Below are 72,089 nucleotides of genomic sequence, written 5' to 3' on the forward strand. Positions count from 1 at the left end.
TTCAGCTTTGTTAGATGCTGGACAGCTCCGAAATGCTGAGCAGCACTAGTTCTGGCTGTATTAAACTGAAATTAGATTATCTGCTTATGTTCCAAATGATCAGCAAGCCAGAAGCCAAAAACGCTTTATCTCAGCTAAAGAAGTCTAAAATGGACTATCTGTGAATTTGCAGCTTTACATTCAATTGTCAGCTTTGTTATTTGCTGGATAGTTCCGAAATGCTGAGCAGCACTAGTTCTGGCTATATTAAACTGAAATTAGTTTATCTGCTTATGTTCCAAATGATCAGCAAGCCAGAAGCCAAAAACGCTTTATCTCAGCGAAAGAAGTCAAAAATGGACTATCTGTGAATTTGCAGCTTTACATTCAATTTTCAGCTTTGTTAGTTGCTGGAGAGCTCCGAAATGCTGAGCAGCACTAGTTCTGGCTGTATTAATCTAAAATTAGTTGATCTGCTTATGTTCCAAATGATCAGCAAACCAGAAGCTAATAACGCTTTATCTCAGCGAAAGAAGACAAAAATGGACTATGTTGAATTTGCAGCTTTACATTCAACTTTCAGCTTTGTTATTTGCTGGATAGTTCCGAAATGCTGAGCAGCACTAGTTCTGGCTGTATTAAACTGAAATTAGTTGATCTGCTTATGTTCCAAATGATCAGCAAGCCAAAAACGCTTTATCTCAGCGAAAGAAGTCAAAAATGAACTATCTGTGAATTTGCAGCTTTACATTCAATTGTCAGCTTTGTTAGTTGCTGGACAGCTCCGAAATGCTGAGCAGCACTAGTTTTGGCTGTATTAAACTGAAATTACTTGATCTGCTTATGTTCCAAATGATCAGCAAGCCAAAAACGCTTTATCTCAGCTAAAGAAGTCAAAAATGAACTATCTGTGAATTTGCAGCTTTACATTCAATTGTCAGCTTTGTTAGTTGCTGGACAGCTCCGAAATGCTGAGCAGCACTAGTTTTGGCTGTATTAAACTGAAATTACTTGATCTGCTTATGTTCCAAATGATCAGCAAGCCAAAAACGCTTTATCTCAGCTAAAGAAGTCAAAAATGAACTATCTGTGAATTTGCAGCTTTACATTCAATTGTCAGCTTTGTTAGTTGCTGGACAGCTCCGAAATGCTGAGCAGCACTAGTTTTGGCTGTATTAAACTGAAATTACTTGATCTGCTTATGTTCCAAATGATCAGCAAGCCAGAAGCCAAAAAAGCTTTATCTCAGCGAAAGAAGTCAAAAATGGACTATCTGTGAATTTGCAGCTTTACATTCAATGTTCAGCTTTGTTAGTTGCTGGATAGTTCCGAAATGCTGAGCAGCACTAGTTCTGGCTGTATTAAACTGAAATTAGTTCATCTGCTTATGTTCCAAATGATCAGCAAGCCAGAAGCCAAAAACGCTTTATCTCAGCTAAAGAAGTCAAAAATGAACTATCTGTGAATTTGCAGCTTTACATTCATTTGTCAGCTTTGTTAGTTGCTGGACAGGTCCGCAATGCTGAGCAGCACTAGTTCTGGCTGTATTAAACTGAAATTAGTTGATCTGCTTATGTTCCAAATGATCAGAAAGCCAGAAGCCAAAAACGCTTTATCTCAGCTAAAGAAGTAAAAAATGGACTATGTGAATTTGCAGCTTTACATTCAATTTTCAGCTTTGTTAGTTGCTGGACAGCTCCGAAATGCTGAGCAGCACTAGATCTGGCTGTATTAAACTGAAATTAGTTGATCTGCTTATGTTCCAAATGATCAGCAAGCCAAAAACGCTTTATCTCAGCGAAAGTAGTCAAAAATGGAATATCTGTGAATTTGCAGCTTTACATTCAATTTTCTGCTTTGTTAGTTGCTGGACAGCTCCGAAATGCTGAGCAGCACTAGTTCTGGCTGTATTAAACTGAAATTAGTTGATCTGCTTATGTTCCAAATGATCAGCAAGCCAGAAGCCAAAAACGCTTTATCTCAGCGAAAGAAGTCAAAAATGGACTATCTGTGAATTTGCAGCTTTACATTCAATTTTCAGCTTTGTTAGTTGCTGGACAGCTCCGAAATGCTGAGCAGCACTAGTTTTGGCTGTATTAAACTGAAATTACTTGATCTGCTTATGTTCCAAATGATCAGCAAGCCAAAAACGCTTTATCTCAGCTAAAGAAGTCAAAAATGAACTATCTGTGAATTTGCAGCTTTACATTCAATTGTCAGCTTTGTTAGTTGCTGGACAGCTCCGAAATGCTGAGCAGCACTAGTTTTGGCTGTATTAAACTGAAATTACTTGATCTGCTTATGTTCCAAATGATCAGCAAGCCAAAAACGCTTTATCTCAGCGAAAGAAGTCAAAAATGAACTATCTGTGAATTTGCAGCTTTACATTCAATTGTCAGCTTTGTTAGTTGCTGGACAGCTCCGAAATGCTGAGCAGCACTAGTTTTGGCTGTATTAAACTGAAATTACTTGATCTGCTTATGTTCCAAATGATCAGCAAGCCAGAAGCCAAAAAAGCTTTATCTCAGCGAAAGAAGTCAAAAATGGACTATCTGTGAATTTGCAGCTTTACATTCAATGTTCAGCTTTGTTAGTTGCTGGATAGTTCCGAAATGCTGAGCAGCACTAGTTCTGGCTGTATTAAACTGAAATTAGTTCATCTGCTTATGTTCCAAATGATCAGCAAGCCAGAAGCCAAAAACGCTTTATCTCAGCTAAAGAAGTCAAAAATGAACTATCTGTGAATTTGCAGCTTTACATTCATTTGTCAGCTTTGTTAGTTGCTGGACAGGTCCGCAATGCTGAGCAGCACTAGTTCTGGCTGTATTAAACTGAAATTAGTTGATCTGCTTATGTTCCAAATGATCAGAAAGCCAGAAGCCAAAAACGCTTTATCTCAGCTAAAGAAGTAAAAAATGGACTATGTGAATTTGCAGCTTTACATTCAATTTTCAGCTTTGTTAGTTGCTGGACAGCTCCGAAATGCTGAGCAGCACTAGATCTGGCTGTATTAAACTGAAATTAGTTGATCTGCTTATGTTCCAAATGATCAGCAAGCCAAAAACGCTTTATCTCAGCGAAAGAAGTCAAAAATGGAATATCTGTGAATTTGCAGCTTTACATTCAATTTTCTGCTTTGTTAGTTGCTGGACAGCTCCGAAATGCTGAGCAGCACTAGTTCTGGCTGTATTAAACTGAAATTAGTTGATCTGCTTATGTTCCAAATGATCAGCAAGCCAGAAGCCAAAAACGCTTTATCTCAGCGAAAGAAGTCAAAAATGGACTATCTGTGAATTTGCAGCTTTACATTCAATTTTCAGCTTTGTTAGTTGCTGGACAGCTCCGAAATGCTGAGCAGCACTAGATCTGGCTGTATTAAACTGAAATTAGTTGATCTGCTTATGTTCCAAATGATCAGCAAGCCAAAAACGCTTTATCTCAGCGAAAGAAGTCAAAAATGGAATATCTGTGAATTTGCAGCTTTACATTCAATTTTCTGCTTTGTTAGTTGCTGGACAGCTCCGAAATGCTGAGCAGCACTAGTTCTGGCTGTATTAAACTGAAATTAGTTGATCTGCTTATGTTCCAAATGATCAGCAAGCCAGAAGCCAAAAACGCTTTATCTCAGCGAAAGAAGTCAAAAATGGACTATCTGTGAATTTGCAGCTTTACATTCAATTTTCAGCTTTGTTAGTTGCTGGACAGCTCCGAAATGCTGAGCAGCACTATTTCTGGCTGTATTAAACTGAAAGTAGTTGATCTGCTTATGTTCCAAATGATCAGCAAGCCAGAAGCCAAAAACGCTTTATCTCAGCGATAGAAGTCAAAAATGGAATATATGTGAATTTGCAGCTTTACATTCAATATTTCAGCTTTGTTAGTTGCTGGACAGCTCCGAAATGCTGAGCAGCACTAGTTCTGGCTGTATTAAACTGAAATTAGTTCATCTGCTTATGTTCCAAATGATCAGCAAGCCAGAAGCCAAAAACGCTTTATCTCAGCTAAAGAAGTCAAAAATGAACTATCTGTGAATTTGCAGCTTTACATTCATTTGTCAGCTTTGTTAGTTGCTGGACAGGTCCGCAATGCTGAGCAGCACTAGTTCTGGCTGTATTAAACTGAAATTAGTTGATCTGCTTATGTTCCAAATGATCAGAAAGCCAGAAGCCAAAAACGCTTTATCTCAGCTAAAGAAGTCAAAAATGAACTATCTGTGAATTTGCAGCTTTACATTCATTTGTCAGCTTTGTTAGTTGCTGGACAGGTCCGCAATGCTGAGCAGCACTAGTTCTGGCTGTATTAAACTGAAATTAGTTGATCTGCTTATGTTCCAAATGATCAGAAAGCCAGAAGCCAAAAACGCTTTATCTCAGCGAAAGTAGTCAAAAATGGAATATCTGTGAATTTGCAGCTTTACATTCAATTTTCTGCTTTGTTAGTTGCTGGACAGCTCCGAAATGCTGAGCAGCACTAGTTCTGGCTGTATTAAACTGAAATTAGTTGATCTGCTTATGTTCCAAATGATCAGCAAGCCAGAAGCCAAAAACGCTTTATCTCAGCGAAAGAAGTCAAAAATGGACTATCTGTGAATTTGCAGCTTTACATTCAATTTTCAGCTTTGTTAGTTGCTGGACAGCTCCGAAATGCTGAGCAGCACTAGTTTTGGCTGTATTAAACTGAAATTACTTGATCTGCTTATGTTCCAAATGATCAGCAAGCCAAAAACGCTTTATCTCAGCTAAAGAAGTCAAAAATGAACTATCTGTGAATTTGCAGCTTTACATTCAATTGTCAGCTTTGTTAGTTGCTGGACAGCTCCGAAATGCTGAGCAGCACTAGTTTTGGCTGTATTAAACTGAAATTACTTGATCTGCTTATGTTCCAAATGATCAGCAAGCCAAAAACGCTTTATCTCAGCTAAAGAAGTCAAAAATGAACTATCTGTGAATTTGCAGCTTTACATTCAATTGTCAGCTTTGTTAGTTGCTGGACAGCTCCGAAATGCTGAGCAGCACTAGTTTTGGCTGTATTAAACTGAAATTACTTGATCTGCTTATGTTCCAAATGATCAGCAAGCCAGAAGCCAAAAAAGCTTTATCTCAGCGAAAGAAGTCAAAAATGGACTATCTGTGAATTTGCAGCTTTACATTCAATGTTCAGCTTTGTTAGTTGCTGGATAGTTCCGAAATGCTGAGCAGCACTAGTTCTGGCTGTATTAAACTGAAATTAGTTCATCTGCTTATGTTCCAAATGATCAGCAAGCCAGAAGCCAAAAACGCTTTATCTCAGCTAAAGAAGTCAAAAATGAACTATCTGTGAATTTGCAGCTTTACATTCATTTGTCAGCTTTGTTAGTTGCTGGACAGGTCCGCAATGCTGAGCAGCACTAGTTCTGGCTGTATTAAACTGAAATTAGTTGATCTGCTTATGTTCCAAATGATCAGAAAGCCAGAAGCCAAAAACGCTTTATCTCAGCTAAAGAAGTAAAAAATGGACTATGTGAATTTGCAGCTTTACATTCAATTTTCAGCTTTGTTAGTTGCTGGACAGCTCCGAAATGCTGAGCAGCACTAGATCTGGCTGTATTAAACTGAAATTAGTTGATCTGCTTATGTTCCAAATGATCAGCAAGCCAGAAGCCAAAAACGCTTTATCTCAGCGAAAGAAGTCAAAAATGGAATATCTGTGAATTTGCAGCTTTACATTCAATTTTCTGCTTTGTTAGTTGCTGGACAGCTCCGAAATGCTGAGCAGCACTAGTTCTGGCTGTATTAAACTGAAATTAGTTGATCTGCTTATGTTCCAAATGATCAGCAAGCCAGAAGCCAAAAACGCTTTATCTCAGCGAAAGAAGTCAAAAATGGACTATCTGTGAATTTGCAGCTTTACATTCAATTTTCAGCTTTGTTAGTTGCTGGACAGCTCCGAAATGCTGAGCAGCACTAGATCTGGCTGTATTAAACTGAAATTAGTTGATCTGCTTATGTTCCAAATGATCAGCAAGCCAAAAACGCTTTATCTCAGCGAAAGAAGTCAAAAATGGAATATCTGTGAATTTGCAGCTTTACATTCAATTTTCTGCTTTGTTAGTTGCTGGACAGCTCCGAAATGCTGAGCAGCACTAGTTCTGGCTGTATTAAACTGAAATTAGTTGATCTGCTTATGTTCCAAATGATCAGCAAGCCAGAAGCCAAAAACGCTTTATCTCAGCGAAAGAAGTCAAAAATGGACTATCTGTGAATTTGCAGCTTTACATTCAATTTTCAGCTTTGTTAGTTGCTGGACAGCTCCGAAATGCTGAGCAGCACTATTTCTGGCTGTATTAAACTGAAAGTAGTTGATCTGCTTATGTTCCAAATGATCAGCAAGCCAGAAGCCAAAAACGCTTTATCTCAGCGATAGAAGTCAAAAATGGAATATATGTGAATTTGCAGCTTTACATTCAATATTTCAGCTTTGTTAGTTGCTGGACAGCTCCGAAATGCTGAGCAGCACTAGTTCTGGCTGTATTAAACTGACATTAGTTGATCTGCTTATGTTCCAAATGATCAGCAAGCCAGAAGCCAAAAACGCTTTATCTCAGCGAAAGAAGTCAAAAATGGACTATCTGTGAATTTGCAGCTTTACATTCAATTTTCAGCTTTGTTAGTTGCTGGACAGCTCCGAAATGCTGAGCAGCACTAGTTCTGGCTGTATTAAACTGAAATTAGTTGATCTGCTTATGTTCCAAATGATCAGCAAGCCAGAAGCCAAAAACGCTTTATCTCAGCGAAAGAAGTCAAAAATTGACTTTCTGTGAATTTGCAGATTTACATTCAACTTTCAGCTTTGTTAGTTGCTGGACAGCTCCGAAATGCTGAGCAGCACTAGTTCTGGCTGTATTAAACTGAAATTAGTTGATCTGCTTATGTTCCAAATGATCAGCAAACCAGAAGCTAAAAACGCTTTATCTCAGCGAAAGAAGTCAAAAATGGAATATATGTGAATTTGCAGCTTTACATTCAATATTTCAGCTTTGTTAATTGCTGGACAGCTCCGAAATGCTGAGCAGCACTAGTTCTGGCTGTATTAAACTGAAAGTAGTTGATCTGCTTATGTTCCAAATGATCAGCATGCCAGAAGCCAAAAACGCTTTATCCCAGCGAAAGAAGTCAAAAATGGACTATCTGTGAATTTGCAGCTTTACATTCAATTTTCTGCTTTGTTAGTTGCTGGACAGCTCCGAAATGCTGAGCAGCACTAGTTCTGGCTGTATTAAACTGAAATTAGTTTATCTGCTTATGTTCCAAATGATCAGCAAGCCAGAAGCCAAAAACGCTTTATCTCAGCGAAAGAAGTCAAAAATGGACTATATGTGAATTTGCAGGTTTTACATTCAATTTTCAGCTTTGTTAGTTGCTGGATCGTTCCGAAATGCTGAGCAGCACTATTTCTGGCTGTATTAAACTGAAAGTAGTTGATCTGCTTATGTTCCAAATGATCAGCAAGCCAGAAGCCAAAAACGCTTTATCTCAGCGAATGAAGACCAAAATGGACCATCTGTGAATTTGCAGCTTTACATTCAATTTTCAGCTTTGTTAGTTGCTGGAGAGCTCCGAAATGCTGAGCAGCACTAGTTCTTGCTGTATTAATCTAAAATTACTTGATCTGCTTATGTTCCAAATGATCAGCAAGCCAGAAGCCAAAAACGCTTTATCTCAGCGAAAGAAGTCAAAAATGGACTATCTGTGAATTTGCAGCTTTACATTCAATTTTCAGCTTTGTTAGTTGCTGGACAGCTCCGAAATGCTGAGCAGCACTAGTTCTGGCTGTATTAAACTGAAATTAGTTGATCTGCTTATGTTCCAAATGATCAGCAAGCCAGAAGCCAAAAACGCTTTATCTCAGCGAAAGAAGTCAAAAATGGAATATATTTGAATTTGCAGCTTTACAGTCAATATTTCAGCTTTGTTAGTTGCTGGACAGCTCCGAAATGCTGAGCAGCACTAGTTCTGGCTGTATTAAACTGAAATTAGTTGATCTGCTTATGTTCCAAATGATCAGCAAGCCAGAAGCCAAAAACGCTTTAACTCAGCGAAAGAAGTCAAAAATGGACTATCTGTGAATTTGCAGCTTTACATTCAATTTTCAGCTTTGTTAGTTGCTGGACAGCTCCGAAATGCTGAGCGGCACTAGTTCTGGCTGTATTAAACTGAAATTAGTTGATCTGCTTATGTTCCAAATGATCAGCAAGCCAGAAGCCAAAAACGCTTTATCTCAGCGAAAGAAGTCAAAAATGGACTATCTGTGAATTTGCAGCTTTACATTCAATTTTCAGCTTTGTTAGTTGCTGGACAGCTCCGAAATGCTGAGCAGCACTATATCTGGCTGCTCGTCCAGATCTAGCTGGCTGAGGTAGATCTGGCTGATCTAGCTCAGCCAGATCTAACTCGGTCTCGACTTCTCTCGGTCTTGGTCTTGACTTGGTCTCGGACCCTAAAAGTCTTGGTCTTTTCTCGGTCTCGATACATTCTGGTCTTGGTCTTCTCTCGGTCTCGGGTTAGGTGGTCTTGAACACAACACTGCTACTCTTATATTATGTCTATGAGTAAGCCCCCCAGGAATAAGGTCAGTAGCGTGCCTCTGGCTGTAAGTGATCCGGTATGAAATGCAGTTTTGAATTTCAATCATCAGAATACCAGGATTTTTTCCGTTGTTTTAAAAAGTTTACGTCAGTCTGCTTTTTTTTCCCCATCCATACGCTTCACCGCAGCAGGTGAAAAAAAAAACAAAAAAAAAAACGATGCGCACGTTGTGGAAAACTCTGAAACATTAGAAGCGGAACATAGAATGGAGTAACAAACTAGATGTGAATCAGAATCAGAGAATCCGACGATGATCAGTGAAAAATCAATATGAGTGTCAAATCAGGTGAAACACATGATGATTAGGCGGCCCACCAGGTGAATGGGATGATGAAGATTACTGGTCGTGAGCATCAATACAAACTATAAAGTAAAACAAAACTAGCAACAGAAAAGAAACTAAAGAGGACATAGCAATATACCAAGAAAGGATACTAATCAAAGAAAACTAAATGGAAATGAATGAAAAACAGAACGCAAGAATAAAGTAAAAAACTAAACTAAATACAGAGGAATAAACTGGTATGGCAAGACTATTCGAACAATAATTAATAAAGGGGACTGTATGGCAAGAACAAACAGACACTTTTTTCAGATAAAAGGTAAGATGATATTGTTGATATTGATATTGTTGAAGTGCCATGGGTTTGTTGAGATCACATCTATTACTAAAAAGAAATATATTTCACAGACGATAACAGTAAGGAACTTATCACTTATTTATGTTTTTAATTAGATTTGATATAATTATTTATTCAATATTATTTTTTATGTCTGTGCTAATGTCATGAAGCTGATTACTCCATGACAGTTTCAATTTGACTCATTAGTACTTGATTAAAAAACAGCTTTATTCTTTGTAATTTCTGTCCAGTTAAACTATTAATCTATAAATCAATAGACAGGTCTATATAAAATATAATCCATGTTTCTGTCTCATATTTGTGTGACATTAAAAGGACCTGGAACTTTTGTTTTTCCAATGAAAGCACTAGTTTGCATGGTAAATGGCATGTGGGTGAAATTTTATGAACAATACTTTGATGTCACGGATCTGCACCACCAGAAACTGACAAAATACTTTTTTCCACTCTGATTGGCTACTGGTAGCCCTATCAATTTCAAGTTGAATGTCCATTGCAATTTTTGTAGACGCCTATAAAAATCATTTCTATTCACTTTTTTGTTCTCTGGGAAGTTATTTTTGATGATAAATACAGAAACAACCATAAAAATCAGAACATCAGAAATGGTAATAATAACAAAATAATATTCAGTGCATAGTAGCCTACAAATTCTTTGATGGGGTGGTGAGGGATCTGGATAATGGACAGGGGGCCGCTGGCCCAAAAAAAGTTGAGAAACACTGCTTTAAGTCATCACAAGGCCTCGTACAGGATGCTTTCAAAACAATTTTAAAGCCTTGGAAAATTCCTAAAATTCACATGTCATATGGTTGGAAGACACATATTTCTGGAGTTGGATAAGGATAATTTTGTTCCCGAAATTGATAAATCATCCCAGATTTTACACATGTATCATTAGTTTGGGTTGAAAAATGTCCCAGTTATGGGATCTATCTTCCCATCTTCACATCTTCCCATGGCCACGGATACACACTTCTGATCTGAGCAATATTTGAAATAATAGTTACAAATACTGTTAAAGTTTCAGTCTATAAATCAATAGACAGGTCTTGCAGGAACAAGTAACAGCAGTGGATTGGTTAGAGTAGAATGTGGAATTATAGAATAAACACAGCTGGAATTGGTAACTCTCCTTGTCATTGCCTTCACAATTGTCCACCATGCGTGGTCTTCTGGCCCTTGATGATCAATGTTGTGGTTAGCTTTTCTCTTCATTCTAACCACAGGTGAAATTGTGGCATCAGAAGTTTTATTTCCTACTTGCCTTAGGGATGCAGCTTCCCAAACTAAAATGGGAATGGTTACTAATAGAGAAATCCCAAATAGTGTCCATAACAATTTCCAACTGCATTATAACTGCATCTTACTTGTTAGGTGTTTCTTCTTTCTTAGGAAACACCACAAAAAACAAAAATGAGTCCTGGAGTGCTGCCCCTTCCTGGGTGGCTCTGTGCTTTACAGTGCCCTGTTACTTAAACAGGTGAGCAGTTGTTGGAAACCCCTCCTTAAGAGGGACTTCTGTCCTCTTCGTCTGGACCCTCAGGTGCAGTTGGTTCTGCGGTGAGCAGTTTACACTGGCTGGCATGAATCCAGGTGGCTTGTCCTTCGACCTTTATTGCAGTGTGAGTGGTCAGCAGGTTGACATAAGGCCCCAGCCGTCTGCGTGTGTCTTTCACCAAAACCCAATGGCCAGGTTTAAAAGGGTGTAGAAGTTTATCAGCTACTGGAGGGAGGGCAGCCTTCATGGCCTGGTGAGACAGAGAGACTGTGACAGAGACTTACAATACTATTTTCCATGGTATTAGTAGTTGTATATATACGTTTTTGCTGATTTCTTCTTTAGTAGTTACAGGTCTCCCAAATAAAATTTCAAAAGGGCTTAAATTAGCTCTTGCTCTAGTCCTCAATCTCATGTACATCAAACCCACGGGTAAAACTGTGGGTTTACCCGCGACAATAGTGGCCAGGACAATAGTGTCTTAGTTAATGCAGTAACTAAAATGAATGGAAGGCAACTCAAATTACAAACGTGTGTGTGCACGTGTGTGGGTGTGTGTGTGTGTGTTCTGGCTCTGCAGATCTATGTATGCAGCCTGTGTCATATTCCCTCCCCTGAGCTGTATGGAAGGTGTCTGGTTCAGTGTTTGAGGACAGTATGCCCCACTTAGCTCTGTATTTATATTAAATTTTAAATCCAATTTAAATACAAAATTACCATATGAAATATTAAGCAAGAATGTAAATATTTAATGTGAGCCCTTTACCATAGGCCTGGTGTTCATTATGATGCAGTGCTGGATTTTAATGGGCAGTCCCCCACCCAATCTCCCCTCCACCGAGAACAAGTGTAAGGTTTCTGTGTGTGTGACAGACAACAGGGGACGCTATTGCTCTTTGCTGAATTGTAGAGAAAAGAGCTTGGCAACTTGATAACTTGGTAACTTGAAAATCATGACCAGACTACGATGGAGAAAGCAAAACATGCAGGTTCTTCGCAGTGAATTCTGACCATTTTTATTTTGTGTTTCAAGATGTTGTATATAACCATGTCTCTGTTGACTTGACTTCAGAAGCTGAGGTTTATGAATGGAAAACATAAGAATTAGTGATAATCTACCTTTCAGAAAAAAATGTCCCCATAAGGTGCATTGATGAAGACAATACATGAAAGGTAATAAAAACATCCATCACATAAATCTCTGGTAAATGTTCTGCTGAACATTTCAGAAATAAAATAAAATAAAAGATTGAAGTCCTATTGTTGTCACTAGGGGTCAGGCAAACACCATTTCAATAAGCTCTTAGGTTCTGGTAAATTACTGTTTGAGGAGAGAACAGAGCCTGACTCTTTCTATTTGTCTCTTTGATTGATTGATGAAACACAGAGTTCTATTGCCTGCTGTCCTTCCGTATCACATCACATAGGGACTTCTGTTTATACCTCTGCTCTCCTGTATGTACATAAATGATGGTACATGAGACTCTTTACCATCATTTATGTAATTCCTGTCCAACTCATCATTATGCAAACCTAGCCAGCTGTTTGAAATTTACCCAGAAATAAGAAATAAAGATTCAGTTTTAATATAGCAAGAGATGAGGCAAGAGGGAGTCAGAGAAAAAGTAGAGACAGCTATGAGTTAAGGAAAATATCCTTATAGAGTTGTAGGGAAGAGGCAGAAAGCTAGAGATGCATGAGCACACACCCCCTCTGAGGCAAGGCAGGGAGGAACATTAATCACTGGGAGACATCTGTTCATTCTGCCGCTTTACAATTCTGTCAAAGAGCTCAGATGTCCCCACCCCTCCGTACACTCATGCCCCATCCCCACACTGCCTTGTTCATCCACTCAGAAAAAAATCTGTCCTTCTCTTAAGCTTGGACAGACAGAGTGAAACATCAGAGTGAGGCTACGCCTAGCGCCGCCATCAATTTGATTTCCATTTCTGTAAGACAGAAGAAAACACAAGGACAGGATGCTGGCATTGAAATCAGTGCTATTATCTGCAAAATGCCAACTTGCAGGGAGCCCCAGATGAGCATGTCATGGAGCAACATGCTGGGCTCATCTATATGACAATACAGGTGTGTGTCACAATGGGGGATTCTGCAGTACCTAACTCTGCATTCAAAGCTTTTGGTAATTCTGAACTGATACCTGGATTGATGAAGAATTATATAATAGTTGTTATCTTGGATAATTTAACACAACTTATTCCATTCCAATGGCTAATTGTATTGAGTTTCTTCCATTGCTCATTGCTATTTGTGTTAGCAAGGAAAGAACAATATGTGTCCAATGGAAGGGTGTGTGAGTATACCTGCTACCGTTCACAGTCTTGCTTGTTCTTTGTTTTGATCCTACTTTGCTCTGCTGCTTTGTGAGAGCTTTACCTTCCACTTCATCTCATTATAAAATTGAACCCTTCACCAAAACAACGTGATGAGAGTACTGGAAGGGGAGAGTATGGGATTTTTTTTATTATTATTTTTTGTACAATAGCCAACATGCTGATCATGATGAAGTTGCTCAAAACATTTATTTATGTGCTCACCATGTCTACCCCTGTCACGAGTGTGCTTGATGTGTGGTGTAAGTCAGACAAATGTTGGCTGTTTCTTTATTATTTCTAAGTTAAGTTTTAACATCCCAATGCTAAGCTGGTAGAATATCAGGGAATTTTCTAAAGGTCTTTGGCCGTATCGCACGATCAAATATTGTACTTTATATTTAGTGTTCCCCAGATTCGGTCTGATATAAGAACCCAATAAATCTCTTTTATCTGCTGAAAATAGCCAGTACCATTTTCAGTGGGAGCATCAAATCAAATCTGAATTCAACCAGTGAGCATAGAGTGGTCCAAATTATGTCCTCCCATTGGCAAGTCAGGAGAGCCGAAGATGAATGTGACCTTTAGGAGGTTTTGAGGACTGCTTTGTCATCATAATATTAAAAGTGAGTTTTCCAAGAGTTTGTGCTTTTTGGGCATGAAAGAAGGTTCTGCCTTGCTTCACAACTCATTAGAGTCAACATTTTGATTGACTACCTACTATTCAAGCTGATATTGAAGTTTTAACAAATTTATGAAAGCTCTGAAAAATGTTTGTACTGAGAATTAGTTTCTTTGCACTGCACCACCACAAGATTGAAATGCTTAACTTCTGATGGTGTGTTTTCACCTCTAGAGAAAAGTAACAGTGTCCACACAGATCTCCCAGATTTCATATTACCATATTATTTATTTAACCCAGTGTTTCTCAACCTTTCTTGGGCCAGTGCCCCCTATCCATTGTTGTTATTATTATTATTATTATTATTATTATTATTTGATAAGGATAGACACACATCGACATAGACAAACTGAGCAAAACAGCAGTCCCATGTTTACATCATGGTGCAATAGCAACAGCTAATTGCATCACTTGTCCCTAGATGGGCAACAGTACCTCTAAAAAACTGAAGTGATAATCATTTAAAATAGCACAACATAATGTTGACAACATCTACAAACAAACAGTGAAACATGAAACATCAAAAATGGATACAGTTCTGTTTTTGACATAACCAGAGTTTTGTTTGTTTTTTGAACGGACTAAAACTGGTTGCAAACTTTAAATCAACAGGAAGTGAGTTCCAAACTGCAGATCCTCTCACGGACGGAGCACTTTGAGCAAAAGTGGTTCTTCGAAAGGGGACCTTACAATTTCCATCTGAAGCCACTCTAGTAGATCTGCTATTGCCCTGCAGTGTCTGTATACAATAACTTAATGGTGTAGGTGCATATCAATTTAAACACTTAAAAATCAATTTTAAAAGAAAGTCCAAAATGCCAAATTTAGCCAAAATGTGACAATGATGGAATCTGATTGGCTTTTGATATAAAACCTTTAAAGCAAAGAGAATCTGTTCTTTTCCTACTTTTGTCACTCAAGCCTGACAAAAAAGTAACTCACTAAACAAATTTATAATTTTTGATTGCAAATATAAGAGGAAGCAAGCTGGCTGTTAGCAGGACATGAAGATTAGACTTCCTGAAAACAAAGTGTAGGCTTTCTGGAAAATCCCCTTCTAATGTTAAATATGACAGATTACTGGATAAAAGAAATTTCTATTTGCTAATTTTAGTGGTTCAAACATGCTATCACACATACCAATCATTTGAGAATTTGGAAATGCTCTTTATTTGCCAAAGCAATAAAATATATCAGCTAAAATATATGGTTTCCCCCTCATAACTTTAGCAAATAAAGAGCAAATGCTACCAAATCCTCAGGACTTATTGTTGATGATGAGAGGAATAAACACAGTTAAAGACTTGCTGGTAAATTAATTTGTTCCTATGAGATGGAGGGGGAACAGATTATTTCAGTTAGCTGAATTTGCCCCTCATTGCTTTGGCAAATAAAGAGCATTTCCAAATTCTCAATAATTGTTATATGTTTGAACAACTAAGCCTACACTATATTTTCAGGAATTCTAATCTTTTTGTCCTGCTGTTAGCCAGCTTCCATCCTCTTATATTAGCAATGAAAAATCATAAATTCACACCATGTGTTGGAAAACTGTCCTTGGTGAGTTACTTTTTTGTCAGGCTTAAGTGACAAAAGTAGGAAAAGGACTGATTCTCTTGGCGATTAAAAAACAACACAAAACGGTACAATAAGACCTCCACACAAGACCTCATTTATTTACTTATTTTACGATTTTGTTATTGCTTCTTTTTTAAACAGCAGCCGATTAAACTGAATGTTACAACCTTGACATGATAATATGTGAAAATGGTCAGATCTCCCAGATCCGCCTCTCTGGCTGCAATGCACGCTCCCAACCCAGGGGGAACAGAATTTCACACAAGACCGGAAATCCATTGTTGGCTTGTATCTTTGCATTGTTGCTGCATCAATCCTTCAGATTGTTGCTGCTTCGATCCGCCAATTGAATCCTTAGTTATAGGATTATATTGGTTAAAAGGGCTTTATAGTTAAAATCGTGGGAGGCAAACACGGAGCCCAACCAACTGTGTGTCGCCATGACCCATGTAAGATGCATTTGTTTTTGTGTGAGAGATCACCCCCCATCAAAGAAGATGTTGGCTTTATTGTATAGAAATTAAAAAGAATAAAGCTGGTTCTTAATCAAATCCTAATGAGTCACATCCATGAAACTGAAAGTGTCATGGAGTCACATAGCAGCCTCAGGACATTAACAATGACATGAAAAATAATACTGAAGAAAGAAAAATATAAAATAAAAATTAATTAAAAACATTCATAAATGATAAGAGAGCTGTTGCCTTGCAGCAAGAAGGTTAAGTTTGATTCCCAGCCCGGAGTCTTTCTGCATGGAGTTTGCATGTTCTCCCTGTGTATGCATGGGTTCTCTCCGGGTACTCAGGCTTCCTCCCACAGTCCAAAAACATGACTGTTTTTGGACAATTTAGAGAAACCAATTTAGAGAAATTGGTTTCTCTAAATTGTCCTTAGGTGAGAGTGTATGTGCATGGTTGTGTGTCTTGTCTGTCTCTGTGTTGCCCTGAGACAAACTGGTGACCTCTCCAGGGTGTACCCCTCCTCTCGCCTAGAACGTTTGCTGGAGACAGGCACCAGCAACCCTCCCGACCCCATTAGGGACAAGGGTGTATAGAAAATGGATGGATGGATAGAATAAATTATAAGTTCCTTATTACTGTTACTGTCAGTAAAAAATAGGTATTCTTATGTGGTCTCAACAAACCCATGGCACATCAACAATATTATCTTACCTTTTATTTGAAAAGAATGTTTGTCTGTTTACTCTTGCCAAATTCATAGTACCTTGTTTTAATTATTGCTCAGAAGTCTTTGCATACCAGTTTGTTTCTTAGTTTATTCTTGCATTTTGTTTCTTTTGATTAGTATTATCCTTTCTTGGTTTAGTGTTATGCCCCCTTTAGTTTCTCTCCTGTTATTAGTTTGCTTCCCTTTTCTACTGGCGCTCACCAGTAATCTTTACTCATTACTGAGCCATTCACCTGGCTGCACCACCTAACTATCATTTGTTTCACCTGATCTGCCACTGATTTTTCACTGTTCTGCTCTGGATTCTTTGTTTTCATATTCTGATTCTCTGTTGCTCCATGACCTGGTTTTCTTGTTTCTGAGTTTTGCACAACATGCGCGTCTTTTTCTTCTTCTTCTTTTTTTATCCCCTGTGGTGCTAAGCTGTCAGGGATTCTTGGGGGCCAGAGTACAACCTAAGAAACTTCAGAAAAAAAAAAAGTTCAGTCATGCAGCCGGTTGAACCATGGAGGCCAGTGAAAGGGACATTGGGAACCCACAGGAACCCTGTCAGGGGGTTCAGGAACACCAGGAGGTTCAGGAGCGGGACCTTTCTTCCAGAAATGGGCCCAGTATCGATCAGCTTAGTTTCTAGAGAAAGAGGATCATCACTCATCTCAGTAAATGGCTACTGGTTGGAGTGAGGCAACTTGAAATTCTGGACATTAGGTCCTAAGAAGTTAGGAGGATGTAACATAGTTTGTCCACCATTTTGCTAGATATGTATAACATATTTGCGTAAAAGTTTAACAAATGTCCTGAAATGTCACACTGACTTCTAAGAAAATAATTTATGAACTGGAATCATTTTTAATGGCTGGTAACAGTTGATTTATAGACTAAATCTATATAAGTTTCTCAAAAGAGAAGTTTATTATGTTAACTTTACTACTCAAAGTGACCCCTGTCCTCGTGTGATACTGATAAAATTCTCTCATTTCATGTCCTTTTAAAGAAACTGGAAAATCATTTGCATTTTATAATTTGAATTTGGTTTCTTGTAAAGTAAAACACTGTACCTGTCTTGTCATGTAAGTTCTCTGTGTGATGCAGCTTTGCTGACAATCATACACAATTCTACACTTTGAATTGACTTGTTGCTGAAAATGTGCTATATAAATAAAATTACCTTACCTTACACAAAGTGAATGAATCAAACTCATTGAACATCCAAAGTACTTTATTGATTTTATTCAATATAAAAGCAGGTAGAATAATAATTATTTGTCATGTGAGTCAGGTTACACACGGCAAATTATTAGCAGTATGTTTCCTGAATACATTTCACTCAAGACTGTTTTAAAAAAAAAATCTTACATTTGTATGAAAGCTATCATGGCTGCCAGAGAAGGGATTAGAAGAACATCTCATTTCCATTAAAGCAAGATTTGACTTTCTGTCGAAGAGCAGCAAGAAGATTTGGGCCTATTTTGAATGTCTCTTTTGTATAATAATGTCCAGATGCATATATGTCCTCAATGCGTCTGTTGTTCTTGTTATATCTCACCAGAACTCTGTCCTTGTTACTGTCAGGATGTCTGGGGTTGTAGTCCTTCCTCACGTTATAAGGCAGGTCCTCAGCATGAGGAGAGTTGAGGTTCCCGATGGTATAATATCCATACTGCTTTGTGTCATGAATTACTGGTAGCAGAGGATGTGTCCCATGATTCTTAAACTCATGAAATCCAAATTCTCTTTCAATGGGATTACACAAAGCCCTCATGTTGTTGTCCAGGCAGTTCTGGACGTACCACACCAGAAGCCTGAGACCGTGGCGGGGCGGGGGTTGACCAAAGCCACTGTCCTGCAGCTCTTGCTTTGAATTGAGAGTTTTCAGAGTTGATGCAAGAGCCAGGGACAACAGGAGTGTGTAAGAAAACAAGGGAAAACTCTCTTTACCTTGTGCCATCTGAAAAGAGAACCAGAAATAATATTGTGATACAAATACAGATACGGTTTTTCAAACTGTATCTGTATATGGGTCGTATCTGCCCAATATATGTTCCATATTCACTCACCTCTTCTCAGAAGACCAAAAATGTCAAAATGGATTCAAAATTTAACAGCAGAGGAGCCTTCTTGTTCTTCTTTTTATTTCTCTCTTGATATGTGTTTTAAGAGCAGTGAACCAGCTGTTCTGACAAGGATAAGGAGCTTTCTGACTTCCTCTTTGTTGTATAAAAGAAAGCAAATTGGTGGCTGCAGAGCTGTTGTGGTAAAGTTTCATTTGCATTTGGACAAGCTTCAGCAGATTCACTGCAGGTGCCCATAGCTATAGATACATTACCGGCCACTTTATTAGGTACACCTTGCTAGTACCAGGTTGGACCCCCTTTTGCCTTCAGTACTGAATTAATCCTTCGTGGCATAGCTTCAACAAGATACTGGAAACATTCCTCAGAGAGTCGGGGTCATATTAACATGATAGCATCACATAGTTGCTGCAGATTTGTCAGCTACACATCCATGATGCGAGTCTTCCACTACATCCCAAAGGTTCTCTATTGTGGTGAGATCTGGTGACTGTGGAGGCCATTCGAGTTCAGTGAACTAATTATCGTGTTCAAGAAACCAGTATGAGATGATTCACGTTTTATGACGTAGACAAGTGTACCTAATAAAGTGGCCGGTGAGTGTACTTTCAGTGGGTTTGATAAGTCCCCATATCACTGTCTCATCTGTCTACTTGTTGGATACTGACTTCCAAGAAAAGAACTTATGAACTTATGAATAGATAACATATAGACTAAATCAGGGGCGGATCTAGAAAAATATTTATGGGGTGACAAGAGGTGGGCAGGGATATTTTCAGGGGTTGCAGTGTGTGTATATATATATATATATATATATATATATATATATATAGACACGAAATATTGTTTTTAACTTGCAATGTTTCAAAATGATCTTCATGTAGCACCGAGGCTTAAATACAATTTCTTAATGTAGTATAGTTAATTATTTTTACGTCTTTCATACTCCTGCTAATTGATATGTATTACTGCACTGGACAGCGCCTATTGGGCGCAATGTGATTCATTGTGTCCAGAAAACCATTTTATCCCAATATAGGACAAGGAGAAATCTGTCACGAAAATATTAGTAGCGCCATCATTTGTTATTAGATATATCTATTAAATACAACTTAAAATAAAGATTAGAAAACTGATGTATGTTAAATATTATTAACATATGAATTAATTAACATGAATTAAGTAACGTTTTTTAAAAGTTACTTATTATTGCCTCTGGTGTGTTTTTTCTGTTTTCTATCAAGTCATTTAGATAAATTCCTAAATGTCCACTGACCACGGGAGACAGGCACCAAATTTCCTACGGCCATCCAGGGATGACTTGCATGGATCCCATCCAAATGAAACACCAAATAGTGTTTCATCAGTGATCCAGCGAATGAATGATCCAGTGGATCCAAACAGTGGATGAAACAAAGTGTTATTTTTAGACATATATAACTGACATATATAACTTGAATAAATACAGAAAATGCATGTTCCAATAATCATTTTGTGTACTAGGGAAAAAAGCAAACAAAACAACATGGGTCCATGTAAAAAAGTTATTGTTTCCTTTTAGTGAATGAATTAGTTTTGAATCAATAATATACGTTTTAAAACACAGTTTGGTGACCACAGTAACTTATTCATTATTTTTCTCTTTGTTTGGAAATGTGAAGAACCAGTGTATGGAGGCAGCTTTACTAATTTAACAGTAGGACACCTGTAGTCTGATATCAGCTCATGGGATTTCTGTAGGAATCCTGATAATCCTGCAGTGTGTGTCACCAAACCAAGGTGATCTCCAATTTGTTTGATGTGTGTGGAGAAGTGCAGAAGCTCAGACTGCTGCATTTAAGCTGTTTATGAATAAAATATCAGGATTCTTTCTTCATATTACTATCAGATTCTACCCTTCTCAAAATTCAAGGGTGTGTTCACCTGAGTCTGCAAACATTATGGACCACCACCCAGCATGCATCAGAATCACACAGAAATAAAGCAGAAGTGGTAGAGGATGTGTTATGACTTAGGTTGGAAAGGACTTAAAGCAGAGTAAAACTATGGAACAGTCGGAGTACTTAAATAAAATAGAGACTTTACTGGGACATCTGCAGAGATAACAGGTCCATCCATCCATTTTCTTTACACCCTTGTCCCTTGGTGGGGTCGGGAGGGTGGCTGGTGCCCATCTCCAGCTAACGTTCCGGGCTATAGGTGGGGTACACCCTGGACAGGTTGCCAGTCCATCGCAGGGCAACACAGAGACAAACAACCATTCATACCAATTAACCTTTTTGGACTGTGGGAGGAAACTGGAGTACCTGGAGAAAACCCACACATGCAGAAAGACTGGCGCCGGGAATCAAACCCACAACCTTCCTGCTGCAAGGCAACAGCTCTACCAACTGCACCACTGTGCAGCCCGAGATAACAGGTCATGGAACATAAATGAGAACCAGTGAGCTTATACAGTAAGGAAGGGGAGAGAGATGACAAAGGGTCCAGATGAACTAATCTGAATAGATGTGGTACAGCAGCAGCAAGGGAAAAGAAGGGAAACTGAGGGCAGGAGACTAATTACACCAATGGAGCTGAACTAATACTTAAAAGGATTTACAAACCAAGGGAACTCCAGAAATGCACCACACCTGGTTATAAAACAACTAATCAGAGCCAGGAGGAACGGGGAACACACTGGACAGGTCGCCAATCTGTCCAAATAGATGTCATCAAAGATCATTTGTAATTCTGAATTGACCTTCAGAGTGTGTTTGTATGTTATGTTCAGATTGTAGCCTTTCACTTCTGTAAAGGGCTTCAGTGCTCATCTAATTCTGAAGTGATGGAAAGGACATAAAAATGAACCTGAAGCTTTTAATGAGCCACTCATTAAAAGCGGCTCAAGACTTTTAATGAGTTTGGAGCCACAAGACAAGACGACGGTACAAGACGGTCTTATACACACAGACGCACGCACACACACACACAAGACGATGGCATAGTATGACAGGAAAGGTGAGGATCTGACAGGGAAACACAGAGACAGGTGAGTACATCAGGGGGACGAGACACAGCTGGGAACAATGAAGGTCAAGACGCACAGACATGGGGACTAAGTTATCCAAAAACACACACAGAATTCACACATATGTTACTTTGGCAACATAAGCAGGTAAACTTATCTATGGTTTTTATTTATCATTTTAAGACCTATTGGTACCATTTCCCTGAGCTACTTTAATTTTCTAATGAATATATGAAAGAGTGAGAAAGAACGTAAAGTTTTGCAGAAAGGAGCACTGGACAAACATCTGTACACCAGAACCAGACAGCAGCTGGTCTCTGTCCAGCTGCTGGCACATAGGTGCAGGTATGCTAACAAGCATTTGTTTTAGAATTACAGTTTTCTTTTGGTTCCATTTCTTTAAATCAACCAGGAGCTGTTACCAAAACACTTGAACAAGCAAGACAACATTTGTGGAGGTCTGGGTTTATTTTGAGCAGACATTGAGTCCACACATTTAATTACCTGAAAAAATTTCCATAACTGAAAAATTTCCATTTGTAATCCCTGTAAAATCCTGATGCATTACACCCACATGTCTCCAGAGCCGGTCAGAGAAGAAAAGTAGGGCTGAAGGGAGAAAAAAAAGAAATGCCATACTACATAGAATGAGCATGTTAGAGCAGAAGTAGAGAAATTGGTAACACTTTATTTGAAGGGGGTTGAATAAGACTGACATGACACTGTCATAAACACCTGTCATGAACATGAATAAGCCTTCATGAATATATATGACTGTTGTCATAAAGCGTCATTCGGTAAATTATGACAGTTTTAATACAAAGTTGACATTATTCAAAATGTCTTTGTTATGACAACTTGACATTAACCAGGAAATCATTACTGTTTAAATTTTACCTTTAATAACATAAAGTTACCTAATTTTTAAAGTGCAATCAGTAATACTTTTATAACAAATTTATATCAGTTATGATTTCTTGGTTAATGTCAAGTTGTCATAAAGACATTTTGAATAATGTCAACTTTGTATTAAAACTGTCATAATTTACCGAATGACGCTTTATGACAACAGTCATAAATATTCATGAAGGCTTATTCATGTTCATGACAGGTGTTATGTCATGTTTATGACAGTGTCATGTCAGTCTTATTCAACCCCCTTCAAATAAAGTGTTACCGAGAAATTTCCTTTAATGAAATTACTTATAAGAGCTGCTGTGATATGAGAGAATTCTGTTTATGTTGAACAGGACAATGTGCATCCTGTTCTGGGATTTCTCCAGTGAGTATTATTTTATTTCAGCTGTTTACTTACATAGAATGGCTACCTGTGTAAGTAGGTAGCTCAGTCTTTTTGTTGAACTGGAACAAAAACCAGCTGGAGTAGCTCTACCACACATGCATTCACACAAATTCACCCTTATGCACATCCATGTTCAATTGGATCAAGATCTGTAATACAGTTTGGAATATAGAACAGTTAAAGGGATCCTGCCTCGTGTCTTCATTATTCCATCTGCTTCACATCATCCTAAAATCTGGTCCTGAGATGAATCCTGGCCTAAGTGGTGTTCTGGCCGACACTCCAGGTTGAGAGCAGTGATTAATCCAAACAGTGCCTTTCACAATCTCAACCCTAGAGCAAACTCACCTACAAATTGCTTAGACAACAGATAAGCTTGTTGGAATAAAGGGGGCCCTCAATCCTTTATTTTTTTTTCATTCCACAAACTATTCATTCAAGAAGATTTTCAAAACTGACAACTTATGTGCACATAATGAGCTTATGAGCTGACTGACTGAACTGTTATACTGAAGGACTATATGTAATTTTCTTGGGGGAAAAAATAAACAATTGTTGAAGTCAGTTTTAAAACTAAAAGGTTACAAAACTATGATGTTTGAACATTAACGTTATTTCTATAACGGTGGACAATTTTATTTTTTTTATTTTTTTGGGGGTTGGTAATTGCTGGATTTATGTTTTTTGTGGGTGGGGGGAGAAAATAAACTAAACTTGTTAAAACTTATTTGCAGTCATCCTGCTGTGTTGCTGTGTCACCCTAGAGCATAAGTAACTTTACTATACTGAAGTCATTGTTTATTCGGTTAAGCTAAACACATTTATAGTTTAGCTTAATCTTGATAAGTTTTCATTGTTGCATGATTTATGGATAAATGGAATGGATGAAAAAGTGTCTCATCAGAATAGAACAACTCTGTGTGAGCAGCAGAGAAAAATGTCATTGTCACTGTGACACTTGGCAGACTTAAGTACATCTGTGCTTTTTGCGCTTCCTCGTTGGAGTTTGGACATTGACCGAGTTAAAACCTCCTCATAAGCTAGTCTGACACTTCTATTGAGGAGCTGCCAGGCACCCCAGGGCTCGCTCTAAGCTGCACTGTCAGGCTGTTACTGCAGCCTCAGCTCACATCACCTTCCTTACCCCGCACACACAATGCACCCTCTCCATTTCATCTGCAACACTCAGCCAAATATTCTAATGTTGATGCACGTGATAGGGCTGTCTTGAAAATATGCTCATACTGTTGTGTGTGTGTTCAAACAGCCAAATTTAGGAAAGCTAAATCTATAGCAAAATGCAAAATTCAGCAGGTGAAATTAAAAAATTAAACACAGAGTGGGACAAAAACAAAATATAATGTGATGAAGCTCCAAACAGTCAGATGCTGGTCTCTGTACCCTGGAAGTGATTGTATAAATTCTGATCCAGTTTATGCAGCTTTCTACAAAATGCACAGTGTCAGATTTCTTTAAAACTTGTAGTTTTGTTTCTCTTTGTCTTTAAGTTTTGACAATTTCAACAATAAGGAACAAGTGTGCATGTCTACAGTGAGGCATGGAGGAGTGATTCTACAGTAAGATGTATTCTATATCAGTGTTTGTTGTTTCTGGGGTTTTAACAGCATATTCTGGTAATCAGAACTGAATCCATCAATGCCACATTAATGGCATATTGTCCTCTAGTTTGTCCTGTTGTTTTGCATTTATAACCTTTCTTTTTAAATGATCAACACAATTTATTTTTCTCAGCAGGTTTACGCCAACACTGTGATTGTGGTGATGGTTGTAGGAGTTGGCCTTGCAATCCCCTGCTCCATCGTTGTGTCCTTAGGCAAGACACTTCACCCACCTAGCCTGCCGGAGCTGGTCAGAAGGGCTGATTGTGCAAAATGAAGACCTAGCTGCTGTCAGACTGCCACAGGGCAGCTGTAGCTACAATTTGGTGGCTTGCTATCAGTGTGCCAATGTGTACAAGAATGGGAATGACTGGTTTCATTGTAATGCGTCTTGGAGAACCGCTATATAAATGATGTCATTTCACTTCATAACACTAGGCTGGTAAAACCAGCCCCTTGTTCTACACTTTAATTTCTTTGTACAGAAGATCTGGAAGCTCTGCTGTTGAGAAATTATTACTTCCTGGAGGAGTGGACTCTGTTCAACTTTTAACTGTAGCCAGTCGCTAACATTTGTCTGTAATATATGTAATGCACCAGTTCAACATCAATGAAGCTTACTGGAAATGATCTGCTCTGTAAACAGCCATCCTCAACTATGAAGAGAGAAGTGCTGATCCGAACGAGGCTGTTGTTAACATTAATTCAATATTTGGAAGCTTGGCCAATATGAACCTGAATTTGATAAACATAAATCAGCGTCTGTATAAATCACCATGAGATTTTTGATATTGAAATTGCTTTAACAAGATGCTTTGGTCTAGAGATCTCTCTGGCCAGTTGATTCTGTTTCCAGCACCAGAAATGCTATCGAATGCAGGCAAGATAACTCTTAATTTCTTCTCACAAAACTTTATTTAAAAACATCCTCACAATCTTTTTAAAGACAAGATCTTCATCTACGTGTTTACATGCACATTTCATGAGTGGGTATTCATCATATGCTATATGAGGCTGGTTTCATTTCTTGTTAACGGTTACAGCTTTAGAAACAAAAGAGGAAGTACTTAGTTTGCACCTGTATGGAGGAAGTGTGAACTGATGTCTGTTATTATTCAGTTTCAGGGTGCAATATTTGGAAACAATTTACATTTCATTTTTTGCTGGCAAAAGGGAAGTACCCTTTTCCAGAACTTGAGGATTATCCTTTGAACAAGAACGGAAATTTAGGAAGAGAACACTGAAAAAGGCCATGGCAGTCTTGGAAATAGTCTCTTATTTTAACACAAAAGAATATATGTAGTTTAGGAGTTATAAGAAATTACCTTAATATGTATCTTTTTTGACATTTGACGTCTTTTAAAACAAATGTTTCCCACAATTCTTGTTTTCCTTAGATAAACTAGTTGGATGTTTTATTTATGGATGCAAATGTAAGCTTCATCAATGAAGTCTTGTTATGGATGCCAATCTTGCAACAGTAATGCACATTCACATCATCAAAGGGTGCTGCCTTGTGTCTCTCTGATTAGTTGTGTCTTAACTAGGTAAATTATGTTTGAGGGCACTTATTATGACCTGAGTCTTTTACCACAGATTGCCATGCCAAATCTAATTTATTGTGAACAGCTGGCAGAGCCCCCCAGACCCTCCATTCCATAGACTGAGAAAACAGTGATCAAAACACAAAGATTGCATCTCTCAAACAAATAAAGCTTTAATGAAGTGTGTTAGAGGAAAAAAGATACGTAGTGGAAACATTAACCTCTTTCCATCTGTCTTGGACATGTGAAGCAATAATGAAAAACACAATTTCAATTTAGGATCCATTCCTGATTTCACCACAAGCTTTGAGCTAGTTATGAGGTATTAAGCTGTTGCCACAAAACAATGTTAGAAGCTTTTAGTAATGCAAATAAGGTTTGTGAAGAGGCATTTAAAGGAGAGATTAACACTCAAAGACAACCTGATGGCCAAAAATATGGTGGCATGAATTAAGAGTCAAATAGAAAATATGCCATTTAAAACAGAATGCCAGATTTATTAATCTATACATTATTATAACAAAAACATACATAAATCTGAAGTAGTGGATGCATTTTTGTGCCTACCTTGATTCCGTCTCTATGGGACAGACTGACATTCTCCGATGGAGGCCCTCAGTCTGTGTTTTCAGAGCCAGCTCTCTGGGCTCCCAAAAAGCTTAGTCATCTGTAGCATCATATTTTAGGTTGACTTTGCAATAAGAATTTTTTTGTATGTTAAAAAATAATTAACTTTTAATGTTTGCCTAATTTTATGCATTTGTTTGATTGTGAAAGCAGGCATTCTTACTTTTGTGCAACATTAATCAAACTTTTAATTAATTAACATAAAAGCAAATGAACCAAACACTGCAAAAAAATCTGCCAAATAGAATAATTATAATAATGCATTATTATTAAAATAAGAAACAAATAGTATTTTAGTTTTATTACAGCTTACATAAACCTAAAGTCTAATTAAAGCGATAAAAGTAAAAATGAAATAAAAGTCTTCTGTTTTGTCTTTTTTCATGGAACCGTTTTTGGAGACCTTTTGCTGACATTGTTTGCTTCCACACCAACTAAAATTCTCTTAAAAAGAAAAGAAAAGAAGCAGAGGTTCTCCATTTATTGAAAAAATATTGTTTGTACTTACATTTGGCAGCAAAATTGCAAAAAACCATTGAAACTGTTCTGCTGAAGCTTCCCCAGCCCTTCATGAAGAGAAAACTTTAAAGGAGAAGTAGTATGAGCTTTACATCATGTTATATTATTTCCTCATTATAAACATACCTGGAGTGTTGCTTTGATTATTTGATGCATGTTTGAGAAGTAATCCTTTAATCTTTGGACAAAAGCACAGACTGATCTTTTTTCTGGCTTGGCATGCCAAATAGAGAATAGCTTTAGCAAATCTTATCCAGGATCATAAATAGTGCATGCAGTTATTAGGGCAATAGTACCTGGCCTGCAGCTGCACACCTTTTTGGAAGGAAAGGTTGACCTGTCCCTTTGCAATCATAGACTCTTGTGTTCAAATTTTCAAGAGAGAAGCACAGCTGAATTATAAAAACAGATTTCAATATGAGGTTCTAAATATTGCATGTTCTGAAGTTAATTCATGCAATTGAGTGTGCAAGACTAGCTATACAAAAATATGAGTTACTATAGTACGTTGGATAATTTTGTGTTATTTGACATATTTGTCAACATATATATCAGTCAATAGAGCAGAGGAAACATCTGTGGATCATTTATTGAATATTCCCTTTTGAATGGCTTTTACAATAACCCATTTAAGAAAAGCACATTTATTTTGTTGTTAAAAATCCACTGCTTGTGTGATGCTAAAACAATCCAAAATCATAGTGCAGATTCACAAACTTTTTTGTCAATGGAATGAGATTTTTTTAAAAGACCCCTTTCACTTTGTTCTGATTTGTAAGGTTTATTATTCAGGCTCTCACCAGTGATGGAAAATGTGTTTTTAGATAAAAATGTTTTTCTTGACTTGATGATAACCATGCTAGTCGCTCTCACGCAATTAAATCTTGATGAGTAATACAGCAATCACAGTTCTTTCTAATGTGGTGACACTAGATGAAACTCAGATTTTGTGGAATTTTAGTTTTAATAAATTGGTCAATAATGCCACCCTGGGAATTTCTCCCAGAGAATATTACCTTTGGTTTAAGGCACACAGGATTGTGCAAGGATTGAAACATCTGAGACAATTTCAAATGTACAAAAACCATTTATTAAATTCTTTTTAAAACCAGTTTTTTTAAGAATGAAAAACAAAGGAAAACAGAGGAACTGCAGTAGCTGAAATTACCGGCCGGAGGGGCCACTCTGGGGATGGTATCCACCAGACCCAAAAAAAAACCTCTCACACCAGATGACACCAGACGCAGTGAGACAACCCAAACTCAAGAATCACTGAATTAACTGAATTAACTTTAATGCTCATTTCACTGCACACAAAGGACAGATTAAATATTTAAGATTGCAACAAACCTGTTGAACCTTTAACAAAATAGGTTCAAATTAACATGGGTGGTTTCACAGCTACCTAAAGTTAACAATCAAATGTCTTAAAACTTACATGGATGTTCAAAATATTTACTATAATCAATTAACAAAAGAAAACACCATAAAACTGTGTATTCAAAGAAGATGGAGGCCAGTCTGTACAGATTAAGGAGACACCATAATATCTACCAACAGAGCAGGTTAACTACTGTAGTTTGAAAGGCGTCTTGGTTCAGTCGACGGCTCAGTTTGAAGCTTCAGGTTTTGGTGTTGAACCTCCCAGAATCTCAGCTGCTGCAGATTGTCTAAAGATGCAGAGAAAAGTACAAATAGACAGTTAGTGTTAGAAAAAATTATGATTTTCCTGAGTAGCTGATGCACTGACAAACCTGACAGAACATCAGTGAACCTGAAAATTACTTGAATCGTCACAATGTAGAAATTTTTATTTTTATGTTGTTCAAATGTTTATGCATTAAATGTTTTGCTGTGAAGGCTATTTTTGCAGTGGTGCTTCAAAAAAATGCATAAGATATTATTTTCTTAAGTATGTGTTTATTAGCTGCTAATTGTGTCAAAATATCAATTAAGAAATTTACTGCTTGTGAAAATCTAAACCATTTGAATATATTTACCATCTACATTAGTGAACTTGAAATGAAGATGAACCAGGAACAGCAAGTCTGTCTTGGTTTGCAGATGAGGTATATATTTGTTTAAGGGCCGATGAAATGGGGTCTCTGTGGATCTCAGATATCCAGACACAAACAGTTTAATCTGAAGAGTCTGGAGAATGTGTGAATAGGTCTGTCACCATTAAAAATTTTACAGTATGATAAATTGTACAGTATGATAAATTGTTCCAGAAGTTCTCAACAAACGATAATATAGTTCTTTTGAGACCATTTTTTAAAGTAATATAATGGTAATGATGAAATAATAATGCAAGAACACATTCTCAAAAGTCATTAAACTTTAAATTCTAATGACCATTTACATTTAACACTGGAACTTAGTGTAGCCGGGTGGTAAATTTTGGGTTAAATAATTGTACTGTTTCAAAGTGTTGGTTTTCTTTTAGCTTACGGTAGCAATGCTATTGAGTGATTTTGTTTCAGTTATGTAATTTTATTTCCTATGTGTATGTTTTTCACATTTAAATATGTTCAGGTAGTTGGTCTCAGGTGCTGCACATTTTGACCACCAGAGAGCAGTGTTTCAAAGTGATTACTGTTTCCCAAGACGGGGCAGGAAATTAGTGATGGGCAAATGAAGCCTCATGAAGCAATGAAGCTTTCCAGCACTTTGCTTAAAGGTTCATTACTCGATGCTTCACTCGCTAGTGACATCTGCTGGTGAAACTGTAACAGCCTTGTCACCCAGGTGGATCATACTTCCAAAAATTACAAAATGCAATATTGTTACAAATTTTTCATCAAACTCATTTTTAGTAACAGGAGAATCAATGAAACCATATTTAATTGTCAAATGTTTTAATTATTAAAATTATTTGTAGCCAATCTAATCCTGGTATATGTTGAAGGTCAGTGGTTGTGTTGGGTTTTCTTTTATGTCATAGACGGATTTGACAATAAAGACGTTTGATGTTTTAATGACTTGGGAGTGCAGTGCCTGTTGGGGCGTTCACTTTTTCTTGGATTTCTAATTGACTTCAATCCCTTATATTTGACTGCATGTTGAATTTTAGTTCTGCAACAGGATTAAATCTGTTTCTGCTGTGCAAGACTGATATACCTTTGCTAATCAGACTACAAATAATAGTGGAAATTTGCAGAAGGTGAGAAGTTGGGAGGTGGAGGGGTTAATTATTGTTATCTAAGAAGAATTTTATTGTGAGCGATCATCTCAAAGTATTCCCAGATGTCAGAGATTTTCCTCTTGCTGACTCCATTTCAGACAATCAGTCAAGTTTATTTGTGTAGCATATTTCAGCAACAATGCAGTTAAAAAGAGATTTACATCATAAAATCACAAAAATATAGTTATAAAAAAAACCATAATCTACAATTGAGAAAACCAGTAACAAACATTACATTTTGATGAGTGCCATCATCAATACACATCAAATATGTTGGTCAGTGTTCATTTTATTTGGCCACTGAAGACAAATATCTTCCTCTGATGCGCTACCAAATGGACAACAACCCATAAAGCAGCATGGCTCATTGTGCTTTTATTTTGAAAACTGACATGCAAAATGAAGCAGTCACGTGATCCATGCAATGTGAGGCCTCGTTTGTTGCCAGTCACGTGGTTTTCAGCAAGACGACACAAGCATAGACATAATATAAGGATAGATGCCTCATGGACCGCTCTCGCCTATTGTCGCTGACGAGATTTAGGGCGGCCATCTTGGAGCGGTACACCACTCCACTCAGCGTTATGTGTTTAGCAGGCACAATGACGTATCAGCGCATTTAATCGATCATAACACACTTTTTTGTTACTGGAAACCATATTCAAACATCTATCAAAGCTACATTTATATAAAAAAATTATTTTTAAGTATGTTTTTAATACATAGTTCATCATATTTAAATATGCTTAGTGGCTATAACAATAGAATAGGAATGGAATATTCTGATATTTATGTATGATTAGCATATTACAAAGCACACAGCCGTTTATAATTTATTTAATAAATTATTTAGTAATATCAATACATATTTATACAACTATACAAACACTAATAAATAAAGTTTAATAATAATAATGGCAAAAATAAATGATTTATAGTGAATATATATATATATATATATATATATATATATATATATGTTTATGTTTTTCAGCCGACGAGTCCAAAATCCGATGCAAGATTCATCCGTGCTGCAGTGAATCCATCTCTCTTTATAGATATCTCCCTCTTCTTCCTCACATCGTGTCTTTAGGAAACTTTCAAAACAAAAACGGAAGATTTAGGATGTATCTTACTTTGACAGAGTGAAAGAATATAAATAATAGTCTTTACAACCTGTGTAAACTTTGCCGGTGAATGTTATAACACATAATATAAGTTTTATAATATGTGTTATATTGTTTCATTTCTAATGTAGGCTCTTGTGTCAGATAATCTAAGTCAATGTTAGAGAATAATTAACTTTTTTAGATTTACAGAATCTCAGTTAGCCTTCATAGCGGGGCTGAATCCGTATTACACCAAGCACTGTAGCTAATATTAGCTGGTATCTCGCCGGTGGACATAAATACAGTAAAGTAATATTCTAATCACAATATATACACAATAATATGTCCATCTTACTTGTGAAATGTTGTCTGTGGAGCCCTCACATCAATAATCCATAGATCCGAACAACAATATCCCTCAGTGCTGAGGCATCTTCTGCTGTTTTGATTGAGCAAAGTAGGAGGGTATACCGCTCCAAGATGGCCGCCGTATTTCCTGCGCCGGAGCGGCCAATGCGGGGTCTACTCTTATATTATGTCTATGGACACAAGCCTTGAAGCGGGGCTTCATCGGACACGCCTTCTTTTTACTCGGTACAAGCCTCGAAGCCTGGATTCAGATGGCCCATCACTACAGGAAATGCATCTTGTTCTCTTCTGGTGTTGCTATGCTACGTGATGAACTTGGACGTGAACTGTATGTGGTTATCTGCAAGTGTTAGTTTTGGCAGAAAATCTGGAGTCTGTATGTGCGGTGCAGGGCGGCCATTTCGTGCACGTGACAATAAGATGTCCGAGCATCGGTGTGCTCCAGCAGAGTGAACTGAGACTTTACTGTCGAATCCAGAGGCCACTGCTGTATTTCTATTTCTTTTCTTCTATATATTGTATTTTCTTTTGTGTATTCTCCCTGTTATTTTGGGGTATCTGCCACATTTCATGAATAGTTACCTAATTTTGTGGTACAGTGATTCTTGAGAATAGGGACAAAACAGGTCCTATGGATAAAGCATGAAATTTGAATAAAATATACACAAAATATATTTTTTTCAAATATCTAACTAAACTAACCTGGGTCATGTGAGCACAACAATGTATATTTTTCTTTTTTTTGCTGAATATTTTTTTATTTTAAACATTGTAGTCGGTGGATGATGCCTGTAAAAGCCCTTGTCCAGGAGCAGAACTCAATACATTCTTATAGTTTAAAACAATTAAAGAAATACTAAAATTATATATTATGACAATTAAGTATAAGTAGTCATATAAATAATTATAAAAGTATCGATAAATTGAATTAAAAATAATTTTTAGATATTTTCCAACTCCGTTGAAATTTGTCCTTAGTTTTTGTCAACACCGTCAGAAATGAAAAGAATGTAAAAAAAATCAGGCATTATTGGGGGGCACCAGAACTTCTGAGGACCCCATGACGTTGTCTTTTCTCTTCCTTTGCTAGGAGGGCTAGTTAGCTCCGGTTAGCTTAAGTTATTCTTTAGTTTTTTCTTCTGTTTTATTCCTAAGCTGCTCGTCACAACCATGATGTGTCAACTCCATAACTGACAATTTACAAAACTTTGATGAAATTTTGCGAAATAAAAGCTTAATTTTGGTATAATGTAAAGATTTCATGGACCTGACGAGCTACAATATGGCCTGCTTCAGAATAACATCATATAAATTGAGGTAGTTTGGCATTTCGTCAACTCCGTCAGATGTCAACTCCGTCACAGTTTTTCTGACTCTTTCAGTGAAATTGTTGTCAAATCTCACTTAATTGTGCAACTAATTCATTTTAATGTATTTTACATGAATTGCATTACTTCACATGTACCAAGTTTTTCATTTTACTCACTAGTTTGTCACCACCTTCAGTTCTGTGTCAACTCCGTCATGCACTGTCAACTCCATCAGATGGACTTTTTCTTGTTTTTTGTTTTAAATAATATTTATTTTATTTCTTGAGAAGCATTTGTCTGTAAATTGAGTAAAAATATCACTAATGGGGTATTTTAAAAATCATTTTAGATTTATTTTTGTCAGATGGTGATGACAAAGTTTTGGGTCAGGTCGATTAAAAATGTAATTTTTTTTAAAAAATTCGCAACTGGGAGCCTGTACCTTAGCATCTTCATATTTTCTAAACATTATTTGTCATATTTGCATACATAAGGTTGAGAAATAATAAAAAAAAATATGGGAAAATTAAAACCCATTTTGTCCCTATTCTCAAGAATCACTGACCTATGTTCTGATTTTTGAACAATAGTAAGGAACAAGACAGCTTTGTTCAATTTGCCCAACTGAAAATAAAATATACTGCACATTAAGAACCCCAGTTCTTGTGTCCTGTGAGACTAAGTATTTCCCGGGCTACATTAGGGTTGCCACCCGTACCGTAATTGCTGTTTAAATGTAATGTCGCAATTTGTTCCGTATTCTACAAATATGGATGTATAATAAAAATAAAAAGAAGGGTCCCCAAGTACTTTATATATTAGGCTGTCCCAGTCATTGTTTCACTCACGGTGTTGGTGTTGCGTTATTGTGCCCAACTGCTTTGGGTAACACACACTAACCGACATGCTGCCGTCGCAGTCCCACGCCCACTTGGTCTCCTGTACCGCTCAAAAATGCATAATATGGTCTATAAATATTTTTAGGATATTATAAGGAAGTGCTGAGATATACCGTTTTCCACCGAATTAACGTATTTGGCACTTCGGCACAAGCACAGTGAGAAACGTTTAGAGTAGCGGTTCCAACGTGGGCGGTACCGCCCCCCAATGGGGGGGGTTCAGAGTACTGTAGGGGGCGCTGGCGGAAAATTTTACAAAAGTGGGGGGCGCTGGGATTCCTTTGGGGGGCGTTTGGTCAAAGGTAAACTTTACACCTTATATGCACAACAATGCCAGTTTAGACTTTGAGCAACTTGGTAAAATTGTATTGTGTAACATTAACACATGCTTGGCTGCAATGGTATCGATGGCAGCTCTTCTTCTCCTATTCAGTGTTTGTAGCTTTTGGCGCAGCTTCGCTCCTGCTACTGGTAGCTTCACCGCATCAGTTCAGCGTCTCACCAGCTGATGACGTTGCTGTGATTCACTTTGTCTGGTATTTTTGTACATATGTTTTGGCAGTTCTGTGATCATGTCAAAGCAGCAACTTATATTAAAAAGTGTTTTATTTCCATTTGAAAGCTGCCCGCTTCCATGGAAGGACAACAGAAAATAACTCTTATAAACATGTAATTACTAAAATCACGATACCCTGACTTTGTATCCCTCTGAAAAATGAACCCATTTAAATAAAGAAATCCCTCCATGGGTGATACCACGATAGAGACCGTTCATTTTATAGTGTTAACACCGGAGCTGTAAGTGGTCCGGTATGAAACGGGTGTGATGGAACAACACAGCACTTTTAAATTTCATTAGTCAGAATACCGAAATTGTTCCCGTTGTTTTGAAAGGTTTATGTCAGTCTGCCTTTTCCCCATTGATACGCTACCCGAACGCTGCGCACTTTAGGGGGTTAAAAAAGAAAGAAAGAAGAAAAAAAACGACGCGCACATTGCGCAAAACTCTGAAACAGGAGAAGCAGGATATAAACGGAGCGACGAACTAGATGTATATGGCATAAAAACAGAGAATCTGACGCTGGACAGTGAAAAATCAACATATGATGTGAAACACATGACGATTAGGCAGCGCAGCAGGTGATGAGTGAAGATTACTGATGGTGAGCGTCAATAAATGATAAAATAAATCTAGCAACAGGAAAGAAACTAAAGTGGACATAGCAATAAACCAAGAGAGGATAATACTAATCAAAGGAAACTAAATGGAAATGAATGAAGAACAAAATGCAAGAATAAACTTAGAAACTAAAGTAAATAGAGAGGAATAGACTGGTATGGCAAGACCTTTCGAGCAATAATTAATACAGAGGACTGTGGCAAGAATAAACAGACACTATTTCCAGCTAAAAGGTAAAATAATATTGTTGAAGTGCCATGGGTTTGTTGAGACCACATCTAATACTGAGAATAAATATATCTTACAGACCATAACAGTAAATAATTTATGTTTTTAATTAATATTTCTTCAATATTATTTTTCATATCAGTGTTAATGTAATGAGGCTGAAGACTCCATGACACTTTCAATTTGACTCATTAGGATTTGATTAAGAACCAGATTTGTTCTTTGTAATTTCTGTCCAGTAAAACTATTAATCTGATAATTCATTAGACAGATCTATATAAAGATATAATCCATGTTTCTGTCTCATATTTGTATGGCATTGAAAGGACCTGGAACTTTTGTTCTTTCTTTTACGACAATAAAGGCTAGGGGGGTGCTGGCCCGAAAAAGGTTGAGAAACATTGGTTTAGAGGATAAAAACACTAGACTCAGAGCAAAACTCAAATGACCCAGCTTTTACTAGCATGTAAACGCATCATCTACACACAAAGCATGAAATGAGTCTCAAAAATACTTGTGCACTCATAACCGGATCTGTGTGAAAATGTAGCTTTGTGTGTGTGTACCTGGTGATTTGTGTGTACTTTTTCAACATTTATAGACGTAGGGGAAGGTTTATTTTATTTTTAAGGTTTACAAATCCAGTATTGCATGCACAGATATTTTTACACACGCACATATATTGTTACACACCCACAAATGCAAATGCTGTTATGCACGCACAAATCTTTTTACACATGTACAAATCTTTTTACACACGCACAAATCCTTTTACGCACGCACAAATCTTTTTACACTCGCACAAATCTTTATACACACACACAGATATTTTGAGACAATTTTCACTCCATATTGGTGTCCCTCTTTCTGAAGAGAAAACAATCGGCCCATCCACCTCTTTGGAGTTCTTGGGTATTACCCTCGACTCCTTATCCTTCCAAGCAAGCTCGAGAAAATTAATTGCATTTCTTTGCTCCTGTCGAACTTCCTTCTTACTGACAGATGCTCTAAGCAACAGTTGCTCACGCTTCTAAGACATCTCAATTACGTCATCCGAATCATTCCTCAGGGCAAATCTTTTATGTCAATGTCAATGTCAAATTTATTTATATAGCACTTTACAACAGGTATAAAACTGCACCAAAGTGCTGTACAAAAACAACAACACAAATAATAAAACAGAACACACGTCAATTAAATGCCAAAGAGTAAAAATGAGTTTTAAGAAGCAATTTAAAATGATCCAGGCTGTGGGCATATCTACGGAAGCGCATTGCTATCACGCAGGAAAAAAAAAAATTCAAGCGCTATCACGTTATAACGTGATACGTATCTTGTTAAAACGTGACAGTATCTCGTTAAAACGTGATACGTATCTCGTTAAAACGTGATAGTATCTCGTTATAACGTGATAAGTATCTCGTTAAAACGTGATACGTATCTCGTTAAAACGTGATACGTATCTCGTTATAACGTGATAGTTATCTCGTTAAAACGTGATACGTATCTCGTTATAACGTGTTATGTATCTTGTTAAAACGTGATATTTATCTTGTTAAAACATGATAATTTTATGTCCAGGAAGTGGTGGTATTATGCTAGGCTAGTACAGTGGCTAACATGAATTGGTCAGGTTTCCTTTCATGTTTGGTCTACAACATGTAGATATACGGATGCTGCTTTGCACTGTGGTTAAAACCATTAATAGCATGCGTACTCTGAGCAGGATCCTAAACAGAACGGGACTGCACAGAAGGAAACGTCAGTCCGGTCCTCTAGCTGTAGCGGCGTTCCTGACTGTCTGGATCGAAGCTCAAGTTGGCTTCCGATTGTAGCTTCTGATTTGGGAAATGGCTAAAGGGAGATTATAACCGAGGTTCAGACGTATTTGCTGAACAGTTTCTGTTAAGATTTTTTTTAACAGTACACTTGCTGAACGGCAAAGGCTGTTCGTAACCAAGCAACCGAAATCAACAGAAGGCTAGGTAATGGCAAAAGACAAAACTAGATCCTGTTAAGAATTCTTCAAAATAAAAGACTTCCTCTCTCCAAAATAAATCATACATAAAGCTTTGAATTTAATTATTTTTCACGTCACCTTTTGGAATTGTGTACAATCAAGTTAAATTCGGTGAATAATAATAATCATGTAAATTATACTTAACATATGACTTTACATATGACTGTAAATAAGTAACTAATCATGGAAATTATATTTAACATATAAATGTTAAGAAATCATTTTTCTGCTTTAAAAACGAACATACATCGACACTTCAAATCTGGAGTGGATTATTCTAATCTACGCTAATGGCAGAATATTTCAAACCTAGTTTGTGATTTGTGAAATCTTTATCTGAATTGAAACCTCAGTAATGAGAGATTTAAAAATATTTTTGCATCTGGAATGCATTAGAAATAAACTCCTATCACATTTACAATATTTGTTATTATTTTAACCTTATGTTTTCTTTCACTTTTTTGTCCTAGAGCACCTGCCTTTTTGTGTGGCTTACAAGGATCCATCAGCTGGGATAATAATGCCAACAACTTTTCAGATTCCGATTTATAGTGATGCAACATAGCATCAGAGATGAATAATCTATTCCAGGTCGGAAGTGTCTAAGTATGTTAGCTTTAAAAGTTTAATAGTTAAAGATGCTACCCATCTCCTTAATTGGTCACATCAATATTATAAAAATTACAATATTGCCAAAATTCTTAAATGTTTTCTAATCAGTTTCAATTTCCTCACTCCCCTTCTTTTTTAAGGAGCTTAAAACTTTTTCCAACTTCACTTAAATGGTAAACGCCCGAGAATGAAACTGTCTCTCTTATATCTGCCATATGACAGAGGGTGTTAACAATTATCAAACTTATTATGTTATTTCAACCCAGATCAGGGCAGCAATGTTTTACTTTACTGCCAGACAGCCCCCAGCATGGGTTACTATTGTGTCCCACTGGATCTCTATTGCTATAGACTTGTACATGTACTCATCAGGCAGGAAAAGGTTAATTAAGCAAACAAAATACCCATTTCTGAAAAATACAATGATGATCTGGCAAAAAACATTTTATTATTTGGGAGAAATGCAACAACTATCCGATATAATGTTCATCCATGTAGAACAGGATTTAAACTGCTAAGGATATAGCTAAAGTGTCTGATCTTTTTCCAGGGAAGGTATTCATGTAACTTGAAGAAATGAAAAACAGACATGATATTCCTACAAAATATTTCTATAACTATCTTCAAGTTCAGAGTTTTATTTTATCAAAGCAACACAATAATCTTTATCTACCCTCTTTGTCTTCGTTAGAAGACATTATTTTAAGTCACCTATATGGTAAAGGAGAGGTGTCTCTTCTTTGCTCCTTGTTTGTCGACAAATATTAAAAATCTTTGACCAATATTTGACAAATATTATGAATTTATGAATCAGGATCATTAGGTGATTGTTTCTCAGGACGCTTAAAGGAGGCCATTCAGCTTTTGCTGATTTATGATTTATTTTGGAGAAAGGAAGTCTTTTATTTTGAAGAATGCTTAACAGGATCTAGTTTTGTCTTTTGCCACTATCGAGCCTTCTGTTGATTTCGGTTGCTTGGTTACGAACAGCCGTTGCCGTTGTTCAGCAAGTGTACTGTTAAAAAAAATCTGAACAGAAACTGTTCAGCAAATACGTCTAAGCCTCCGTTATAATCTCCCTTTAGCCATTTCCCAAATCAGAAGCTACAATCGGAAGCCAACTTGAGCTTCGATCCAGACAGTCAAGAACGCCGCTACAGCTAGAGGACCGGACTGACGTTTCCTTCTGTGCAGTCCCGTTCTGTTTAGGATCTTGTCAGAGTACGCATGCAATTAATGGTTTTAACCACAGTGCAAAGCAGCATCCGTATCTCTACATGTTGTAGACCAAACATGATAGGAAACCTGACCAATTCATGTTAGCCACTGTACTAGCCTAGCATAATACCGCCACTTCCTGGTCATAAAATTATCATGTTTTAACAAGATACATAACACGTTTTAACGAGATACTATCACGTTTTAACGAGATAACTATCACGTTATAACGAGATACTATCACGTTTTAACGAGATAACTATCACGTTATAACGAGATACTATCACGTTTTAACGAGATAGGTATCACGTTTTAACGAGATACGTATCACGTTTTAACGAGATACTATCACGTTTTAACAAGATACGTATCACGTTATAACGTGATAGCGCTCGAAATTTTTTTTTCCTGCGTGATAGCAATGCGCTTCCGTACATATCTAATCTGGAAAGGTAAGTTATTCCATAAAACAGGAGCAGCAACAGAAAAAGCTCGATCTCCTTTCCTCTTAAGTCGAGTTTGAGGAACTGTAAGTAATAACTGATTATTTGATCGTAAAGTTCTGGATACAGACTGGAAATTTTAAATTTAAAAGGTCCCGAAGATAAGGGGGGGCTAACCCATTTAAAACTTTAAAAGTTAACAAAAGAATCTTAAAATCTATTCGATAAAAGACAGGCCATTATCCTTAATCTCTTGTTAAAAGCAGCCAGCGTTTCCTCCCTTCACAGTTCTCTCATTCTTGATCAGCCCTCTATGGAAATGCATCTCTGGCATCATTTTCTTTCATCTTGGAACGGCATATCTTTCTTTTACGACGACTTTCTCGCTTATCCCAACGATATTCAGCTTTACACAGACGCAGCTCCCTCCATCAGTTTTGGCAGCTATTACCGAGGCAAGTGGTTCACATCAAGATGGCCCAAAGAATTCTCACTTCTCCAGGATGAATTGACCACACCCTCATCTGCTCTGTATGAACTTTACCCCATAGTCATTGCAGCAATCCTTTGGGAGCATGAGTGGTCAAAAATGTCAATTCTTATCCACTCAGATAATATCGCAGTTGTTGATATCATTAACAAAGGCTGATCTTGCTCTCCAGATATCATGCAGTTTATTCACAAACTAACTCTGATTTCAACCCAACACCAATTCTTGATGCAATCTACTCACATTCCAGATTGCAGAACAACATCGCTGATGCTCTGTCTCGCTTTTCTTTTCAGAAATTCAGACTCTTGGCTCCAGACTCAGAGGCTCACCCTACACCAATTCCACCGTTTTCTTCAACTGAAGATTATTATTCAACTGACTCCTCAGTTAATCGACTTCCTCAACACTTCTCAAGAATCAAATCTGAATAGCCTAGTGCCTTGCACCCTGTCAGCATATTTGTCAGGGTGGAATCACTTTAAATCTTTCCATACAGCCTATGATCTACAATTTCCATCACTTGACATCACAACCCTCTGTCTCTTCATCTCTAACTCTCATTCAATCCTCAAAATCCATACTTCTACCATCCAGACTTACCTGTCTGGTATATATTTTTTCTTCAAGATTGCAACTGCCCAACTATTTCCCATAGCCATATTTTCATGATCATCAAAGGTTGTAAAAAGCAAGTCCCTTCTAGCATTACTCAGCGACTGCCTCTTACAGCAGACCTGCTCAGTAAATGCATCCTTACTTTGTGCTCAGGCTATTGACTGGACTTTAGAGTCCATGTTTCTGTTAGCCTTTTTTGGCTTTCTTCGTTGCTCAGAATTCGCTCCATCTTCATTTAAGCATGATCCCTCCATCCATCCATGCCTCTCTGACATCTCCGTCCTTACTCATGACACCCTGATTCTTACCCTAAGAAGAGGTAAAACCAACCGGTTTTCTGTATCCGGTCATCTCCGCCAAGTCCTCTTCAAGTCAGGCATCTCTCCTGATCATTATTCTGCTCATTCTTTCCGAATAGGAGCTTTCTCTTCCGCGTCAAGTCAGGGCATGTCACATCAGATTATTCAAGTTTCAGGTCGCTGGTCATCCCAGGCATACCAAGCTCACACTCGTCTCTGCTCCTTTTAATTCTGTCACTTTTGGGGTCCAAAGTGGGCTCGGGAAAATAAGAGAATTGTTTCCCAAAGACCAAACCCCACGCAAAAGAGTCTTCACCTCCCAAGCCCTTCAGCGCTCTCCTCAGACGACCTTCATTCACTTCATTCATCCCTTCATCCCTACATCCCGTCCTCCCTTCATCCCTCATTCCTTTATCCCTTCATCATTAAAACTTTAAACTTACATCTCGTGGCATGGTCCTTGCTAGTGAATTATTGCCGGTAGGAAACTGCATAGTCTAAATTACACAAATATGGCCTATTTGTACATGTAAAAAATAAGAAAAATCATGACATGCTTAACCTATAATAACAAAGAATGGTTACAAGAGTGTTCAGAAATATTTTAAATACATAAAGATTCAATGCCACACCCAGCAGATATCATTGTCTCAATGTGCCAAGCGACCTTTGACCTCATTTAGTCATTTCATCAAAGAGGCAAAACCAGGTAAAAATTTTAGTATGAACAAATCTGCATCTGAGAGGACATCATCCCTGTTCCAACAGACCAAGAACTACACCTTTGCCCATGGCATGGCATCATCTTGTAGTTGTCATTCAGTGCATAGGCCACACTTTGTGGAAAGGATCGTCTTTTGGTGGGGTGAAATAGGGGAGAATTTCAACTGTGGAATGTATAAGACATCATTTTGAGGTTCCTTCAGGTCTAGAAGATCTAAAATATCTGATCTTTTTAAGCTGTATGGGAACAGCAAGGCATATAGAATAAACAGCAAAACTATGGACAATATGGACATAGTGCTGTCTATGTATTATGCTAGTGGCAACAATTGTTGCCATGCTTACATTCACTCTTCTTATGAACAAAAGAATGAAGGGATACAATTTTCTTTACATATCAGTAGAAGACACTTGAAAGTACATATGTTCAAAATATTTTGTTTATTTAAATATTTTGCTGACTTCCTCTTGTACAGGTTTGTGATAGACATTTACCTCCAGCGTCACAGGCAAGAAGTAAAGAGGTCTGGTCATGTGACCTTTCACATTAGATACATGAAATTGATGTTGCTAAGAGTAGACACACTATTATTTGATGGTAAAACTTCAATTAGCTGCCAAAAGTCACAACAATTCTTCTAGAGGTTCCAGAAGTTAGAAAAAATGTCTGGCAACAATTGTTGCCGGTGGGATTGGCAAAAATCAATGTAATTTTCACAGGTGGTGGAGCGTTGTTGTTAGCAGCTGCTGAAAGTCACTAAAAAAGTTAATTTTAATGTAACTTAGTTACTTTCCAAATCAAGTGATCAGTAATCTGAGTTATTTTTTAAGGAGTAAACAGTAATCTGATTAAAGTTACTTTTTCAAAGTAACTGCCATCACTGGCTGTAGATTTTGCTTAATTTCATGAACGTGCATGATAATTCTGAAGGTATTTACCAAAATAAAGGAGATATGCCTTTTCATTCCGTAGATAAAGGTAGAGGGCACCAACCCTAGTGGAAATCTGTAAATTCTCAGTGTGACACAAATAATTTAGTATTTAACTAGGAGGCAAAAGCATTGACATACGAGTTCATTATTTTTTCTATTGAACATAATATTTCATAGTACTAATAACATTTTTTGGATAATTTGAATGATTAGAAAAACAAACAATTTTTATTCACCCTTCAATTTTTCGTAGACTTAATTAATTACTGCATAGGAACACTGTAGTTGACAGCACTGACTTGACAGATGGATTTGACCAGATCAGATGGTCACATCAGATATCAGTCTAAATAAATATGATACTAAAGATTGTTTTATTAAATGCTTTTGTAAAAAAAAAATTATGATTAAAAAAAGCATAGGACTATTCTAGCTTTCTGCTTTCTACTGGCCCAGAGACTCGTCCTTTGTAGATGAGAGGATCCACATTGTAAGCGAGGCAAGCTCTTACGAGTCTAGCCCCTCAAAGCTCTTTCGGACGCGACACATTTCTTCTAGAAAAAGGGGTCTTGAATCCAATAGGCATTTTTAAGTTTTTACTGAACTCAAAAGGAAATAAAAATAACACAGATTCAAAAAACAAATAGAAATAAATTAGTTTTCAAATACTCAAGGACAGTGAGAGAAAGAAAGGGGAAAAAATAAAAATACTGCGCAATATCAAACTTAAAAGTGTAGCCACATTCTGTTCTGATCAATTTCACCATCAATTTAAACTTCACTGCTGCCTCAGCATCAATACAAATGTGCCAGAACATGCACAAAATTATTATTGATGCACCAAACAATTTTACCTTTTCAGATGGAGTGAGTCATACTTAGCCACAATGCCCAGTGAAAAAATTCAGGAGAAGTTCCAGATTAGCAGCTCCAGCAATTCTGGCAAGAAGAATGCGCCGATGAGCAACGGAGCAGAAGTTTCAGACATAAAAACAATCCTGCTATTGGATGACAGACTCACCAGGCAATCGAGTCCGTAGATTCTAAGTACTGTATTAATTTGTGTGGAAGACACCAAACACAACACGCCACAACTGCAGTGAAAACAGAAGAAGTCAAACTGCAAGCTGGAGGAGGGGCTTTAAAGAACTTGGCAGATTTTGGGGCAACACAAGAAGTGGGCATGCAAAAATAAAAGTTCCTGACTAATTGGGGTTACACAAAATAAGAAGTTCAACTGACATTTTTGGATTATGAAATAAAATGACATCAGACTAGTATAATGCTTTTCACCCCTCCAAGAGTTCTAAAAGACGCTTCACATGAAATCAGTCATTTCCATTCACGCACACATTCACAGGCTGATGATGGAAACCCACTGGACCATAGGCCCAGCTGCCCTGGGGAAGTCTGGCCCATCAGTTCTTCTGACCAACACCAGCAGGTTAGGTTGTCTTGCCCATGGACACATCGATGGAGGCGTCCATATTCTACAATTCACCTGCTGTGTTGGTTTTTGGAGCTTCGTTGTTTTGTTTGAAGTTTCTCACAATACATGTTACCAGCCACATGCCAAGTTTTTAGGTAATGCCTGCCTTTTTTGCAATTAATTTCAAGAAGTACACAGATGGGTCTGTGTAGGAAACCATCTGGAAAATCTATTTCTAATCTTTTCCCAGCAGTTTGGTTTCTCAGGAAATGTCATAAACAAAAAAGTAAAAGACAATTCAATATTTTTTACTGCATATTGTAACAGCATTTTAGAATAAGCACAATTTACTCATTGCAAAATTTTTTTTCCCTTCTGTTTTTTGTTTGTTTCTTTAAATGTTATTAAATGCTGTCAACATCCCGAGACAAATATATTGTAGTCAGTAAATTTAGGTAAGTTTAAGTTACTGTGTGTTTCCTGTGACAAAGGAAAACAGTTAAATGATTTTGGCTGTGTGGTTATAACAGCATAGACATTAAAAATGTGTTTTCTGTAAAGAATGAGATGATAGAGACATTCTTTCATGTTTTGCTCATTTTGAAGTCAGCCCACAGTGTCATTATTTTAATTTTTTGGAAGATTGTCTCACATTTTCTTTAGATACAGTGAAATTTCTGGTGGATTATAAAATGATGAGCTGGCCATTTTAGCAAACCATCCCCAAGCCTTGTGCTCCACAGCTGATAATTTTTTTCAGGTAGGATACATTTGGTTTGTGATATGTTTGGTTTATCCAAATAACATTAGAAGTCCAGATGTCCTTGTCTACATTCTTTTAAGCAAACACCTTTCAAATGTTGAAATCTCTTTCTGATAAAACAACAACAAAAATGCAAATAGCATACGTTACCAGTAGCAATAGCCTGCTGTAGGCTTTGTGATCATATTTTGGTATTTCTGGAGACTTCCTTTAGTGTTTTGCACTTTGCTTACAGAATATATCGACTGTCATTTTTAAATGACTGTCATTTTTAAATGTAAAACTTTATGAAGTTTTACAGAAAACTTCACAAAGGTCTTTCCTACAGTTTTTATTTTTTTATATTGCTATTACTTTACTTGGTCATGTAAAATTTAATATTCAGTGTGTCCCAGAATGTAGAAAAAAACACAATCAGTTTGAATGTTCTATTCCAGCTACCTACAACTAACTTAGTATTAGCATTACAACAGTGGGTCATAAGTTCTCACTCTTACGTGCTGCAGAGAGCCCAGAGACTCACAAACAGCATGAGGCGAGTTGGTCGCTTGACACAGTGTGGGAGTCAGCTCTGAGGTCTGGATGGACAACAGGTAAAGGCGTCGCCTGACCGGACCTGGGAGCAGACACTGGGTCCTGTGGGGGCCAGCTGGTCCATGTCTGAAAAAGATCTGCACCTGACGGAGGGCCAGAACGAGGGGCAGAATATATGTTTATTTTCTGAATACTAAAGTTAACTGGTTTGACAAGTCTTAGAGGCTGAAAATTGTAGATATAGATATTCTTATAAAGAAAAAATATGTTCTTAATTGAAACAACACAGAAGAAAAACCTGAAACAGTTAGAGTAGTTAGTTTAACAACGCAGAGTTCTTCCTAACTGCAGATGTGCAAATAGAGAAAGACAGATGGGAAGAAATAGAAAAGGTATGAGTGACCAAACAAAAGCAGAGGCACACTCAGAGAAAACGGGACGATATAGAGTAGAGAAGGAAAAGGGAGGCAGCAATGCAGCAGCTGCAGACCTGTTTGCCTGAGAGAGGCTTTTAATCAGTGGAAAGAGCACTGGCGAATTGGATAAAATGTTATCTTGGAGATGGAAAAGTGGAGGTGGAATTTATGGTACATTATGTTTCCGCCATAAACAAGTGCTCCAGAAAATTTAGCTCACAGAAGCCATTCATCAAATACAGCCAAAGAGATCCTTTCTTTTCCTCTATCCTTTACACTCCAGCTGGATCCATGCCCAGACCTATTTGGGCCCCAAAAGCACAGAGTGCTACAAAAAGTTAATAGCAAAAAACTCACCTTTCCATTGTTCTTTTTGTGTTTATCTTTTTTTATCTGTTTTAAACATATTCTATTTCTTGCCTGAGTTTGGATGTATATACAAGCTTCACTGCACACACCTGTGGAAGAAGCAAAGCAAAGAACTAATGAAGTCAAATATGGGAATTTCCACAAAAGCTTGTTAGTGGCGCAGTTGGTAGAGCTGTTGCCTTGCAGCAAGAAGGTTCTGGGTTTGATTCCCGGCCCTGGTCTTTCTGCATGGAGTTTGCATGTTCTCCCTGTGCATGTGTGGGTTTTCTCCGGGTACTCTGGTTTCCTCCCACAGTCTAAAAACATGACTATCAGGTTAATTGGCCTCTCCAAATTGCCCCTAGGTGTGTGTGTACATGGTTGTTTGTCTCTGTGTTCAGACTGGCAACCTGTCCAGGGTGTACCCTGCCTCTCGCCCAGAATGATAGCTGGAGTTAGGCACCAGCAACCCTCCCAAACCCACTGAGGGACAAGGGTGTAAAGAAGATGGATGGCTTGTTAGAATGACAAAGATGAACATTGTGTTGGTAAAAATGGACATGAGATTAACCAAACATTTTGTGCTTATTGTGTAAATATTTATAAGAGACATTTACAGGCTTTATATGTCTCATAAAGCCTGGCAGAGTCTGATGTACAGAATCTGCCACAAAGAAGCAAACGTATTACAGAATGGAGCTTTAACAGAGCCATGCAGAGACCTTTGGAGGGGCGGGGGCTCACAGTTAAACAGGGGCACTTGAACAAGATCTTAAAATACCGTACAACAACATAGCAACAACTCATATTAATCAAGAATCTAATTTTTAATCGGATGATCAATCTCATGTACTCGTTGCTAATTGAGCTAATGGCAAAGAAACAACTTACAAATTGGCCATCACCTGTGGTCATGCTAACTAGCCTTCATGTTATTCTGTTCTAGCTGTGACTTTGTAGAAAGCAACATAATCAACCACACAGATTCACAGCACTAAGACCCGCCTTCTGGTTCTAATTGTTTTTAGTTAGCACTGGGAGAAGGCAGAGGAACTCCATTTTTTTCACAGATTACCTATGCCATGACATAGTGATAGTTTCAACACACATAGAAAAAATATTTTTCAGAAAAGTTACATACTGCAGCTTTAATATTAACAAACAATAGAAAACATCTATAGAACATTTTAAAATGATTAAAGATACACAAACATGCAAAAGGCATCTGGTTTCAGTTATTTTATCATAGTTCTGAGACTGCAGATTGAACCCAGGTTCATGACCAGCAGATTCAGTACAGAAATGAAATACATTTTCTACTGTATTCATCAAGGATGAGGAAAAGCTCATCACAGAACATGAAAGTGCATAGTAATAAGCTGCAGTTCTCTATGACTTGTCATCAGGAGTTGATTAAGTCTCCCATCTCCCCATGTACCACAAAAACTTTATCTCCCGTCCTTCTTGACGGGAGATAAAGAGTTTATGCTCTGGAGCTTTATTAATAGCTCCAGAGCATAAACATTCTGGGTTTCTATTTCAGCCTTTCTTCTGTTTTATTTCTTTTTCCTTTCCTGAATTTCCAGCCAGTTTTGATTTCCTCTGTTCTTGAGTGAATGTCACCTTCTGAGCGAGCCATCTTACATGAGGCTCTGCCAGTAAACGGCAGAGGCTCAGAAACAAGATGTGGCGATAGCAGGTTTATTGCAGTAAATGTTCAACATTAAAGATGGGTATTCATGGTGGTCTGATGCAAGGCATCTACCATTCACATTTCCATTTAACCTTGAAGACTGCAGATAAAGAGCAGGAGCTGTGGTTTTCTCTTTGTGGACAAAAAGAAATCTCAATTCCTATGGCCCAGGCCCAAAGGAACATTAATTTTCACCATTTGTTCCCTCCCTCATCGCCAGTTTTGCTGCTCTTTTTACAGTTGAGGAACTATTGGGAACATGTGCTTTGAATATAAAAACCATGCTCCACATAATGAATGTGATGTTCAGGAGGTACAGAGAACACACAGAAAAAACGTGCTGCTGATTGAATTGTGAAATCATTACTCAGTGGGTCTGCTGAAGGGGAAAAGCTGGAAAACAAACTGCTTTTATCTCCACACTTGGACTTCCTGTACTGATGAAAATGTATTAAATCAATTCATGGATCTGAATTGAATTTTCTTACTTGAACTCTTTTGTTGTTAAGAAAATTGAAAAGCACTTCGATATGTGAGGTGGAAGCGAAATACAGTACATGCAGACGCCGCAAGGTAGGTGGCCCAACAGCCAGCCTGAGTTTTACAGGAAGTGCTATACCTTCTATATCACTAACTTTAAAACTCTAAGTAGTCTTATTTAGAAAGTGGTGAAGCCTCTGGCTTATATCTGTAATTCGTAACCAAGATTTCATTTATTTCAGTTCAAGAGAAATCTCCTGTTCTCACTGGTGTGAATAATACATTGGCCTCTTCAATTCTCATTCATCCTGTTATCTTGTCCAGCTAATACTGTTGCCCTGGCTGTACAAAGACAAAAGGATAACACTTGTGGTGTGTGACTTATCTTCATCCTATACAATTTTAGTACTGTCAGTGAGAATTTTAAAAGGGAGTGGAGAAATAGCAAATTTGGTTTACACTCAACCTGCTTGTAGGGTGGGGGAATACGTGTGCGTGCGTGCGTGCGTGTGTGCGTGCAGGTGTATGTAATTTTTGTAATAATTTACCTTTTGCTACAGAGATGCCTGTGGCTATCATTATCAGGCTCTAACAGTTTTGCAAATGTTTTTATTTTGGTGCTCTGTCAAAACATTTAAACTTACCCAAGTTTGTCAGCTTTTTTTTATTGTAGTACATAGCACATGGGATTGTATCTCTATAAAAAAAAATATGTCATGAAGTCGGAGGTTACCTTTGTGTAATTTGGAGCTGCCACATCCTATCATCACCCTCTCACTCTGTTTACTTAACAAATATCTTCTGTACCACTTCCTGTAAAATTCTCCATGTCTGCCTAATCTTAGTCAAGAAAACTATCCTCATAAACTGGACCTCAAAGAGTTGGGAAATAGCAAAAGTTTATTAATTAGTTTATTAACTGAATATCAATAGAATATTGGTCAAAACACAGCTTTTCAAGTAGAATTCATTGGAAGAAATGTTGTGACTATTTTAAACACTACATCTTTGCAGTTATCCTGAGTTTCACCAATCTTAGGGTGAAAGCACATTTGTGCTATAAGTCTACAGCGGTTCTCTAACCAAAATAAAAGCTCTGTGTAATAGAATAACATATTATCAAAACACTATAATGTAAAATACATATAGTGTCAACATGCCCCACTGCATGCATGACACTGCTGTAGATCTGGAGAGTTCTTTTGGTGAGTGGTGCACCACTGAGTGTTAGCAACAGATTCTGAAGCAGTCACTGTTGTAAGGTTTCTACAACTGCTTAGATCACTGCTGTTGTTTCCACAGATCATTGTTCTTGTAAACAGTTTTCACAAAAAATTATAGACCAGATATTGCACATTTTCAGTGATTTTACTCCGCTACACAGCTCAGAAAATCTGGATGCTAGATTTCTTTTTTTTTTTGTTTCACTTCTGAACCTCATTTTTATCACTATTACTTATCTTTTAGTGTACCTGCATGCTTTCATTCATTTGACTGTCACTCACTTTGCTGCTGTAGCACTTGAGTTTCCCCACTGAGAGGCTTTTCTGTTCTATTCTAATCAAATTTAACCTCAAAAAATTCACTGAATAACTGAAATTAGTGAGCTAGTCATTGGAATGTGAGGAAACGGGGAGGCTGATAGGAGAGATAGGAGACTAACTGCCCTTAGGTGTGAGTGGTTGTCTGTTCAGTGTCTCATTTGGACAAGGCAAAGGGGATCTTTTCCAAGCCAATTTAGAATTATATTCTTAGGAAAGTTTAAAAACATCTAATGAAGGGGTGCTGTGGTGGTGCAGGGGCAAAGCACAACCCACATATCAAGGCCTTGGTCCGCATGGTGGTGGTTGCAGGTTCAATTCCCTGCCTGGTGACATTTACCACATGTGTTCCCCCTCTCTTGTTACCCTCTTTCTGCTGAACTACTTTCAAATAAAGGCCACTAGAGCCAACAAAACCTTTAAAAATCAAATAAATTTTATTGAACTTAAAATTATAATTGCAAACATTTTTGTAGAATAAAGTCTTTAGAGAATTTAAAAAAATCACATAGAACTTTCTCTGTACATGGAGCGAATGATTTGGTGTGAAATGGCAGGAAAAAAAAACAATTCATAACTCACAAATACCAATCAAGAAGTGTGTATATGTTTCAGATTTTTAGCCACTAACACCTCAGATTTCCAGTTTGTATTTGTTAAACAAAAATAAAAGCAAAATGAAAAGTTTATGAAAATTCTACAAAAACCTGTTCAGAATATCTACACTCAATGTTTTTCTGTAGTGACTGTCGGTTTCCCCTGATCTGAGCATGAAGCAGCTCAAGCAATAGGATGTTAAATTTATATGGAGTGATGGGAATGTCACAAACTAAACATCACAGCATAATAAAAACATGACAGGTTGCTTTTTCTCTCAGTTGATCTGAAGGGGTGGAGGGAAGAGTAACTACCACCCATTTATATAAAGGATATTAATTTATTTTCCTCAAACACGTGAAGATGACAGTGATGGCTGTTAGTTTCATTTAAATCCATAGGCGCCGGAACAAGGGGGCCCAGGGGCCCATTGGCCCCCCCACTTTAAGGCCCTGCCCTGACCTGCCCGCTGGTCCAGCCAGACATTTACATAGGCTGCACACAACTCTGACAGTCTGTGACTGACATCTCTCTGTGTTTATATGCAGACATAGGTACGATAAAACCTACAGCACTGAGATCTGGATCAAATCTAAGGCTCCAGTCCATAACGGTCACCCAAAGGTTTATCTACATGCGGCAGCTCCAGGTCGGCTTGAGATCAGTAACCGGTCTGACATTTGAAAAAAGGCTTTGGCTCTGATCCGATCCGGTCCAGGTCTGAACCAATTCTGCCTAAAAATTAAATGAGATTTCTGTATTTGTCACCATTTATAGAACTGTGACGATGTTTTCTTTCTAATGGCGTTGGGATGAAAAAAAAAGACATCGGGCCCATGTCTGTTTACGGGTCGGACCAAATGCTGTCACCCGGTTGGACAACTGTTTAACCCGCTACTGGTGCATTCACATCAATGATATAATGATAACAAAACATGCAGACACTGTGTTTTAATACCGTCGATCTGTATTCAGCTGCTCTTACATCGGCTGCAGGGATTTCTCCGTCTTTTTCATTTTTCCAGACTCCAGTTTTGAAAATGGAATAAAGTCCATTCCGCCATCTAAATACTCTGTGTAAAGCTGCCTTTACTAAGTGGAACACAATGTTTGGGTCAATGGATGGTTGGGCTAACTCTCCAAAAATGTACTGATCAAACTGAATCTCCCATCATTCATAGTACTGCGGGGATGCGTCGCTCATGTTATAAAAGAGTCGTTGGAAACAACTTCAGTATTCCTTGGCTTTGTCGATCTTCTTTAACTAAAGCATTGGGGCATCTGGCAGTGAACAGTGAATCTGGTTCTGGTTCTTCTTGTTAAAGGAGAGCTCTTCCTCTACACTGTTGTGACAGCTTGGTATCAAGGAATTCGATGGAGATATCTTTTGTGCAAAAGTATTTTTGCCTTGTATGAAGAAAAATGCCAAACATAATTAAAATCACCTGGCTTTATAATAAAGACTTCACAAATCAAATAAGGGTTTTAAAAAAATCTCACACTGGGCTATGGCTATTCTGCTATAAGTGTAGAATAATCTTGTCCAGGTTTCAAGAATAAGTATTTCAGTTTCTAAGCTGGGTCTGGTCTAGTGTGCTCCACATGTAAAAAACGGTTCTGAAATAGCCTTCTATTGGACGTTCACAAGTCAAATAAAAGTTTACTTCTGAGATTTGTCTGGTTCTCAGTACCAGAGAAATCTCAAACTGGGTTTGATTAATTCTATGATTATTGTAGAGCAACCTAGTCCAGGTTTGATGAATATAAATTTGTTAATTATTAAACTAAAGCAGATTAAAGATGTTGAAGGTTGTAGAATTGCTCTTTAACCATTTCCAGAGTCAGGCACTTCAGTCTGAAGCCAACTTCAGCTTTGTATCTCTCTATCTCTGTGGTTCTAAGATGCAATCTCTGGCTGATATTTTCCTAATCAAATCATCAATGTCTGCTCAGCTGAACACCTTGCAGAAGCAGTGGTATTACTGAACAATATTTTGGCTTCAATAGGGACGATCAGGACCCTGTCATATGCAGCAGCAGCCACTTACAGAGACATTGGAAACGTTTACTTATTAATTTCTGTACACAGTACCAGACAACTAAGAATTTGGCAGTTATTAAAACACAGTAAAACCTGTTTGCTCCAGGTCATTTTTTCTTCCTGTACAACTAAAATGCATAAAAAACTGAAAAAGTCTTAACTTGATCAAGCTGCAGTTATATTGTTGAGCTTTATTTCTGAGAAAGAAAGAAGATCTTACTCTCCTTTCTGAAATAGCAGTTTCATTTCATTGGTACAGTAATCAGAATATCTGAGGTGAAAACACTGAGCACCCTGATGCCTCTCCATCATGAAGTTATCTTGACATTCTCTCTATTTTAAAGTCTTCCAGTGCAATTCTTTCTTCAGTATTTTCAGAGCACTCCCACATTATTATTTACTATAGCCTAACAGTATATGTTCACTCGTGTGTCACTGGTTCAGGAAATTACGAACAAATTGTCAACAGGAGAACAAATGTGCCTCAGCTCAAATCTTCGTAAGACTGAATTATGAGAGCAGATGCCATTCCTCTCATTTAGCCACTTTATGGCTGTACTGGCTACTTTATCTCCTATAACATAGGCCCACTTAAAGCAGCATGAAAATGACATTTCCATTACTGAGTTCCCACTGCTGCTGTCAGGCCAAAGTCCTAACAAAGCCCAGCCAGTTAATCAGGGTGCACTACAAGGCTTGTACATTCAAACAGCTCTCTTTGAGAGATGAGGAACTCTGAATGAAAGTGCTTATGAAGTGTCAGAAAAGTTAGGCCCTCTATCATTTCAACAAAAACCTCCACAGAGCTTTCTGTACCATGTTGCTCTCTGCTTTTAGTAAACAGGAAGTGCATTTTCATATTGTTACAAAATAAAACCTTGACTTAAAGGACAGATTTCATTGTATTCTGGGAAAACACACGACAACAAAATGTGAGTAATCAAATTCAACCTTGAAATGGAAATTGGTGATTGTTTTTCATTTGAACAAACTGTATTAGTGCCCCTCACTGTAAAAAAAAGTCCATAAATTTGACAGTGAAAAATGGTAAAATACCAAGTTTCTGACCGTAATATCCAAAACATTGTATTACCGTAGAAAATAAATGGAGTTACCGTAAGTCAACACTGCAGAAACAAATCTGTAAATTTACTGTAAAAATTGTAAAATACCAACAGTTTCTGACCGTAATATATAGAAGAACTTGAACTATTTGTTAAAGATGATGAACATATAGATCATCATCTACAGTAATGATTGTAGAAAATACATGGAATTACAATAACTCAATAAACACTTCAAGTGATTTTGATAGTCATAAAATGTAAAAAAACATAAAAAACAGAGAAATCTATTGAAAAAGTCTAAGTAATTGTAAAATTCATAGAAAAATATTGTAATATTACCAGCAGCTAATTACCCTAAAATTAATGGTATTAATCGGCCAAAGTTACAAATTTTGCTGATGTTTAAATGTATGATGTAAAACCGTAAACCAGACTCCAAAACAATTGAGAGAATAGAAAGCTGGTGTGATATTTTGTTTTTTTTTGTTTTTTAATAATTAAATTTATGGGGTGTCGTGGTTGCACAGGGGTTAAGCACAACCCACATATGGAGGCCTTAGTCCTCAAAGCGGCAGTTACAGGTTTCATTCCTGGTCTGATCACCACATGTCTTCCCCTTCTCTCATTACACACTTTCCTGTCAATTTGCTATCAAATAAAGGCCACTAGAGCCAATAAAACCTTTCAAAAAATAAATTTATAATACATTTTATATATCAAACTGAAATCTCAAAGGTAAACCAGGGATCGAACTGACAATCCACCAATTGAAGGGCAAACTACTACAGTTGACACCACCATCATTTATGAGAGCGTTTGATTAAATTATGTATTTGGGATTATTTAATTTTATGTTGACCATAGATTTATCATACATTAAGAGAACTGTATGTTAGGCCCTGCTGCTTGGATGAAGGTGAAGTTGGTTTCCAAATGCAGCTTCCAATTCAGGAAATGGGTAAAGGGCGATTCCACCTAATTTTTCACTACCATCAGCATCTTTAATTTTCTCTAGCTAAAAAACTACAACACCTAGAGTTTAGGTGTCCAAAGTTGGTCCTTGAGGGCCGGCATCCTGCATGTTTTAGTTCTCTCCCTGGTGGTAGTCACAACCTTTTCAGCATGAGAATGTTCCTCTTAGGCTTCTTAGCCATCATTTGATCCAGGTGAATTAAACCAGGGAGAGAACTAAAACATGCAGGATGCCAGCCCTCGAGGACTGACTTTGGACACCACTGACCTAGACCAGGGGTGTCCAAAGTCGGTCCTCGAGGGCCAGAATCCTGCATGTTTTAGTTCTCTCCCTAGTGGTAGTAACAACCTCTTCAGCAAGTCAATGTTCTCCTTAGGCCTTCTAACAAGCCATCATTTGATGCAGGTGTGCTGAACCAGGAAGAGAACTAAAATATGCAGGATGCTGGCCCTCGAGGACCGACTTTGGACACCCCTGGCCTATAGCATCATGACCTGTTTGTTCTTAAGTTCCTGCAGCTTCCACTTCGTCTTCTAACATGGCGCCTCCTCACACTGACTCTCATACTGATAGGAGGAACCTCAGAGCTCTGTTAAGTTAAAAGCACATCTGAAGATGGGATGTTTTTCCTCCAACAGGTTCCAGAGGAATCACCTCAAACCAGATGTTGGACTGGATTTTATTTCAATGTCATTTGTGAATGTTAGAGCCTCATTTTCAACATTGGAGCTATAAAGGTTGGAAAAGGTTATTTTTGAGAAAGTTTCATCAACATCAATATTTCCACTAAATAAGAGGCAAAAAAAATGTTTGATAGAGGAAAAGCCTCTCAGACTGAGCTCAAAGCAAGATGCTAGAGAGCAATAAAACTTTTTTTAATTAGACAATTAATTTAATTTCACATAATTATGGTGGTAGAAGCCATTTGATTGTTAAATACTTAATGAAACATATTTACCGTGTTTGATGTTTGTTGTGAATGACGTAATACTCACAGACGAACGGATAATTAGTCCAAGTTTGTCGTTTGTTGACCAGAAACTACAGCAGCTGTAAAGCGCCACAACAAAGGTAAACAAAGGTAAAATAACCCAAACAGGTGATCAACTCAAAACCACTCCTACCTTTTTACTCTCTCTCTCTCTGTCTTTGTCATTTACCGCCTGCGCTCCTGGAGCCTAGCACAGGTTACGTTAAAAACATTTAGTCCGTTACGATATCAAGTTTTCAGGCTTGATATTTATTTTGCAATTATTAATAAGTCTCCCCTGAACACAGCGGTGGTTGATTAGTTAATTTTAAACTTCTGCTCTGCTAGCTATTTTGGTAATGGAACCGAAACGCATAGAATTGCGCAACACCTTGTTGAAACAATAATTACTGAGATTATTATTTTTGTTGGGTCATTCATTTGAACACTTTTTTAATTGCTGTTGTTGTTGTTGTTGTTCTTTAATAAAGTTACAAACGTTTTGATAAGGAGTCAGAGGAGGACATGCTTGTCTCAGCATCCTTGCTAAGTGGTGTTTTACATTGTTCTTGAAAAACTTATCAGTCACGGCTGATTAGTGAACCCATTGATTCTTTACAGCAGACAGCCGCTCCTCTTTCTTGCAGGTACTGCGTACCCCCGCTAAAGTTTTTAGGGGTATGCAGTACCCGAACGTACCCGCCTACTTTCACCCCTGATGGTAACTCAAAGTGGTAAAAAGAAAGCCGCATTTGCTCATGCAGATGTGACGTCAGTGCCCTAGGTGCAAAGACCAGAGGCCCGGGTTGTTCAGATGTCGGCAAAGCAGATGTTTGTTGAGGTATCCAGTGGTCCCCAACCCCCGGTTCGTGGACCAATTGGTACCGGGCCGCGCAAAAAATAATTAAATATTTCCGTTTTATGTATTATTTGAGTCTGGAGGATCTTTTATTTTGAAAATCCTTTAACCTGATTCTCTCGGTTACTTGAGCGCCAACGCTGAGCCCACAAGCAGCAAAATGAGTAAGAAACAGATCAGGTGTCTTTGGAAAGTTTCTTTGCAAAGGAGAAAAGGCCCAGAGACATGGGCGTAGGTTTGGGTAGGGACGGTAGGGACATGTCCCGACCAATATTCACGGGATATGAAAAAGTCCCGACCAATTTTTGCCATATTGGCTCAAAGAACGTGGATCTACGATCTTTGATTAGCAGCAACAGGCGGTGCGCGGAACGGAAGCTTCTTAGTTTGACATTTATTATGAGCCTCCGAGACCGTGTCGGAACGGTGCTGTCGGGGGGGTGGGGGGAGGGGGAGTCAGTTGAATCGTCGGACGTTCTTTGATTAGCTGCAAAAGGCGGCGGCTAGCTGGGCACACGCGTCTCCTTCTGAGTCTCGAGACCATGTCGCCACCAAAATAGAAAAGGACAGACATTAGAAGTTATTTCGCTACGTCGGCTGTAAGTACAGTGAGTGGACCCATAAGTTAGATATCTATCACGCAACGCATTTGTTGTAAAGTCCGGTGTTTAGTAAGGTCAGCACTGAATGTGAGGTAGAATAGGTCTGTTAATTATGTAATATTTTTTCACATAGGATGCTCAGACAGCAGAGCAAGGGGCAGAGCAGAACGATGGAGAGGTGGCTGGAGCTTCAGGGCTCCAGGTGAGGTGTTAGTTCTCAGATATGAAATATACTGTGAAATTATCTCAGTAAATATGGCATTTGAAGTGTTAGTCTTAAATTAAGTTAAGCTAGTGTGAATACAAACCAGGTTACGCTTTGTTTGCTCTATAGGAGGCAGTCAGTGTGAGTGCCAGTGACCAGGGAGTATCCAGAGGATATTTCTTTTGATCTTACTTGTAACGTTTGCTGAATTTTGTAAAGGAAAAAGTAAAGAGTTCTTGAACTGATCTGCTGAGTACACTGTAAAAAAAAACGGCCTCATTTTACGGTAAAAAACTGGCAGCTGAGTTGCCAGAAGTTTACCGTCTTTATACGGTAAAATTCTGGCAACCAAAACTGCCAGTTTTTTACCGTATTTCTAAAATACGGTAAAATTCTGGCAACCAAAGCTGCCAGTTTTTTACCGTATTTCTAAAATACGGTAAAATTCTGGCAACCAAAGCTGCCAGTTTTATACCGTATTCTGTAAATGCAGGATTTTACCGTATTTTTAAAATACGGTAAAATTCTGGCAACCACAGCTGCCAGTTTTTTACCGTATTTGCTAAATGCAGGATTTTACCGTATTTTTAAAATACGGTAAAATTCTGGCAACCACAGCTGCCAGTTTTTTACCGTATTGTGTAAATGCAGGATTTTACCGTATTTTTAAAATACGGTAAAATTCTGGCAACCACAGCTGCCAGTTTTTTACCGTATTGTGTAAATGCAGGATTTTACCGTATTTTCAAAATACGGTAAAATTCTGGCAACCACAGCTGCCAGTTTTTTACCGTATTTGCTAAATGCAGGATTTTACCGTATTTTCAAAATACGGTAAAATTCTGGCAACCACAGCTGCCAGTTTTTTACCGTATTTGCTAAATGCAGGATTTTACCGTATTTTTAAAATACGGTAAAATTCTGGCAACCACAGCTGCCAGTTTTTTACCGTATTTTGTAAATGCAGGATTTTACCGTATTTTTAAAATACGGTAAAATTCTGGCAACCACAGCTGCCAGTTTTTTACCGTATTTTGTAAATGCAGGATTTTACCGTATTTTTAAAATATGGTAAAATACCGTACTTCCTAAAATATGTTAAAAAAAATAAAATGTGGTTTTGCCGTAGTAAATACGGTCATGCTGACTGAGGCATAATATCTACATGAGTGAAAAACACATCCAGACTGTATGATATATATTGACATTTTATTGTAAACCCTCCCCCCCAAAAAAATCTTATGCTAAATTACTGGTCACTGTTCCTACCAGAATTTTACCATACAAATTATAGTACAACAACCAAGGAAGTGTAACTTGTCAAGCATTTCTATACAGAAAGTTATAAAGAAAATAATTTCTAATTAAACAAAAATACAGATTACGAGTAATCCACTTAAAGAAACAATTTCTATTTAAAAAGTCAAGTTAAAAAAAGAACTGATTCTATTTTCTGTCCAGTTTCCTCACGGTATTACTGAGATCTGGAAAACAAAAACGAAAAAAACAGTATGTGTCCACATAAGAGATAACATATTGTAGAAGAAAAAATGGTGATAAAAGGATTCTTGTTCTGGGTTGAGAGTCACAAGTCGCTGAGATCAGACTTTGCTCAGGATGGTTGTAGTCTTCCCAGTCACAGGTTGAAATTGAGACTCACATGTTGTCAATCGGGTGTTTCCTCTCTGCTGGAAAACAAACAAAGAAAAAGTTAGAAAGATGCACTACATGAACATCTTATTTGCTTAAATGTTTGTTTCACCTTTGTTGACTTGCATATGGACACAGGTACTTCAACCAGGTGGTGTGATCATTTCTGACTGAAAATTCAGTAGTTAAACCTTTGTTTGTTGTCAACAGGTGTGATCCTCTGGTCTGGAACCAGACAAAATACACAAACAAAAAACATAAATAAAAACAAATATAACTGTTTTAGGCAATTTATGAAATAGATACTCACCATTTATCTGAGTCTCATGAAGGCCAATAGGTTGTCTTCAACCATTTATGTAAGTTACATTTCCTGCAAGCTAGCAGAAACAAAGCTGTAAATGTGAACACTTTTCATACAGGCAAACAAATTGATACAGCTGAGACAATTTATGCTAGGTTAGTTTTTCTCAGTCACTTTTGGTGCATTTCTCAAGTCATTGTTGGCATTTACAAAACAGTAAGCGCATTTCTCAAAACAATTTGTAGAAACAGGAAAAATAGCATTTGGTTGCTTTCAAAATCCTTAGTTCAGCTCTTAAAATTCTGTCTGTTAACATATCAGTGACTCAAAATAATAAGTTATAGTTTCTCTATGTACAGATAAGACAGTCAAATTGATTAGTCATGGGAAGAGACTACAAAAGGATCATTTACGCCAGTGTTTCTCAACCCTGGTCCTCAGCGCCCCCCTGCTCTGCATGTTTTAGATGTGCCTCTACTCCAGAACAGCTGATTCAAATGATTGGATGACAATCAAGTACTGCAGAAGCTTGTTAATCATCCAGAGATACAATTCAGGTGTGTGGCAGAAGGGAAATACCTAAACCTGCAGGACAGGGTGACGCTGAAGACCAGGATTGAGAAACACTGATTTACGCTTTTGCTATAATTTATTCATGGACCATGCCATGGTGATTCAGAAAGAAAAAGACAGAAATGCAGAGAACAAAAAAAGTAGAAAAGGAGCCACAGGACAATCTCCTCAAGGAAAACTGTACAGTGCTGTAGAAATTACATTACATTTTAATTTCCATAGTCACTTTGTTCCTTAACTCCACTGAGGAATCTTTTTTCCTCAGTGGGGTTAAGGAATGAACAGTAGGGTGGGAGGACCTCCATCAGCATCATGTTGTGGGTCTCAGCCATGTCCTGATGTTGGACTGATGGAAACTGGCAGATGTCCTCAGCCTCTTCTGACTCTTCTTCTGCTTTCCTCCCAACTATTTCCTCCTCAGCCTCACTCCTCTTCTTCTCTCTGTAGGGCAGTATGCAAGTGCACAGTCTTTGCAGATATATTTCTTACACCTGCAGCACACAGTATGTGTTTTACAGTCTGAGGGCAGAACTGACATCTCTTCCTCTTACTTGGCTTAGCTGGGGAAGTGGCTGTGGTAGATGGATCCTCAGGTTGATCAGGAGCTGCTGCACTCTGAATAGCTTTCACAACTGCTGCTGAGGCTTCTGTGTGGGGGACATGCTTCCTTCTTTCAATGAGTGGAGTTACAAGTGCCTTTCCTAGCTGCTCCAGGAACACCCTCCTCTTGTTGTGCTTATGAGACATCCAGGTTGGGTTGATCTCTATCCAAATCACAAAGGCATTGTAGGAGGACACATCAATGATGTTGTGGAAGATGACCAGGGGCCAGCGGGCAGTCATTCTTCTGCAGCTATATGCTCCAATCACCTTATCTAGGTTGTCCACACCTCCTTTGTTTCGGTTTTATTCCAGGATGATGATTGGCTTCCTGTCTTCACGGTCACTAATGTCGCCGTCTTTGTGCAGTGTGCTCAGAAGAACTACATTCTTGTTTTTCTTTGGGAGGTAGGAAACTAGAGTGGTGGTGGGTGTGAAGGCAAACTTTGAGGAGAAGACCTCTCTCTCCTTTGACCCAAGCAGTGCAGGTGGGAGCTCAGGCTTGTTCTTTCGAACTGTACCAACCATGGTGATTTTCCTCTTCAGGAGCTGCTGTCCGAGTTCATAAGAGTTGAAGAAATTGTCACATGTCACATTGTGACCCCTCAGTCCCTCTGTCACATCAAGCACAACTCGCAACCCCTGGTTCTTCTCTGGGCATCCACTGGTTGACTTCCTAGTATAGACTTGCATTTTCCAAGCATAGCTTGATTCGGAAGCCACCCATGACTTGATCCCATATTTTGCTGGCTTGCTGGGCATATACTGCCGGAAAGGACAACAACCTTTGGACAAAAGACATTAGCATCAGTGATTAGTATCAGTGTCACAGAAAACAGTCAAAGAAATCAATAGTGAAAATCACTTTTATTACAAATATGAAAACAGATTACCTCTAAATGGAACCAGTTGCTCATCCACTGTTACATCAGGCTCTGGATTGTAGAGGTAGGGCAACCGCTCCACCCACTTGTCCCATACCTCTCTTATGGCTGCAAGTTTGTCTGTCATACGTCTTGCTGGTCTTGATTCACGGTCATCAAATCGTATCAGTCTTGAGTAGGTGTGAAAGAGTTTGACTGGCATTGTGGCTCGGAAAATTGGCCTTCCACTCTCTGCTTACTTCTGCTACTGATTGATCTGAGACACAACTAAAACTTTGTAACATTTTGTGGTTTGTAAATAACTCTGTGACCTTGATTTCAACTCCATTTGCCTCACGCGTCATTTTGACCTGAAGACCATCTTTGTACCTTTTTTTGTACAGCTTACATGGAAATGAGAATAAAAGCAACACTGAACTTTTTCTATTGTCTGGGCCAATCTAGGAAAAGTCTTAAAATCTCAAGTTAAAAAAATTACATTTAGGGGATTTTGGGGGGGGTTTAACACAGTGGCGGGTCATTTTGACCCGAGGACAACAGGAGGGTTAACATATTTTGATCAAGATGATAAAAGCAAATTACAACGGGGGGAAAAGCATAGAAGTGTACATAACCAGCTACATGATGTACAGAAGCAAAACTTGCAAAACTAATTTTTTTGATGTGCACAGTAATTTGAAGATTGAACAGGTAGTTTTAAGAATTTCAATTCTGTTCTGAGAGATGCACCCAAACTGAGAAAAGCTGTAAAATATTAATATTTAAATTCTCTTATCTTAAAATCCTTCAACTGTCATGGACCCAGTGACTTTAGTGCAAGTATTTTGGGGGTGAGAGTCAAGAGGTCAAAGGAAAATATTAAATATTATCTCTGATGCCAAGCTTTATACTTCTAAGTATTACCAAAGTATTGAAACAAAAGCTAACATGTTCTTCAGAGATTTAACTTGCATGCATGAACATTTCACACTCAAAGTAATTCAAATTAATTATTGAACCAAACTTGGAAAAAGTTGCTTCTGCCATTAACAATAACTTTAAGCACATGTAGTCTAAAGTAGACGAGAAATATAATCTATGCAGCCGTTCCTACAGAAACATTAATGGAAGTGTTGCATCTGTGAAAATTAAATGTTCCGTTTAGTAAAAATATATAGCGTATTTTCCGGTCTATACAACGCTACTTTTTTCCTAAGTTTTGAACCATGTGGATTGTAGCCCGGTGTGGCTTTTCTGTGTATTTTTCTTCAACCACCAGGGGGCTCTCTAGCAGGAAGTGAATCATTAGAAGTCAAAATTGTAAATCAAAGAAGAACGCGTTAATTTTCATTTAGAACAACCACATGCTAGCAGCAGGCACGACGGAGAAATGCTTTCAAACTCATATGATGCAGCTTTTAAGTTGAGGGCTGTCGATCTGCCACTACAGGAGGGAAATAAAGCCGCTGCACTTAAGCTCGGTATAAAAACCGTGGTTCGACTTTGGAGACGTAGTGCTGCGTCCTTAATATATCCAGCAGATTTCATAGGACGCAGCTCTCTGCTGGGTCCTTACGGAAAAACTGAGAGCAGCTTACAGGTTGTTTTTGTTTGTTTGTTTTTTCCCCAAAAAAATTTGAAGGTGCTAAAAATACGGTAATTGGTTTTAAAAGTTTTTTTTTAAAAATAAATTATCTGCAAATAATGCCATCTTCGAGTGTCTGCTGTAGTAGTGACTAGCGGCGTAATGATGTAACTTTCTTACCACTAGATGGCAGTAGGTACAGAGCATTTTACATTAAAACAAGAGAATTAGTGATGCATGAACGTTACAGGTAGCGGTGAGAGCATCGTATTTAGCAAGACTATGACGACAGTGATGAAAAGATAGTGAAGCTCAGCAGTAGTTAGAAAGAACATGGGTCCATTTCCCACAACATGTCTGTGTGAAGTGAGCTTCTCAAGCCTGGTTACTATAAAAACTAAAACCAGAGAGAGACTGAGAGCTGTTGAGGAAGAGCTTTGTCTTTCTTCAATTTCTGCCAGGAAATCAGCTGTTTTCATCCAAACATGCACAGGTTTCACATTAGATGGGTAAAATAAACAGATATTAACATCATTTTGTACATGCAACTCTTCATATTGTAACAGTAAAATCTTTCCCAAATATTATTGCTTCTTTCAGAATAAGAATTATTTTCTGTATTCTGGCTAAAAGAATGCTTGTGGATTAGTTTGTAAAACACTGAAGTTTTCTAGAACTTCTTTAAATTTAAGCCCACAGTGTTGTGTATTTTTGAAGTGGACTCAAGACACTTTGAGAAGAATGACTATATATATAATATAGGTGGCTACAGAGTATCTTTGTTTACTGTGAGGGATTTACCCCCTCCCTAAGAGGTGCTGTTTTTCATGTTCTTTGTATATTCTGGGTTATTTGGGTGAATGTATTGTTTTGGGAGGTGATTTGATTTGTTTATTTGTTTTAATCATCTTTCTCATCTCTTTGAGGTCACCTGGTCCTGTGTTGCCGTGGAAGTGCGCCCATGAGCAACGCTGACAAGGACCTGGTGTTTCCAATTAGCCTCATTGGGAAAATCCATTTTCAGAGAGGGAGAGATGTATTTCTATTTTTGACTGGATTCCATATTGTTTGTTTCTAGTTTTGTTTTTAGTGGTGTTTAAGTTAATGGTAACTTTATAGACACTCTTTAGGTATAGTTTAGTGCACATGTTTGTTTGTTCTAGCTGAAAATGGCTCCACCCCTCTAATTAGTCCGGATGGGAGCCCATCCTTTAAAAACCAGGTGGTTGAGATGAGAGGGAGATTCTCCTTCTTGTTGTTTTGACAAATATGTTGTGCTGAACTGAACTGAAAGGTATGAAACAGAAGATAAAAGAAAAGAAATATATTGAGTACTCGACAACTGCTGACTCCAGTCTCTTTCCTCTTGAGTCGCATAACTAACATTTACATTTTTGGTCGGTGGTGTGCCTCGAGATTTTTTCAATTGAAAAAGTGTACCTTGGCTCAAAAGAGGTTGAAAAACACTGAACTAGATAATTATTTGTTTACATGACATAACAGTCTCCATTTACTGTAAACCCTGCTATTTATCACAATAACAAAATGAAAAACTCTCTAGACTATTCTCTACTAATAGCACAATATTTAAAACCAAGTGTGGGATTTGTGAAACTTCAATGATGGGTGACTTTACAACTTGTATGATTTTGGATAACACTAGAATTGTTCTTTATTGAAGTTTCACAAATCAGATAAAGGTTTTACAAATCCCACACTTGGTTTTAAATATTCTGATATTAGTTGAGAATAATCTAGTCCAGATTTGAAGAGTCTAGGTGTTGTAGTTTTTTAGCTAGAGTAAATTAAAGATGCTGATTGTAGTGAAAAATTAGGTGGAATTGCCCTTTAGCCATTTCCCAAATTGGAAGCAGCAATTGGAAACCAATTTCAGCTTCATTCAAGCAAGAGGGGCTAACATACAGTTCTCTTAATGTTAATGATCAAATACTCTCATAAATGATGGTGGTGTTGGCTGTAGGAGTTTGCTTTGCAATCGGTGGGTCGCCAGATCGATGCCTGGTCTACTGCTGAGATTTCAGTTTGGTGTATTAAAGGCATTATTAAAAAAGAAACCAAAATATCACACCAGCATTCTGTTCTTTGTAAAAAATTCTTTTGCAGTCTTGTTTACACTTTTACATTGTAGATCTAAATATCAGACAAAATTTGTAATTTTGGCTGATTGCTACTGTTAAGTTTAGGGTAATTAACTGCTGGCAATATTACAATTTTTTAAGAACTTTACAATTACTTATATTTTTACACTATATTTCTGTATTTTCTACATTCGTGACTGTCACAATTATTTAGGATATATGTTTATTCAGTTATGATAATGCCATGTATTTTCTACGGCAGTATAATGCTGTGAATATTATGGTCAGTAACTGCTGGTATTTTACCATTTTTTACCGTAAATTTACTGACTTTCTTTGCAGTTTCGACTTACGGTAGTTCCATGTAATTTCTACGGTAATGCAATGTTTTTGGATACGACGGTCAAAAACTGTTGGTCTTTTACCATTTCTTACCGTAAATTTACTGACTTTCTTTGCAGTTTCGACTTACGGTAGTTCCATGTAATTTCTACGGTAATGCAATGTTTTTGGATACGACGGTCAAAAACTGTTGGTCTTTTACCATTTCTTACCGTAAATTTACTGACTTTCTTTGCAGTTTCGACTTACGGTAGTTCCATGTAATTCTACGGTAATGCAATGTTTTTGGATACGACGGTCAAAAACTGTTGGTCTTTTACCATTTCTTACCGTAAATTTACTGACTTTCTTTGCAGTTTCGACTTACGGTAGTTCCATGTAATTCTACGGTAATGCAATGTTTTTGGATACGACGGTCAAAAACTGTTGGTCTTTTACCATTTCTTACCGTAAATTTACTGACTTTCTTTGCAGTTTCGACTTACGGTAGTTCCATGTAATTCTACGGTAATGCAATGTTTTTGGATACGACGGTCAAAAACTGTTGGTCTTTTACCATTTCTTACCGTAAATTTACTGACTTTCTTTGCAGTTTCGACTTACGGTAGTTCCATGTAATTTCTACGGTAATGCAATGTTTTTGGATACGACGGTCAAAAACTGTTGGTCTTTTACCATTTCTTACCGTAAATTTACTGACTTTCTTTGCAGTTTCGACTTACGGTAGTTCCATGTAATTCTACGGTAATGCAATGTTTTTGGATACGACGGTCAAAAACTGTTGGTCTTTTACCATTTCTTACCGTAAATTTACTGACTTTCTTTGCAGTTTCGACTTACGGTAGTTCCATGTAATTTCTACGGTAATGCAATGTTTTTGGATACGACGGTCAAAAACTGTTGGTCTTTTACCATTTCTTACCGTAAATTTACTGACTTTCTTTGCAGTTTCGACTTACGGTAGTTCCATGTAATTCTACGGTAATGCAATGTTTTTGGATACGACGGTCAAAAACTGTTGGTCTTTTACCATTTCTTACCGTAAATTTACTGACTTTCTTTGCAGTTTCGACTTACGGTAGTTCCATGTAATTCTACGGTAATGCAATGTTTTTGGATACGACGGTCAAAAACTGTTGGTCTTTTACCTTTTTTTACCGTAAATTTACTGACTTTTTTTACAGTGTATGACTGTATCTGGTTGTATACACAAGATGTATGATATGGTTATGGTTGGGGGGAGGGGTTATTAAGCCAATGTGGTTTCCCCCCCCCTTCTCAAAAATGTTCGGTGCTCTTCGGCATTTCACTGTGCTGCGGGGGTGGGGGTGTCAAGGTCCCCACCAAAACTTAGACCGAACCTACGCCCTTGCCCAGAGAAGATACAGGGGAGTGAATTTATCCCAGACCGGTAGGTGAATCCCACATTACAAGCCCACTCTGCGTAACATGCGGCGACCGGCTTGCTAATGAGGCAATGAAGCTTCAAACTGCTTCGCCACTTAGAAACCAAGCACGCTGTGCATATAAGCAACACTTCGGGTGTTATTGTCTCTCGTCACTCCCTGATGGGACCGTCTCGTTGCAGAGAAACAAGCTCAGGGCTCCCGTTAGTCATTATCGTGAGTTAAAATTTTCACTAAAGTAAAATGTTCGTTTTTGTGGCACATCTGTATCTTATTTTGAAGGGATATGTAAACGTTACCATAGCGACCAGAGTCAGAGAGCGTTTGGGCAGTGGACGAGAGGAAATGAGTAGAGCTTGTGAGTCTTAAGTCTGGTTTAGACGGCAAAATTTAAGAATTGTCGGCCAATTCTCCAAATCTCTGTGACCACAGAGCTGATAAAAGTACAACAAGTTCGATCGGTTCGTGTCTCCAGCCACAAGGCAGGAGCAACACACCACACGAACCAATTCCAGTCACAAACATCCCGATTCCAGAGTATAATCCAGTAAAAAACCCCAACATAGCATATGGGAATTTAGAATAACCAAACACGGATGACAATGTAGAAACAATAGTAATAGTTTAAGAGATAAAAGACGTAACAAAAAGAAAAGGCGGTGGATAAAAGACGACGGGAGCAGCTGCTCTATTTGCTGCACTATGATTTGGAGGTGAGTTATGTTTTTTCATAGTTAACATTTTTAACTGAATAAACATATATAATAATGACCTTTATATATAGTAATAAACATTTCCACATATCATCTCCGATATCCACCGGACTCACAGTTCAGCGATATGTCAGCTGTTTAGGATTCCCCTCTGTTCTTACGTCACCGCGCTTTCTCATTGGCTACCTGTCACATTCAGCAGGGAAAACACCACAGGCTGCGATAAAAAGGCCAAGCCTTATCTGACGGTCCAGATAAGTTGACTGACTGACATCTTGCAACGGTTGTCGGCCACAAGAATGGGAAGTAGATGGAGGTGACGGATGGACTTCAGATGAGCGAAGAACTGAAAGTGAAGCAGCTTGAGACTGAGTTTGAAGTTGAACAACACGGAGCGGAGCCACTTGGAACTTGAAGCTTGTCTAGTAACGAAAGAAGGGGAATTTTCGGTTGCAGATGGAGTGTGGAAGAGATCTTCCGAATTGGAAGGGTTTAGTTTGATTGTCAAGGCGTCTTCCATGGTGAGTATAGTAGACGAACAATATTTAGGAGTCTCGTTGTACACAACGTTGTTGACGTTGACGAAAACGTAACAAACTGAGTTGAATGAGTGAGCAAGGTTTAAGTAGGCTGCTTAGAATGATTAAAGGTGTGGTTTTGGGCATGGCCCTGCTCCTGAACGTAAGTTAACGCATTAACTTCATTTGTTGCCGAGTATAAAGCCTAAAATTTCACTAACATAACCAACATAAAATGTAATCATTCATAAATATCATGTGTTAGGGAGGTCCAAGGATTGAAATGCATGCATTTGTTTTGCAGGAAAAAATTTGGGATTAAACTGGTTAATTGCAAGTTATTTTATAATGGTAACATCAACAATGTATCTCCACTTATATGGTTGGACTGAAGGGGAGATTGTTTAATGGTTACAACAGTACAAAAAAAAAAGTTAGTAATTTTTGCGTGTTTTTGTGTATTCCAATATTGTCTGGAAAACTATAAATAGGATTTTAGACCCCCCACAACCCCTACCCCAGCGTCCAGGTTGTCCTGCGTTTGGTGTCAGAGCGTAGCGCACAGCGTTCCTCCTGCTGCTCCACAATTCAGATGTTCTGCTGCACAGATTTGTGACACTTATCATATAGTTCCTGTTTTCCAGCAGCAAAATGTGCATCTCCCTCTTCCCTCTATTGTTTATATTTCTGTCGCTGCTGATACTGTTGCATAGAAACGGTGGTCACTCCCCAAGACTCGTAAAGGAAATAAAATTAAATTACAAAAGAAAATAGTAACGCACATAGCACAAAGTGATTTCAATAAGTAACTGTAGTCTGACTACTGGATTTGAAATAGCAGCACATTAGATTAGATTACTAGTTACTGAAAAAAGTGGTCCGACGTCGGTAACACGTTACATACTGATGCTACATACTGATGTAACGTGTTACACGTAGACTGCTACAGCACAGTTCAACCTGTCTTAACGGTGTCTAAACCACTTTGCAGTGTTGTGTTCAAGACCACCTAACCCGAGACCAAGAAAAGACCAAGACCAGAGTGTATTGAGACCGAGACAAGACCAAGACTTTTAGGGTCCGAGACCAAGTCAAGACCAAGACCGAGGGAAGTCGAGACCGAGTCAAGACCAAGACCAGCGGCCCGTGCTACATGACACAATAAAATGTAAAATATGATCGAAATTGCTTCTCAAAATAATCTGAAAGATCCATATTCCCATAAGAACACCTAGATATTAAATACTTAATACATTTTACCAATATTAAATATTCCATTTCTGTGCTAAAATGTGTGATGGTCTCGTGCCATCCCTAAAAACATAACACCCTGGACATTTGCCCATATCGCTCATATAAGAAACCACCACTGTTGCACCATTAAACATAGCAATTGAGGCAATGCCCTGACGGTAAATAACGCTCAACTACGAACACTGACCAAGGAGCAACAAGCAAGAAGTAACCAAACAGAAGGCACTCATCGTGACTGTTTTCACTCTCTCTTCCAGTACATGAAGCCAGGTAGTCTGACACCATGGCAGACATTACAGCTGCCACTTTGAACAAAAACAATGAAAAAGCAATGTGCATGCTCTGCGTGCTCTTTCGTTCTTGTGTTTTAGTTATTTGTTAATTTAAATATCAACGTACATAATTAAATTAAATAATGATGCAGTGTACACAGAGCATTACAAGAACAAAGAACGGGTGTTCTGTCAGGTCAGATCGTCATACGCTTAGCAAAACTCACGGTGTTCTGTCAGATCAGCATACGTTGTCAGATAGTCGTACGCTTAGCTCAGACATGCATACGCTGTCATTACTATATGATTTTATTTAATCAGCAACATAGAATCATGACATAGATCATTATTAACAGTTGTATGGCATCCAGCTGCAGCCAGACCTGCTTTAAACACACTTTGAAACCACGACAACGCATGTATATCTATCTAGTTATCATATTATGTCATATTATAAACAATTTAATGACTTATTTTCGTCATAACTTGTTGCGTATACTGACAACTCCACTGACGGTCGGACTTAATGCGCATGCGCTGGCATGTATGCTAGCTATCCTGACAGCGTATGGTAATCTGATAGAACACCGGCAATATCTGTGAGACACGTCATTACCATAAGATTTCATTTAATCAGCAACACAGAATCATGACGTAGATCGTCATACACTTTGTTATTAACAGTTGTATGGCATCCTGACTTAGCGGTTAAGTGAGTTTTACACAGGCGTGTGTTGTAGTTGACTGCAGCTGCAGCCAGACCTGCTTTAAATACACTTTTGAAACCATGACAACACATGTATATCTATATAGTTATCACTGAAAACAATTTAATGACTTATTTCATCATAACTTGCTGGGTATGGTGAACTGACAACTCCTCTGACGGTCGGACTTCTTAATGCGCATGTGCAGGCATGGTACTCACTGCATGTATGCTATTCTGACAGCGTATGGCTATCTGATAGAACAACTGCTCTCAGCGACACTCCAGTCCAATCTAATAAGTAAAGAGACGAGCAGATGAATCGTACTGTTCCTGAATGTCACCTCACTATATTACAGACTTTTGGACACAGCGCCGTTGTCCCATATATGCGACAAGTCAGTCAACATCTCCGCACAATAATTCAGCGCAGTGAGTGACAACTTTTTTTCATCACAATGCTTATGTGTGTCTATACAGCTAGCTTTGCTAACATCACGTCAACGGATCTTACCTTCTTTGAGCTACTTTTCTAAGTGACGAAAAAAGTTAGACGTTGTCTCCACCGTCTGTGAAAGCGAAGCGCTGCTGAGTTAGCTGTGGCCATCAGATTTCTTATGATTTATGCAGCGATATTCCATTACTGACGATTAGACAAACATTTTCTGCCGCTGAGAGAAAACCACTGCGCATGTCTCAGAGCGCCTCGTGCGAGTGAAAGGTGGGGAGGAGGGAGGGGGAGAAACACGTAGTTGCTTGGATTTTAATTGGTGCATTTTGCATCCACTGAAAGCAAAGATGTTAAATAAACTGGACAGTATGCTGCACGTTTAGTGGTATTTTCACAGTTGCGGTCTCGACTGGTCTTGAAATAAAATGCCGAGTCCTCAGCGCCCGAGACCGAGACAAGACCGAGACCAAATGCGGTCGAGTCCGAGACGAGACCGAGACCATCAAAAAATGGTCTTAAGACCGGTCTCGAGACCAAGACCAATTTCGAGTACCACAACACTGCCACTTTGTTTTGGCTTTGATTTTTGCTTTCATAACTAAAGAGACTAAACAAAGAAAATTAAACACACAATAAAATGAAAAACTAAATTAAGTATCATACTTGATAAGCTTCAGTCTGTATTGATGTCTTTTTATTTAAAACATATTCCAGAAAGACATTCACAGAAAGGAAATAGATTAGTCACTTACATCGATGTCTTCCATAACACTTTTAATTTTTTGAAGATAAATATTTCCTTTTGACAAAAGCTGAACAGTTGTAAATTGACTCAAAGGTTGAGCCAAAGTTAACTGTCACCATCGCTTTCGGAAACTGTGTGTTTAGCTAAACCACTTTATAGAATTGATGGCCTGAATAAGAAGCAATTGAGTGACCTTGTAGATCTCATTGACGGTGCAGTATCAGTTCTTCTCACTCACTGCGATATAATAGTTGTATACTTTTTATACCTTTCTCAAAATCCAGTTAAACAAACAACATGTCAGACCCAGGCCATGGTGCAGAAATTACGGACAGAAAAGCACAATGTGACAGAAAATCAGAATATCATAGAATTTAGTCATTTGTTCATTTAATATGATTTTATGACATTTACCCAGAAAATAATTTTCTCCTGCATATCAATGACTCTCAATATTATACATCTGAGCAGTTTAACAATACTTTAGCAACTGAAAACAAAATATCAATTATTTTAGCAGCAAAGTTTGTATGCAAATTTTCCTAAGAGTAAGGGTTACTTAAACCTGTTCACACACCTCTTCATTAATATCAAAAACATGGATAAACAGGGATAAGGACATGGATTTTGAT

The 72,089-nt window shown here is 37.9% G+C and overlaps 1 protein-coding gene and 1 long non-coding RNA gene across 3 annotated transcripts; both read right to left on the reverse strand.

Annotated features, from left to right (window-relative positions):
• Positions 1-17,730: 17,730 nt before the first annotated feature.
• On the reverse strand, positions 17,731-18,725 carry LOC148158493 (uncharacterized). Its single transcript, XM_088006763.1, has 2 exons — positions 18,587-18,725; positions 17,731-18,477 (listed from the first exon to the last, which is right to left on the reverse strand). The coding sequence occupies exon 2, from the start codon at positions 18,475-18,477 to the stop codon at positions 17,923-17,925; it is 555 nt and encodes a 184-aa protein (XP_087862889.1). The 5' UTR covers positions 18,587-18,725; the 3' UTR covers positions 17,731-17,922.
• Positions 18,726-58,440: 39,715 nt separating this feature from the next.
• On the reverse strand, positions 58,441-59,584 carry LOC148158494 (uncharacterized). Of its 2 annotated transcripts, none has more exons than XR_015762975.1 (3): positions 59,337-59,584; positions 59,139-59,251; positions 58,441-59,064 (listed from the first exon to the last, which is right to left on the reverse strand). It is a non-coding gene; the product is annotated as an uncharacterized LOC148158494 (long non-coding RNA). The 2 variants fall into 2 exon arrangements; XR_015762976.1 differs by having other exon boundaries at positions 58,442-59,061.
• Between the last annotated feature and the right edge of the window lie 12,505 nt (positions 59,585-72,089).

Source organism: Poecilia mexicana, unplaced genomic scaffold (genome assembly GCF_051168715.1).
Source record: "Poecilia mexicana isolate PSO_F unplaced genomic scaffold, ASM5116871v1 scaffold_6, whole genome shotgun sequence".
Taxonomy (NCBI): domain Eukaryota; kingdom Metazoa; phylum Chordata; class Actinopteri; order Cyprinodontiformes; family Poeciliidae; genus Poecilia; species Poecilia mexicana.

Coding starts and splice junctions, on each gene's coding strand:
- LOC148158493 (XM_088006763.1), bottom strand. CDS start 18,477: ATGGCACAAGGTAAAGAGAGTTTTCCCTTGTTTTCTTACACACTCCTG.